Source organism: Natrix helvetica (genome assembly GCF_964273705.1).
Source record: "Natrix helvetica genome assembly, chromosome: 3".
Taxonomy (NCBI): domain Eukaryota; kingdom Metazoa; phylum Chordata; class Lepidosauria; order Squamata; family Natricidae; genus Natrix; species Natrix helvetica.
The window spans coordinates 140,588,654-140,649,601 of NC_138549.1; the positions used below are offsets into that span (position 1 = coordinate 140,588,654).

Below are 60,948 nucleotides of genomic sequence, written 5' to 3' on the forward strand. Positions count from 1 at the left end.
AATGCAATACCGCGGAGTCGGAGTGACCATACATTCACATTATATACAGCTAGTTTCAACCATTAACAGTTAAACTACTTGATACATTGTCTATCCTTCTGTCCAATCACAATATATACATTTGTTCCAGTCTTGTCATCTTGTCTTATACCAATCATAAAATCTATTCCATACCTCAAAATATTCTGATTCCCCTTTATTTTTAAGTTCAAGAGTGAGCCTATCTGCTTCTGCACAGGCCAACACTTTTCTGATTATATCTAGCTCTGATGGTGTATTTTCTTTTTTCCAATACTGTGCATAGGTTATGCGCGCTGCAGTTAGTATATGTATAATTAGATAAAGTGTATCTTTCTTAAACCCCTCCGGTATTATGCCTAGGGGAAAAGTTTCTGGTTTAAACATAATTTGTTCTCCCACCATTTGTTCTAACCATGATTGAATCATTTTCCAATATTTTTTTGCCTCATTGCACGTCCACCACATATGATAGAAAGTGCCTGGTGTTTTTTTACACTTCCAACAGTTTGGGGCCAGATTTTTGAACATTTTGGAAAGCCGTGCTGGGGGGAGATGCCATCTGTAGAACATCTTATAAAGATTTTCTTTATACGCCGTAGCCAATGTTAGTTTCTGATTAAGTATCCAAAGTTTTTCCCACTTAGCCAATTCCACATTGTAACCGAAATTTTTCGCCCAGGCGACCATGGTTTCTTTGACATGTTCCTCCTCTAGCTTATATTCCAACAAGAATCTATACAGCACTTTGATCAGTCTATTTTCTGACTGTATCAAAAGTTTATCTAATATTGTGTAGTCTTTGGCAATACCTTCGTTCTTCCTATCCTGTGCATACCTTGATTGTATCTGTAAATAAGACCACCATTCTACTTGTACTCCTAGTGATGTCAATTCTGATCTAGTTTTGAGCTCCCCCTGTCTGTTCAATAACTCTTTATATGTGACTATATTTTCCATATTGATTAGATTTGGGTGTATGTATGCTTCCATCGTAGATAGCCAAATAGGTATTTTGGTATAGTGGTCATGTTTAATTTTGTTCCATATTAGTAACAGAGATTGTCTGATGTAATGTCTACTAAAATATTTGTGTGCAGATCCTTTTTCATACCAAAGAAAGGCATGCCAGCCTGCTTGGAGGTCATGGCCTTCCAATTTGAGTAATCTTTTATTTCTCAGCATTATCCATTCCCTTAGCCATGTTAGTATGGCCGCAGTATAATAGAGTTCCCAATCTGGTACGCCAAATCCTCCTTTTTCCTTAGTGTGTTGCATAGCCTTAAGTTTTATTCTTGGTTTTCTTCCCTGCCAAATAAATTTCGAAACCAATTGATTCAAATCCTTGAAGACACCTTTTTCTAATTTAATGGGAATATTCTGAAATAGGAAAAGATTTTTTGGTAATATATTCATTTTTATAACTGCGATCCTACCCATCAGGGACAGTTGTAGGTTTTTCCACCTTTCTAGATCTTTCTTAGTTTTATTAATCAAATTAGTATAATTATCTTCTTTGATGGTCACACACCTCGCAGATAAATGTATACCAAGATATTTAACTTTTTTGACAATTTGGATACCCAATTTCTTCATTAACTCCTCTTTCGCTTTTGATGTCATATTTTTAGTCAGCATTTTGGTCTTTGTCATATTTATCTTTAAACCCACTATTTTCCCATACTCTGTCAATTCCTCAATGAGTTTCGTACCAGACTTTATAGGATCTTCTAACACAAACACTAGATTGTCTGCGTTAATGTTGCTTTGAAGATTAGACTAGATCTAGAATTTCAGACATGCTCAGTGGAAAATGGGGGGGAGGGGAGAGACTTATGACCTCAGTTCCCCAAATGTATTCTTTGTTAGAGCAACTTCTAGGAATTTACACTTAGACTACCTGACCGAGATAGGTAGATAAATAAATAGGCAGATAAAGGTTACACAGCTGGAACAGACATCCCTGCAGAAAACATGGCTTTAATTCAAACGGTATCGAGCATTTTTTTCACCAAAATGACCACATAATAGCAACCCATTTCCTAGGCTATTTCCAATATCTGTACTTTGTTATTTTATTCTGTCTTGCAAACTTCCATGTGTTTAACCTAAAAAAAAGATTGCCACTCTCAGAACAAATGATGACTGTATCACGTTGGATTCTTTTTACAGTGAATTTGTTTCAGATTATGTTTGAGTTTTCCTTATGCATTACATTTTTGTCCTGGAGAAGATAACAAACAAGAACCAACTTAAGGCAATTGTTTTGTGCAGTAACATGAAGAACTGAGGTGCTGGGATGGTAACTTCCACTTATTAAAATTTGGAGGATTTTTCCAAGTAAAAGTAGAACTGTGATTTGGGTCTAATTAAAAATAATACTTTACTGGTACATATGTGAAACATTTAACTAGCAATCTAGAACTCTGACCAAAAGAAGAATCCAGTTTTTAATGATACCGGGCTCAGAGTTTATCATGAAATACTTTCTGGAAGTCTTTAAGAAGATGTTGGATAGCCATTTGTCTGAAATGGTATAGGGTTTCCTGCCTAGACAGGGGGTTGGACTAGAAGACCTCCAAGGTCCCTTCCAACTCTGGTATTGTATTGTATTGTATTGTTTATTTTGTTCAAGGTATTCCATAACTCTGCCATCTAAATAGCTTCGCATAGGATGCCTCAGGCACAAAGAACCAGAAACAACACAAGGAGTTAAATCAGAGTGGTACATTTATTGCTACTCGCCCTCTGACAGGAATCTCGCCAGACAAATGCACTCACTACAGAAACTACTAAACACTGAAAATCCTTAGGGCAGATCACCTTTCAGCCACTTCCTCCCCATCAGTAATTCAAGGTTAGTTAGCCATTCCATTCCTCCCCTCAACTCAGGATTAGTATTAGACTAGGCACACATATCACTCAAAGCTATGATTATTTAACCATAGTTGACTAAATTAAGAGTTAGCTAGTTATTTCCTAGTGCTTTGTTGTGTGCAAAATAAACAAGTTTATCTACATTATTTTCAATGTTGCCTATGAAAATGTGCTTGTGAGCTTTTTTCGTGTTTACAAGAATCTTATACGTATGCTAAATTTTCTTAAATTAGTCAACCAGAAATAGGTATATAAGATAATACTGCACACATCTAGTGAAGTGCACTAGTTTTGATTAGCTGCAGGCAATATACAAGTCCAGAATCAAATCAAAGATACAAATGGGCCAAATATTAGTTATGGACCTGGAGGTTCAAAGTTCAAGTCCACCCTGTCATAAATCCTTCTTGGGACACTTAGAGCTGTCCTCTTCCTCTCAGCCCAGCCTACCACATATAGTGGTATAGAAAACTTGGAGATAATGTTCCCTTGAACTCTTGGAGAATATTGACTAATATCATAAATCTAATTAGTTCTCCTAATTTATCAGAGTCAGTTTGATAAAGTGGCTATGGCATCAGGCTGAAAATAGGGAGAATGGGAATTCTAGTCCTGCCTTAGGGACAAAGGTAAGCTGGCTGGCCTTGGGCCAGTTACTTTCTCTAGGAAAGTGGCAATGGCAAACCACTTCTGAAAAACCTTGCCAAGAAAACTGCAAGGACTCAGAGAATTGGACACGATTGAATCAGGGGTGAGTTGCTTCTGGCATTATTGCTGGTTCGGTGCATGCAAAAAATTTGTGTGTGCGCGCTAAATTCACTCGCGCATACCTATTTTTTGGTTGAACTTCTATCACACCTTTTGTCCAAGAGTTCAAGGCTGCATAGCCTTTTCCAAATTTTCCCCACTTCAATTCTGTGTAATAGACTAAGGTAAGAGAGAGTTCCTGGCCCAAAGTCACCCACCGAGTTTCCATGATGGTGGACTTGAATTTGAATTTTCTATGTCCTAGTGCAACATTTTAAATTAGTACCCTTAACTGTTCCAACAATAAATTATTCCAAGATTAGTGCTTCTCAAGCCACTTCAGTGTTAACCGGCACCAGCTAAAGAAGTCAATTCTAAACACAGAAAGGGAAATATCTTAATTAATATCCATATTAAGAATTAATGTATTCAATTTGTTCATTTTTTCTGTGAATTCACAGAGCAACCAGAGACACAGTAAATTTATCTTGGTTCTTCAGTTATATTAGCCTTGTTTTATAAATATAATACAGCCATAATAAGTTGCAAGGTATTACACTCACATATACTCTGCATATTATTTCATATCTAAGCTGTATAGCACAACTTGCGACAAAGTCATCTTAAATAAACTGAGGAAAAAGTGCTTGATTTGTAATGTTTTTACAAAAGTAGCACATCATTTTATTATAGATTTAGCTGAGTAAGCTTTATTTAGAAAAAAAATAATTTAAATGATTGGGATTGCATTTAGCAGGTTTAGTTTTTGGACAGAAAGGAAATTGACCAATACAATAATAGAGCATCTAGAATCGCATATTTGCCCCATTGAGCATAGACAGTTTTGCAAATGGATTTATCTTCCTTTCCTTTCAAATGGTTAATATAATTGCTCACCTTCATTAACAGATACATCAGTGAAAACTCAACCTTTTCCAAAGACGTTCCAATAATACATGTTGTAGGAGCAAATTATGCATTTGAATTGAGTTAAAGATATTGGCTCTTTGGTAGAATTTCCATTATTTTTCTTCTCTCAAATAAAGCATCTTCTGTATTGACTTTTTACATGATCATCCAGAGCAAAAATTTTGCTGCAAAATATATGCAATAACCCAGTAACAGCATTGCGTGCTGGAAATTATATTTTGAACTCCTTAAACTTCTGAAAAGAATTGGTCATTTTCAAAAGTCTTGCCCCACAGTTCATGTAGAAAAGTATGATAGCAGCTCAAGAGCTTTTGGAGAATAAATAAGAGCAGAAGGGCATTGGCAGAACCTTGATCACATAACACACAATTGTAATGCATATATACATCAAGCTATAAAACTTCTGGAATGAAGCACTGCTTAAAATGTAAAACAGACAACTATATTTTAGTACATTTAGTGGAGTCAGACCCTAAATTTGTCAAGAATATCTCTCTCACAACTTTTCAATTAAAGCAAAACAAAACCCAAAAGGCGAAACAGGAGGATATTTAGGGCTGCCCATGACAATAATAAAAAACACAAAATTCTCTTCTAAAAAGGAATAATGTGTCAACTTGCTTTATGTGAACAATTCAGAATAATTTCTTAGAAAATTAGAAAAAAGCCTTTGAGTTGTCTTAATAATATCAAACAATGGACCTTGATACTAGAATTTCTAGCCATGGTAAAATAGGACCAAAGTAGATGATAAAATCAGAGTTGCATTGAACATACAGGTTTTGTAAAAATGCAAATAACATCCGCTAGAAAATAAATCTGATCATTACTGGGGTTAAATTAATTTGGCCTTTTCTTCTCCTCCTACAAGCCCTAGAACAATCATCCTTTGAAGATATCAGTAGGTGAAATTTCAATAGGGATTACTCTTTCAAATCAAATACTAGCTTCGGCAAATGAGTTTTCTCCAAAATCAGAAGGGGGAGGAAAGATATAGATTCCACTTCCCAGACATCAGATCAAACTAAGCTGATTTTATTTGCATTTCTAAAAAACATGCAAGTCATTTATAAATGCTTTTTTAATAATTACCTCCAGACTGGTTGTGAAAGTTATGATTTCTATAAGATCATTACAATGTTCTATTCTTGAATTGCAAAGTAAGAAAATGTTCCCCATTCTATATATTACGTTGAATATGATCTGAGATGGGAAATTACAACGAAACCTTTAAGAAACTTTATTTCAATACTTGCAATTCCCAACATAACATTTTCCTATTTTTGTATTTATACAAAAATATCGTACAAATTTTGCATCTTTTTCAGGCTTCGAGGATCATAGTATTTGGGCAACTGATCCTTGTCTTCGCCGATGAAAACATTTTGCTCCTCATGTTGATAGGCTATTTTCCCCACAAAGGATAAATTTCTGAGCTGCATTCGGGTCTTTTCCCGTGTAAGATTGAGATTGTCTTGGCAACGTTTCAGCGAGTTCTCACTCACCATCTTCAGGCTGGGTTTTGGGCCCCAAACCCAGCCTGAAGATAGCAAGTGAGACCTCGCTGAAACGTTGCTAAGACAATCTCAATCTTACACGGGAAAAGACTTGAATACAACAAGACCAGCATACTTACACCCGTGAAAATCTACTAAAACAAACAAACAAACATATGTGTGTGTGTGTGTGCGTGTGTGTATGTATATATGTATTTATTTATGTATTTATTTGTGTTACAACCCCTGGTATGCCCAAATATTTATTTATCAGCACAAATACAACATTATATATTATATATATTATACCCTCCCATATTTGGGCATACCAGGGGTTGTAACACACATACATACATACATACATACATACATACATACATACATACATACATAAACTTACTACAAACACCATGGTATTTAGATTTATTAGAATGTATAATTACAAAAGAACAAACTCTTAATCACTTTTTAACATAGCAATACTGCATTTATTATGCTTTTTCCTAACAATTCCCAGTTTCTGCTTCCAGAAATTGTTCCAAGTATAAAGGTAATATACACAAACAGCAAACATTTTCAAGTTGGTTGACCGGATTCAAAGTCCTTCATCGTTATATACTGGAGAAACAGGCTTTACAATGCTTTGTGGATTAGGTTCCACTAGGGGGCGCCAACTCACTTCCCCAGACAGCAGCAGGTCTTCTCCTGACATAGCATCCAGATGCTGCACCTGATAATCACAGCAAAATAGTGCAAGTCACTTTCAGATTTGTTGGAAGGGTGATTTCTTCCTTCAGGATATTGATGGAAGATGGGGCTATTATTTGTTTAATGAGTGTTATTAAGAATATTCAAATGCAATTTACGTCAATGTGGTTTTGGTTGCTCTACTGAAATACTCTAGTTTTGTTATCATAGTACAATTCCAGAAGGGGTCTTGATTATCAGGAGGAACTCTAAGGGGTAGAACTCTGAAAACCTCCCTGTAAGTGTTTTTCTTTATATTTTTTGAACCATTCCCCAACATACAGGGATTCCAGTCTCCAATTATTTATTTATTTACTAGTTTAATGTACATCCAGCCTTTTTATCAACAAATAGCATACAAATGGCTTGCTGAATGCTAAATAAATACAAAGTGGCTAATAATATATTAAAATAACCAACTATGTACATTAATCATAATTAAAATACAATTGGAAATGTACTGTTAAAATAGCACCGGTTCAGCTTCCGAGGTACTTTGCAACATATGGGAATATGAACACCTAAGTTTCATTAAAACAGCTGCATCTCTTTCATTGCAGTAGAAGAAAGCTCCTCAAAGCAGCTGTGCAATACTGGAAACAGAAGTAAATGTCTTGATAAGCTGCAGACGGGGATTGCTGGGAAACACCAAGCTCCTAAATAGCTCTTCCCAGTAACAATTCCCAATTAATAGAATGCCATTAATTTACACATTAAATGTGTGCTTGAATAAAAAAAATGCCTGCCTGCCAGAATACAGCAGAAAGGCAGCTAACATGATTTACCTTAGGTGTGAGAAGTCAAGGATTGTATGCTGCTTACCTGCTTGCGCACATATTCTACCATCATTGCCAGCTGCCTAGGATCCTTGCAATGTGTTTCAAACAGATTTCTCCAGATAGCTGCTGCAAGTACATGATCATCTGAGAGTATTCCCTAAAATACATTTTTAAAGAAGATGCTCAGATTTTCTTTTAAACGCTGTTATTGATATAGGACAATCCTTTACAGCAAAGGGGCAACTTGTGATTTACCAGAGGATTGTTGTAAAGAGGAAATGACAGACAGAAAGAACAAACAAGCAAACCAATAACATAGCTTCAGTCAGGACATGCCAATCTCTTTTTGTAGTTAACTCATGAAATAGATGGTTGGTATGCTAGCGACAGTGGGAAACATGCTGTCTCAAACCGATTGGCTAGGGGGAAATTGGACAAGGTTTTCGTAAAAGCCCCCAACAATTCTATTAAAAATGGTGGGCCTCTTACAGCAGAAAGAAAACATCTTGCAAACTGAGTCACTGAGATTACTTTCCCCTTGCTTTTTTGTTTTAGATTTTTTAAAATCCTATTTTTATTACTTTTTAAACAAATAACTCAAGGCAGTGAACAGACCTAACATTCCTTCCTCCTATTTTTGCCTCAGTAATCCTGTAAAATGGGTTGGGCTGACAAAGAGAGACTGGCCCCCAAGTCTGGTGCCTTAACCAGCAGTCCATCTCAATGTTATAGAGCAGCGATGGCAAACCTTTTTTGGCTCGCGTGCCATAAGTGGGGAGAGCGCAGGGGGGTTGTGTGCGGGCGTGCTGCACCCATAATGCAATGTGTGACACCTCCCCCCCCAGGGTGCATGCATGCACTACAGGGGCTCCCCCCCCCATTTTTTGCATGCTTTTTTCGCCCTCCCCAGGCTCCAGAGGCTTTATAGGAGCCAGGGGAGGGCGAAAATAGCCTCCCCCGCCCCCTCCAGAGGCCCTCCAGAGGCTTCAGGGACCTTCAGGAGGCTTCCCTGAAACCTTCGGAGTGCTCAAAACAACCCTCCGAACAAACTGGAAGTCTGTTCCCGAACTTCCGATTTGCCCATAGGGCCGTTTTTTTGCGCTCCAGAAAGGCTCATGAAGCCTCCGGAGGGCCTCCGGGGGGACTCTTTTTGGCCTTCCCAGGCCTCTGGAGCCTGGGGCGAGCGAAAACTGGCTTTAAAAAAGGGTGAACTTAGCTGGCCAACACACGAATGCGCGCTGGCCAGCTGACAGGGCAGCATCTCGCGTGCCCTGACAAATGGCTCCGCATGTACACCATCCCGGTTATAGAGAAGGAAGGATTTATAATAAACCCATTGCTGTGGACTTGCCATGCTTAAGGTATCTGATCCTGTTTCACTTCCTACCTTCACCTAGCTATTTTTTTTTATACAAGACTGCTAAATAGAAAAGTTATTACTATCCTGTTCATTTTCACCTCTGTAGGGAAGACCAGCAATGGGTCTTCTTCTGTCATGGTGTGCACTACTTCCCAGAAGAAGTTGCCAGATCAGCTCATTTGAATAGGATTCTAGTCAAAAATATTGTTCTTTACATTTTTATTTATTAGATTTACTAAGACACATGTAACATGACTCAAAGCAGTATCCTAGAATTGCATAACCAGAGAACACACCAGGGACTCACAAAATTGCAGGTCTTCAATGAGGGGACCTGGAGCAGGTTGACCGTGTCCAAGAGGGGCCTTATGAATGACTATCAACATCTTAAAATTCACTGGGAAGCCAAATAAGCAGCTGCTGCAGCTTGCCCAATAGAAATATGACAATAATGTACCCCAATCAATTATTTGCAGATTCAGGACTACTTGTAGCTTTTTCACAGTAGTAAAAGGTAGCCCCATATAAAATTCATTGCAGTAGTCCAAAGAAGAGGAGACTAAAATATGGATAACCATAAGAATGTTCTTAAAACCTATTTGATAAAGTTAGACAATCCCCAAGAGTGAGCCCATAGCTAATTTGTTTTAGTCTGGTCAAATCTATCCCTCTAACTTCAACTTCAGCAGAAGCCCTTATTTGCTTTACTAAACAAAATAAAGATTATTTTAAAAAATATTTAAAAGGAAAACAAAATAAAAAGGACAATAGGAGACTACAGTACCTGTAGACAACAGTATAGTTTTTAAATACAACATTAGATCTTGACTACTTTATATAAAATAATATTGTGTGGTAATAGCTATAGACAGGACTGCAGAATGTGCAATCAGTCTGTGGTTAGAAACAAGTAAGACACAAGGAGATCCAGGTAGCAGATTCAACATTGTGATGGGTTATTCAAGAGCATTAAAGCAAAGACAATTCAACAGAGAACAAAAAAGTTAAATCTCAAGCAAAATACAGACTCCTATGAACAATTTGGTATCCGGTTCCCAAAGAGATGCTATAGATATCAGACAGAGTGGGCTCCTCTTCACTGGATGTTCAAGTAGAGACTAGACAGGCATCCATGACGGCTATTTTATTTTGGATTTCTCTAATACAAGGGGTTGAGTTTTATGACCTAAATGGCTTTTTCAATGTTGTAATCTATGATGCTTTTCCAATGGCCACATTCTCTTAGCTTCATTCACCTCTCACCAATAGCAGAAACTGATTAGGAAACATTTAACAAATATTCAGGGCATATGACCACACAACAAGGCTAACTCATGTTAATACAAATAGATACTTTGTTTCTGTTCTATGCATATTCAACTTTAATTTAACTGTTACCATTACCTCATCATATCCAAAAATAGATGCATAGAAAACTTCCGTCAAGGTTCTCAGACTTCTTCTTAGGATAAGAGAATTAACCTGAAAAATAAAAGCAATGTGTTCTCTGACTTAGAAGAAGGATTGGTATTAGAGGCAAAAACAGCACAAGAAAACTACAGTCTCTTACCTACTTGCTTGCTTTAGATAGCACAGAATGAAAAATTATACAAAATGAAAGACTTGTGATGTGTAGAAGAGAAGGATGCTTGTACAGAGCTTACTATATTTGCAATGTTTGGAAAGTGTGCCATATTATTAAACAAAAAGCAATGTCGCAGCCAAACACAATTGTTCTTTGAAGGCATGTTCAAGGCAATATTTTTTCTCAACAGAATATGCTTCTGAATAAACAGTATTTCTATCAAGGGGAACAGCTCTCATTAACACACCCATGATAAATTATCCTTTCATTTTTAAAACAAATCCTATGTACTATAATATAGTTATGATGCATTTTTATTATACAATAAAAATGTTACCATAAAGATTATTTAACACATAATACAAATACTACAAGAGGCAAAGAAAATAATCACACTTTACACCATATCCCTTGCATAGCAGTTTTAAAGCAAAAAGAGGAGGGGGCACCTTTATAAATAATAAATAAATAAATATTTATTTCTTAGCCGCACCCTCTCCTGAAGGACTCGGGGCGGCGTACAATGAAACATATGAAATAAATATGTGGACAAAACAAACATATAACAGAGACATATACCGAGACATACACAAGGAGGAGGTCGGCTGATGAATAAAAAACAATTAGAATACAGTGATTAAAAAACCCCTAAATAATTAAATATAATTAAAATACCCAATTAAAAACCCGTCAGGAGCGATATGGTTAGATCAAAGTTGAGCCAGGCCAGCTACTTGGAATAGGTGGGTCTTAAGCTTAATACGAAAGGAGCGGAGGTCAGAGGTATTCCTAATATCCTAATATCCTAATATCCTAATATCCTAATATCAATAAAAAGAATTATTGAGAGAACAATAAGCTAAGCAAGCATGCCAGTAAATGAAAGGATGAGTCTTTTACTGAGAAGGGGGAGTGTACCCTGGATAACAGCACAATTTTAAAGCCTAATGCTGGGAAAGATTGAGGGCAAAAGAAGAAAGGGATGACAGAGAATGAGGTGGCTGGACGGAGTCACTGAAGCAGTAGGAGTGAGCTTAAATGGACTCCAGAGGATGGTGGAGGGCAGGAAGGCCTGGAGGAACATTGTCCATGGGGTCACGATGGGTTGGACACCACTTCGCAACTAACAACAACATCCTCATATGGAGACACTCTTATGGCTAAATCTAGAGATACAGTACTTCATTAAAGAAAATAAACTTAGAGAGGACTCTTTGAACAGTCTGTCTCAATCCTATTTCCCTGAACTGTACAAATCTCAACATCTAGCTTTCATCAATAATTACATCTTAAATTACAATCCTGTCGCAAATGTTATGAATAGCGGGAGACTTAAAATTGCTGATAGCTACATCTTATTCTCCTGCAAAATAAGCCCTGCACAGATCTGTGAAGACCACAACTTGCACTGGATTTACTTTCATATTGGCTTTTGATCAGAGTAAGTGAGGAATCTTAGGAGAAAATAGGCAATATTCTAGAAGCCTAGAAGTTTTCTGAAGGCTTCAGATTAAGGGCTGTGCCCCAAATCCCACAAAAATATAAATTAAGCACAGATGCATTAAACGCCACTGAAATCTATGGCTCAAAATTACTTTCAGAAAGTATACAGTGAAATTTTAGATATAACTAAGCCCAAGTGAGTCCAACAGTGTTTAATTTGCAGATAAATATGCATAGTTTAGAGCTTAGAAATTGTTCCCAGATTGTCAGAACTAAGGAGTTAAAAGATACTCATTCAAAATGTGCTAAGATTCTTAGTTTTATATATAACATAGGAATATCTTTGAAAAGATTCCTCCATTGTACTGAGAGATAACATTTAAACTATGATTAATACATACAGGAACAAACGCAGGGTGTACATGCTTTCTGCTTTTTCATACAGCACAGCCCCAAGAAGGCTTTATTTCAGAGTAACATTCTGATGCAAATCATGATTAGCTCAATTATGATTAAAACAAGTAACGTTCAAATCCATATATGAAAATGGTCTATTTCAAAGTAATCATAATTGTAACTAATCACAGTGCACTGCCATTTGGATGTTATGCTAAACTATAGTTAATAAAAAAACAAAAGCAAAATATCTTCTTGTAGCCAAAGGGAAGAAAGGAAGAGAAAGCACTTATACCAAAGCCCCCTTTCATTTCTCTTCTTACAATCAGCAATTGGTAATACAGTAATGACTAATTTGAACATTTCAGCATTTTCATCCAACATATTATAAAGAGATAAATACACTAGATTGTTAATTATCCTTCTTCCCCCCCCCCCAATCCATCTATTAGTAATTTCTGCTACATTTCTTGTTATTTTTATGCTTGTGGATTTCTCGACTGTGCTTTTTTTAAAGGGACATTTTAATTATCCATAAAAGACGGTATATATGTTACAGGATTTTTAACTTTTCCCACATCTTTCAAAAGTAGAGGAAGAGAATTCTGCTTCTTCAAGGGTTTCTTTTACACAAGACATGCTTGCCACAAAACAGTGAACAGTTAAATATTTTCTTGCCAATATTTTAAGAGTGCAGAAGGTTCCAAATTGCTGGTAAAACAAACAATGCCAGACTGTGAAAACTCCTGGCTGCCATGCTCCTTGATATTAACAAGAGTTTCTTTATTGCTGTAACCTTTCTGAAGTGAATAAAAATTATTTCTTTGCCCTAGTTCTGCCCTCAAGTAAAAGGAAAAAAAATGAACCACAAAATGTTACAGAGTAAGTTGACCAGAATCCTGGAGAATTCCAGTCTTCAACATTTATTTATATATTATTATATAAATAGATTGCTCCTCAGTTGTAACAGCCAAATGGTTCATCAATACCAGCAGTACTGTCTTTGCGAATTCTAAGAAGTTGGCGCATTTCTAATGACAGATACGTACAAGGGATACTTTATGGCAAAGTTTTCATCCAATGTCTTCTGGAATCAGGCAAATATTTTTCTTTCTAATATTAGGGAGAGGGGGCCACTTATTAATTGACACAACTTGAAACATTATTGGGAGTTAGCCAGTCTTAAAGGTTTTTTATGGATTTTCTAACCGTGCACATTTGGAACACAATTCAGTACTTTTGGTTTCAATGAAGGAGATTGAAAAGAAAGAGCCTGTTTCTATAAATCAATCGATTAGCAAGATTCTCAACGAGGTAAAGTGAAAGCTATCATTTTTTTTCCTGAGGAAAACCTTTGATAAGATGTGAGATCTTGCATAAAGCTGAATGAATTGTTAGCGTTATAATGTATGCTCAAAATAGGCACCGCCACCCTGCATTTCATAAACAAGAATGGTATCAGAGCAATGCTGAAGAGAAGGACATAAAACTGGTAAGGATCACTTTGACCTCAATGGGTATTGACATCACCCTAACAAAATGCGGAAGTACACATCAGTTAAAGAAAGGAATATAAGGCAATATTCTTTTAACAACAGAGATGGGAAGACCATTTAGAATTTAGAAACAAAGAAGCATCAGTTTTACTAAATTTCAAAATCAAATGGTGACTATTACTCTTTTTGGGTATAGCATATATTTGGAATAAAACTTAGTCAGAGATGGGTACCAGGGTGGTCTTTCAACAGACTTTAGTCCTCTTTATATCTTGGTGAAGAGAACAGATGAGAATATCATTATTTGAAACTGGACTGTAGGAAAAAGTTAGGGTCTGTACTGTTCTACTGTACTGTTTACCTTTCTGCTTATTAGCATGTCTACTGAAACCTCTACCTGAACACCTCTCTTATCAATGGGCTACTTTTAGATTTTTCGGCTGTTAATGCTAGGAGTTTTCAGTTCCCATGTCTTCAGAGTGGAGTCTGGAATGGTTTAGGAATTCACAACGTCCATGGGCTTGTCTTAAATGTCTAGTCTTTACTTTGAAATAGATGGTTTGTAATTTGAAAGTGGACATCATGATTACTCCTTGGTCATAGCCAGACCACACTCTGGTGAGTTTATAATTCATTGGCACCGTACCACTGCAATTGATCCATACCAAATCTGTTGCTCTAAGGGATTTTCTCAGCAATTTTATAGTCTCAGCAACTGGCCACTCTTTGGAATTCAAAGAAAAAAGATATTCAATGTGATTGTCCTGAAACAGCCTTTTTCCACATCTTGAGCCTGGGACACTCTTGAACACCCTGGGACACTGAGAAATTCCAGAAGGTAAACCAGCAGAAACAAGACCTATAGTGCCAATGCTAAGATGAGGAGTGAATATTTTATTTATGGGGCTTTTAGACCTCAATTGTACCCTATTCCAAATGGTTCACTATTCAAACAACTACTCAAACAACATACAAAATAAAATTTTAAAATAAAATAATAACAATATATCTTGATACAACATTCAGAGTGTCACATCCCTTTCAGAATGACAATCTGTCCCCCCAAATCCTTTAAACAAATATTCAAAAGACTACGAGCAATGAGGTCACTTTTGCCTCTGAGGTGGAGAATTCTTACAGAAAACGTCAGAGTATTCATGACTGGCAGAGCCAATGAATAGGCATAGCAACTAAGTCAGCCAATGAGGGCTGAAACTGAAACTAGTCTCCTGAACTGAAACTGAAATCAGTTCTCTGCTGAGCCTGCCTTGGTTTGTATCTACTTACAATCTCTCCTCTCTACCACATTGGAAGAACTACTCTTGGTATTGTATATATTGCTTCATGTGTTATTATGTATATAAAGAGAAGTTAATGAATCCTGCTGAATCAGTTACCTGTGTGTGCTTTCTGGATGTGATTGCTGCTGCAAACACAGAAAATGCTTGCCTCCATGTTCCCTCTCATCAAATACAGACCATCAGAAACTACTCTGTGTTAGAATACACTGAGTGGGCAAATTCTAACTGGAATAGGCAGTCCTGAAGATAACTTTCAATGTTTCACAGGGAGAAAGACATTGGGATAGCTTATCCTAAAAACATCTCATTAGAGAGTACTACTCTACAACCTTCATTTTTAGGAAAGTTCTTCTGGAAGTTAGCTCACAGACAATCTTGGATGAAATGGATTATCTTCCTATTCTTGGATTTAAATTCGGTTAACAATTCTAATTAAATTTACAGATTCTTTTTCATTATATAATTTGTTACTTTGGGCATCTATGAAATTCAGAATATATTCATTGTAACTACGACAACTGGACAGGACACCTTCTGGCAAATCAGGAAAAGAAAAGAAAGGAGTGGAAGCTTTATTTTAGTTACAGCCAGATTCCTTCAGCTTTACTAGTGCAGTAGGAAGTAACCTTAGTAAACTTCAGTCAAATCAAGTCATAACGAGGGAAGGTAAGAGGGGCTACCGAGTATAAATAGCTCTTCCTAACATAAAACAAAGACTTCATTGTACTCCATGTGCAGAATCAATACATGAATTCAAGAAACACTTCAATGTGTTTCTGGAAAAGGAGGGGCTTGAGTGGTCTGGAGGAAAAGCAGGAAAGTAGGATTAAGATAAATTAAAATGTGGTTGGCATATTGGGCTGGATGGCCCCTTCCTGCTCCTATCATCTTGTACAATTTTTAAGGCAGGCTCAGCTACAAATCAGGATTTTATACTGAACAAACAAGTCTTAAATGTACTGGGATTACAGTGTCCCTTCAACATGAGAGCAATGTTTTGTTTAAAATAAACGTTTATTTGCCACAAGGAATACTAATTTCAAAATCTGATCTTTGCACACATTTTCTACAAGATTTAAACTCTCCTTGAATTTTTTAAAGAAACGAAGGTCGGGATAAGTAAACATTAAAAATGGTTTAAATATCTCAGCAACTTGTAGGTATGCTTATTTCTATTTCATATTGCACAAATTAATTTATATATAGATGATATTCAAAATTTGTTTTCATTGTACAATTTTAGATGGCTCTTCGTGTGACTTTTGAAGCATTCAGCAGACTAATACTATTGAAAGTTAGTGAATTATATATATTATCTCCTGGAAAAACAAGAAAAAGGGAGAAGAGAAAAAAGATCCATCCCTTAAATCTAAGGTTTCATTTGCTGCGGAGACAGTAAGAAAATGAATTAACACGTGAGAATGCTAAGGATAAAGGCTTTCCTATTTTTTATTGTGTGCAGAAGGTATCAAGTCAAGGTTCCCCCAGGAATGACAGTAGACCACAAGATAATTGTATAATGTTAGTACTTACTGTGAGAAAAGAGAATATGTTATGTAACTAATTATCAACTCTAAAAAACATACTCAGGTGCTTTTCAGAAAAGACAGTCATCTATACACAAAGTAAAAGTAAGCATCATGGAAAGAATGTATTCCAAGATCAGGAGAAAGAGCAATGATATCAAATGTAGTTTCTCCTACTGGTTTCTTAGTTTCCAATTACAGCATTGACTACATAGGCTTCCAAACAACAAAATCAGGGGAGAAAATAATTTCTCGAATTGTAAAAATAACTTATATGATCATAAAAGTGGGCAAGGGTATGGACTCAAAAGAAGAGACCACAATAGTACAGAATCTATTGCTGAAAGAAAGAAATACATTAAAAATGACCATGCCATGCCCGTTTTGTATAAATCTGAGAACACAAGCATGTAACTACAGTACCGCTTACTTTCTAAAGTACCACTGGTGTCTAAACCAGTGGTGCTATTCAGCCGGTTCTATCCAGTTCGGGTAAACTGGTAGCGGTAGCAGCGGAAGATTCCGCCCACACACCTGGACATCATTACGTCCCGTTTTTGATGCTCTGCGCATGTGCGGAAGGTCCTGCGCATACACAGAGGTGGCATGTGTGCTCACATGTGCGAACTGGTAGCAAAGGTAAGTTGATTTCACCCCTGGTCTAAACAGCTTTCAGAGCCATAAACCATTAAAATGCTGAGAGTCTGTGCCACAAGTTATAGCATAAAGGCAATAATTGGAATATAATGAAAAGAAATAGCCTGGAAAATGCTCTCATCTGGTACCCGAGAAAGAGGTTTGCATCATCTTTTCATTGAGACAACTGAAAAATAACTGAGAAAAATCAGCAGGGTCTACTTAACAGAATTCATTGCTAGGTTTTTACCAAAATGCTTAGTTCTAGAACAGAGAATGAATAACTTTGTAGAACTGGCACTTCACATTAGCAGAGGGGAGATTTGCTATGGATTCACAATGATTCAAAGTAGGCAGAAATGCATCACTTACTTGAATAAAGCCATTTAAAGGTATGCTGGTTTTTGCCATTTTTTAAAAATTATGTGAAGTACATGTCCAATGGCATTTCTGATGCCATTGTTTGACTACTTTGCTTTATAACAAAAATGTAGACTTTGTGATTTCAGGATCAATGGCTCCTGAAACCTTAGAGGTGGCCTTCACAAGAGTTTTAACTTTTGTAACAAATTATAATTTGTACTGACAGAAGAATTGACATAATTGGAAAGTAACTAAATTTGTGTTCACTAAAGTTAACAGTAAATTAAATCAAATGTAAAGATAAATTAAATGAAACTAACTTAATTTTTTGTTCAGGCTGATTCCCTAGCTTTTTGAGTGTAGCTTTTCATCCATTATTTAAGGCCAAATGTGGCCCTTGTTTCAGAAAAAAAAAGCACTCCACTCTTGTACACCACTACTCTAAAAGGATTCTAACATTTATATTTCTCAGAATATGAGCCAATTTACAGATTACTATGAAGTCCTGTTTCACATTTATATGGGAAGAGATCCTGTAGTAATATATAGACAATTATACCTTGCTTAATGGAAGTTAGGCATAACCTGTTTGTAGCATTCCACCTGCAGCAAACTGATTAAGCCACAAAACCTTTAATTAAATGCAAACGTTTGTTTAAATCAAAATGGAACATTTATGTTTGGAACAAGATAGGATGATGAGAAGCTAACCTCGAAATATGATTTAATATTCTGATTCTCAAGCTGACATCCACTATATATCCCTATTTGGATGGAATATCAACATCATTTAAAACTGTAATGCAACTCAAAAGAAGAGATAGAAACTCAATGCATAAGCAAAATATTCATGTATATTCAGATAATAAAATAGGATGTGATTACCCATACACTTACCTTATTGAGTCATATTTATCAAGATGATGGTGGTGGTGATTGAGGTGATTATTGTTTTTCATGCAACAGTTTACATATTTACATTTTACAAAAATAAAGCCTATGTATTAGCTCAAGCTCACAAAACTGAATAGCTGGCAGTTTTAACAACTGTGTTTGTAAATTGCACAGCCAGAGTGAAATTAATTTTTTTTAATGATGCCTAATTTTACAATTAACACTTTAAATCATAATATCAAGCTATTTTTAATGCTTTTTAAAAAGTTTGGTAGAAAAATCAGAAGTGGAAAAATTAGATAAACACTGGTTAGCCACAAAACTGGACACACCTGGTACGTAACCAACAAAATTAACTGCAAGTTTTAGGGGCAGTAGAATAAAATTTATATATGAAACCAGCCAACACCAGTAGAATTGCTGAGGCCAAAGGCTTTCTTTTTGTTTTTACAGCTGTGTCAAGTTTTGGTTCCCTCTTGCCAACAATCAAAAGTGCTGAAAGAACCCAGGTTAAAGGGTCCCAACATTTTGCAGCTAAGATTCAAATTGCAACAATTTTAACAGCCAGTCTATGAATTAATATACTGTTTAAAACTAGGAAAAGCATAAGTTGAAAGTGAAAATGCCTTGATTCAAATCATGATGTTCTCACATTGGTAACACCAAATAGCCAATTGTAAAACTAAAGAAAGTGGTCATTTCTCAATCTATAATCATATATCATTTCTACATTCCTTACTGTAATTTCTTTATCATATTTAGAGACTGTCCATTTCCCCATAAAGTGGCTCTATGCATACACTTGCTATGTGTTACCACAACATGCAATTGTTGTAGCATTTTACTTTCTTTTCCAAATTGCTTTCCTGATTTTATGTTCTTCGGCAATGTTATTTTTTAAATTGTTCCAAAGTTTGCATTTTAAGAAAAGCTTCATTGAACAACTTTATATAGCTGGACCTTATATTTCTTTATGGCATTTATACTGTTAGAACTACTAACTATGGCTTTATAGTAATCAATTTATACTACAGGATACAGACATGAAATAAATTTAGTATCTGGAAATCAAATATTTCTATACTTTGGCTTAGAAAGTTTATGGACTGTAATTTCTCTTTTAGCCTGGAATGCATCTTTAATTTTTACTGTTTAAAAGAGGGGTTTACTCTCCCTGCTAGAAATTCTTCAATCTTGACAAAAAAGCGAATTGTTCTGAATTAAACAGCAAGTCTTTTTAAAACTAATACATAAGTTGAGTTATTGAGAATTGTTTTTAAATTCAGAAAATACTAATATAATTTGTATTATGAGGTAACTTGAACCGAGAAAGAATCATTGGCCCAAGGTCAATCAGCTATACATTATTATTGTTGTTGTTATTACTGTTCATAGTACTATTAAGTAGTATTTATTAAATTATTTTCATACAATATTGGGGATTTCAAGTTTAAAACAATCTGGGATTTTCTACTAGCAATATCTTTCCATTTCTGGAATAATAATGAATATAGCATTGTATCACAACCACTGCCGGTGTTTTTTTGGGGGTGGGTGGGGAAACACTTGTAGAAAAGGCCCAGGCATGAGTTAAGATGAAGTAATTTGCCAGTCCGAGCAATACTGCTATTAGTCATACTACACATTTGCTTCCAATTTTTCCTCACATACTTCCTTAATATAATTATATTGTGCATTCTTGAACAAAGTAGAATGAAGAAGATACTTAAGTGACCAATGAATCCATATCAAAAAATACTCACTCCCATAACCTTCCCACGTTGTTCAGCATCTTCCCACATAGCATATACTATGTAGTAACACATGTATTTTCCTGCTCGGCCCTCTTGTTTCATTCGTACTAAGCACATCCTAGAGGAAAGCAAATCATTTTTAAAAAATACAGACACATACAAAAATAAAGATGGAAAATATATTGAAAAGAAATTAACCAAGAATGAAACAAATGTTTAAGAGAATAGGTAAAAATTCTGATTTTAAGAGTATATTACATAGTAAAATCACTTTGGGATATAAAATAAAACAACTTCCAGTGAGAATGCCACAGAACACAGCCACAACATTGTACAGATCACAGGAAAGTGGCTGATTAATTTATGTTACCTCTTTTAGTTGTCTTCCAGCTATAGGGCTGCAATATTAATAAATTATCAAAAAGACAGCAGAGAAAATCTATTCATAATCTCACTTTTAGACACATGTACTTAAAACTCCAATTGTTTTCAACTAATGTTTAATCCCAGGCAAACATGTGTTAAGACTGGAGCCACAGATTCAATTCATTAGAATCAATATTCAACTAAACATGAAAATCAGGCTGTCTCCTAAAATGAGAATATGTACGGTTACTGTATATCTTTTGGCACAAAACTGGAAGAGTATCAATTCTTCCAAATAAATAATCAATTCCTTTGAAAAAGAGAACAAATCGAATGTAGCAAGGACTTTCAATTTCTGTACTAAAACAGTGTCACTGTCAGCTCTGGAGATCATCTTTTTCTTTGGATCTTCAGGACTATACTTAGTGCTGTGGGAAACTGGGAGGGTGGATTGCATTGAGTTGAGGAGATATCTAACCATAATAACATTCCTTTCTCTGAGAGCCAAGGACATTCAGCCTGCACCTGGAGTAGCATGACTGAGAGGCAGTTGGGACGGTGCATTGCTTGGACCATGTGATGGACATGTGGGTGCAGGGGAAGGGGCATGGACTTTCTTTTGGGTGGGGAAAACCTGGACGCTTTCAGATTCGGGTTTTCCCGAATATGACATATCTAATAAAATGGAGCTTTGAGGAACTTCTCGCCTTGGAGTCTTCTTGCGTTGGGGATGTTACTTGGTACCCTGACATTCACTCTCGAAGCTAACAATTCAGTGTATTAAAAGAGGTGTATTCTTCATGGGTTATTCTGAATTTGGGCTTTTGACAATATTTTGAAAGTACTATGTGTAATGTACTGGTAATATATACAACACAGACACAATTAAACTAGCATGAACCACAGGTAGGAAATACAATCTAAGTGTATAAGAAATAGTTGTTTTGCTTCTTTTGGTCCATTTTTATAAATTTTCAGAGATTGGCTAAATAAAAGTGCCCCTCCTAGAGAGAAGAGTTAATGCTAGAGGTTGTGTTAAAACAATATCAAATGGCACCATTTTAAAGTTGAGACATGGAACATTCTTAGTGTATCAGATCTTGCTGATGGAAAAACCTTGAATTGCACAAGGAAGCTTACTGGCAACCAGAAAAGGAGTTATATGAGCAATTACCAACTGAAGTGCCATAGGATTATAAATCAGATGCAGTTTCCAAGTATTCTTCAATGGCAGCCCTACGTAGAGCACACCGTGCGTATTTTGTGTGTGGCAAAATATATGAATTTCTAGGATTATCAGGTCATGTGAAGGAGAAATCAGAGTAAGATGTTTCAATTAACTGAATGATTATGTGAGGATGGGAGGAACAGAATTCTGGGGATTCACTAGCCTTGGATGGATCTACCATTTGTACCTCCAACTAACAACACAAAGCTGTCAGAGAATAAGTGAATTCTTGCTGGCTTGCTACAGTCTTCAAAATGGCAGACTTCCACTAAGCCCTTTTTGTTGTTGAGCCAGGATGGACGTATTTAGAATAGAATTGAATAACAGAGTTGGAAGGGACCTTGGAGGTCTTCTAGTCCAACCCCCTGCTTAGGCAAGAAACCCTATACCGTTTCAGACAGATGGCTATCCAACATCTTCTTAAAGACTTCCAGTGTTGGGGCATTCACAACTTCTGGAGGCAAGTTGCTCCACTGATTAATTGTTCTAACTGTCAGGAAGTTTCTCCTTAGTTCTAAGTTGCTTCTCTCCTTGATTAGTTTCCATCCATTGCTTCTTGTTCTACCCTCAGGTGCCTTGGAAAATAGTTTGACTCCCTCTTCTTTGTGGCAACTCCTGAGATATTGGAACACTGCTATCATGTCTCCCCTAGTCCTTCTTTCTATTAAACTAGACATACCCAGTTCCTGCAACCGTTCTTCATATGTTTTAGTCTCCGGTCCCCTAATCATTTTTGTTGCTCTTCTCTGCACTCTTTCTAGAGTCTCCACATCTTTTCTACATCGTCGTGACCAAAACTGGATGCAGTATTCCAAGTATGGCCTTACCAAGGCATTATAAAGTGGTATTAACACTTCATTATTTGTTGCAGAATGTTCTCTCACACCATGATCCATCTCATGATAACAAGCAAGCATATTTCTTTTCCTGGCATTTCCCTCCAGCACACTGTGTTGTTGTAGCCCTTTATTGGACAGCAACTTTCAATTGGAGTACAGTTCTGCCACAAGATGTGGCAGTAAACTAATACCAACTAGTTGGAGGGACTGAGACATACAACTATAGCTACTGTCCCACCACTCCTCCAATTACCATGTTTAAAAAATGGGATTTGACAAGGAGTTTGAACACAGAATCTATCAGTAACTTTTTAAAATAGCTCCGTGCTGCACAGTCCTGAGAAAATAAAGATCTGCTTTTAAAGAGCTGTAAATTGGTGACTCTACGCAATCCTGACACACACCTTTCTGGAAGCAAAGACAAAGCCTTCCATAGTTCTAATTTAAAAAATCACAGAAACTAATGCAATTAGCACTGTCTGAAATAAAAATCTACTCTACGCAAGGCTTAGAGTAGTCCCAACGTGCCTTTAACCCAATGCTTGAAAAGTTGCAGTGAATTTAGATGCATTGTGCTGTCACACAGCAATTTAGCAACACTCTGAATGAGGTCATGGAAAATGGAATGAGTCTCCCATTTACATTAACTGCCACTTGAGATTAAAATGACAGACTTTCTAGCCAGATCAACACAGCTGCAAAACTTATTTTTTTACCATAAGGCTACATTTAAACATTCAGTTAGTAATTTTATAAGTTTTTGAAATTTTCTTTACCCACTTATTAATTTCTTAAGCGAAGGTTCCCCTGTATTATAATAGTTTAGAAATCAGATATACTTGCTTTGATATCCATTTTTCCAAATTCATATTTCATAATTTACACAGCTTCTCAATTCATAAACAAAGATTTTACCATGCTCTAGTGCTTGACTTCTCTCCTCAGACCTGACAAATCAATCATTGTTACATATATCAATGTATTTTCTTTCCATACATTAGCCAAATTCTTTCTTCAATGAATTCCACGCAATCTTGGAACTGAAGCCCTGGGCAGATCTAGTAGCAAAGCTAGGAAAGTTAGAACTAGGTAACATGTTATAAACTTCCTTCCTTCCATCCATCACTCCTCACTATCAGCCATGCTTCCTGGGAATCTTGGGAGTTAACTGGTGAAGGACTTTTCTTGAAGCTAAAGTTGTATACATCACCAAAACTATTTTGATTCTGATAAATAGAACACTGTATTGCATAATAAGAAATGCTGACATTTTCCCCTACAAGAAGTACAGATTTTTAATTCACATATTCATTCTTATACTTCCTTCATTATAATAAGGATATCACTGTTTCTTATTTTAACCTAATCTTTTCAAACTCATTTTTGAAAAAAATTTTTTGACAAAATAAATTGCAGCGACTATTTGTTTGATGTTGTCCACCTTCAAAAATAAGGAAATAGTCAAGCCATTATTTTTAGAATAAGGTTCATACTAATGTTCACTAACTTTAGAACTGGTATTACTAACCTACGTGAGAGGCAGTTCTAAGTAAACTTCACAATTGCATTTATACTTTATGAAAACAGAAAAAAAATGGGAACATTCTTTTTAAAAGTCATAAGTTTATTTATGGTAGCATGTTCCAATTAGGTTTTCATTAAATATGTTTAAAAATAAACATAAGATTTTTTTTCAGTACTTACCACAAAAGACATTTATTGTAAAACAATGAAATGTATTGTTAAAATTAATTTGACACTATTTTTACAAAACAATCTGCATCTAATGTAATTAATTTCTAAAAAGGCAGACAAATGGAAAATAATGATTTCTTCCTTTATATTTATTATTCTATCATTCTGACCTTCCCAAGCACCTAACGTTAGATAAAAATTGAGTTTTGCTAGTTATTTTTCTTGGATGATTATTTAACTAATGAAGGAAAAAGTCACTTTGAAGTGTTAAATATTCACAAGTAACCAGATTGGCACTCACATAACGTGTAGTTAGGTTTTAGAGGTGAAAATGTAAATGTTAATGCTATAATTTATTAAAGGCTTCTGACAACTAGTAAGTCAAGTCACCACAAGTTCTCACAATTCAAAGAACTCCTACATAAATGTGAGCTTTTCCTAAAAACAGATAAATAAAAGACCTTTCCATTCAGGCTGAATGAAGCTTTTAGAGTAGAGTGAAGAAACTATTAGAAATAGCATGTTGAATTTTTTTTAACAAAAAAAAATCTGGCACACATTTAACATGGTTTAGTCAAGTGACAATTTTCTCCTTTTCTTGATACAAAAATTGTAGTAGATGTAATTTTAAGGAGCTTTACTTACCAGACATGAAGCTGTGCTATTAAAAACCAAGAGTTGAAAGTGTCAGGGATCTGTAATTCTTAAAAATGAATGTGGTGAGTGAAAATGTATTTTATACTTAAACATTTAAAAACATACATGAATTGGCTTGCACACCTATCTACTCTGCGCATACAAGGAGGAAAAAGTCTGCACATATGCATGTGCACATTTAAGGTAATTCTTTTTTTCCAGTGCTAGATTGACACGTAAGCCTATAAAACTTGTGAGGAGCTGGAGGAGATCAGGGCTTTGGTGCTGGTATATAAAACTATCCATGTATATTAACATGGTGAGTCAGTATTTTAATGCTTGAGTTAGTAGGAATATGTTGGACTCTGCAATTTGCTTTTTGATAAACTAGTACTTTGTGACAAACCACATGATAGATTTTAAGCAATGTGGTATAAAAAAAATTGTGCATATCATATAATTACCATAAATTATCACTGGGCATTACTTAACATAGGAATTCAAAGTCAGCAATCTTTCTAGGCAACACATTATGAGCTTTCACAATGGTGTTAAATGCTCTGTCCAAAGCCTTTATGAAATCTGACTCAGTGGTTAAATCCCAGGGGATTTTAGTGATTTTATATGCAGATTTTTAGTCAAATATATGGAAGTTGAAGACAACCAATTCAATGTTGACCTGGCAAGCCTTTTAAGCAGCTGTACCAAATATTTCAGGGGATGCATAATTCCTTTTACGGAATGATATTTCATTTTTATTGGGGCATGTTGTGAAGCACCACTTTGAATGTTACAATTCTATTAATCATAGACCTCTTGTGGGTCTCCTGGAGGGATAAGAGAATATGGTCTGGGATGGTGCCCCCCTTCCCAGACCAGACAGCACTTCCCTTAAATGTCTAGCAATGGCTTTTACAGAAACAGGAAGCTAACAGTCTGATACCTCCCTGTAGCCCATGTCTGTCTGTCATGGTCCCACATCCTTCTTGCTTTTCCTGCTGGAGCCCAAGTAAACTAACTGAGTAGAATTGAGGGATAGTTCTGAATTGACTCTGACAACTGCCTTTACTTCAGTGTTAACAGAGATAACAGAAATCCTATTTCTTTCCCATTTCAAGATTGGAGATGAGTGAAAATAGTAAGGGTGTAAATAATCATAATAGATTTTAACACATTGCAATTCAGAAATGTACAACCTATACATATATAAGTTATATAACCTACAACCAGTCTTCCATGAAATCTTCATCTGCGAAACCAACCTATCTTTCCCTCCCTTTCCGTTTCCCTTTCACATCCCAATATATTTAAGTCTTACATCAGTTAAGCTACTCCCTATATCTGATGAAGTGAACAGCATCTCACAAAAACCTATGCCCTAGAATAAAATTTCTTAGCCTCAGTGAGCAAAGAAATCAGTGCTCAGTTGTAATGGCAGGTATTTTTTTTCCTATATATTTTGTTTAAAGAAATTGTCAATTGGATATAAATACTTTCCTTCATCTTCTTCATGCATTATGTGGCTGTGCGATAGTCCTTACAAAGCAACTCAGAGGAGGCAAATGGCAAGGTCTGAGTTTTGTAAGCTGTCCTATTTCTATCACAATAACAGGACAGAGAGGAGAGAGGAGAGGAGAATGGAGAACTTACTGTTAAAGAATTCTTCATAGTCTATTTTGTCCACGCAGCATGTATACATGCGTAGTGCTGCTATTCTAATTTTCTGAACAGAAAAGACAATTAGGCTTAATACAATGTTATGTCATTTCTATTTTTCACTAAAGAAACTTCTGCAAAAATACACAAATGTTCCTCTATATTTTGGATTTTCACATTTACATACCATTTATTATTAGCTAAATATGCATTATTTATTTATTAAACCAATGTATATAGCTGTCCATCTCACAAATAGCAAAAGGGCAGCATATAAAATAAAAACCCAGCTAAAAGGATCACTGTACCACAATATATTAAGCTAGTTATATAATTTCATTGAACAATATTCAGTTTAGAATAACTTAATTAGCAATACTTCATTTCCACTAACATATGCCTTCAAATTCATTTAATTTCTGAGATGTTTAGCTTCACAGTCTCAACTGAATTTAGGAGAATTTTGAATAATTACACTGGGTTTTAAAGCATTATTCAATCCCATGCCATTATATCAACAGATCAAGCAAGCAAATTCATAATGCATTTGCATAATTGTATTTAGAACTCATTCATCCAATCTTATATTTTTCCCTATTCCAAACATGCCAATTCTTCATTGATACCATTATCATAAAAGTAGAAGGGTCATTTAGTTATAACTAACCCTAACAGCAGTACAAGAATCCAAATTGAAATATTCTTTTCATATTTTGTTTTATCCTATTTAAATGGAATCTGCTTTCCTGTAACTTCATAGCATTATTTTCTATCCTGTACCCTGAGGCTAGATCAATCAGGGATTGTGAGGTGAATCTTGTAGTGTGCACTTTCTGGACTCGCTAATCTCTTAGGTCCCTTCTAGCTCTATGATTCAATGGTAGTAAACGTTCTTGACTTTATCTGAAACATCCTGTCAGGTATTTTAAAAATTATGTAATCTTCTCAAGAAACAATAGGGTATGGTTAGTCTTTCCTAAAACAACATCTTACAATACAATACAATACAATAGTAGAGTTTGAAGGGACCTTGGAGGTCTTCTAGTCCAACCCCCTGCCTAGGCAGGAAACCCTATACCGTTTCAGACAGATGGCTATCCAACATCTTCTTAAAGACTTCCAGTGTTGGGTCACTCACAACTTCTGGAGGCAAGCTGTTCCACTGATTAATTGTTCTAACTGTCAGGAAGTTTCTCCTCAGTTCTAAGTTGCTTCTCTCCTTGATTAGTTTCCATCCATTGCTTCTTGTTCTACCCTCAGGTGCCTTGGAGAATAGTTTGACTCCCTCTTCTTTGTGGCAACCCCTGAGATATTGGAACACTGCTATCATGTCTCCCCTAGTCCTTCTTTTCATTAAACTAGACATACCCAGTTCCTGCAACCGTTCTTCATATGTTTTAGTCTCCGGTCCCCTAATCATCTTTGTTGCTCTTCTCTGCACTCTTTCTAGAGTCTCCACATCTTTTCTACATTGTGGCGACCAAAACTAAATGCAGTATTCCAAGTGTGGTCTTACGATCTTAAAGTAAGCCTTGATGAGATGATCACATAAAGTACCCTATGGCTCATGTTGCTAGATAAATTGGAGATTTTATTATGCAACATCAACACATCAGCACATAGAAATTTTAAAAACAACTTTTAGAGGAAAAAAATGTGGATGTTGCTACCTAAAAATGCATTCCAAATATCTCTGGAGAAATCTGTAGTAATACATTATGTCAATAAAAGTTATCTTATTACCATTGTTTTTGACTTTAACTCTACTCATTAATTAGTCAAGTTCTCTTTTTAACAACTTCTTTAATAAATAAACAATTGAGTAGATCTTAGTCACAAAAATATCACTTCTTTTCCATGCTTTTTGGAGAGTCAGATGAGCAATTGATTTTTAAAAAAAAATATTTTGGAATGTTCTTTATTTTAATTGGAGTCTTTTTTTTAAAAAAAAAAGATTTCCCTATACAGTAAGTTGCTGGGTTGCCACAAAATAGAGATGCAGAGTCCCAACAACATGACATGTATTCTAACAACAGAATTGTTCTGAGCATTGTTTCAGATTCAGAATTTAAAGTTGAAACAGCCTATTTCTAATTCCAAACAATTATTTCACATTTATAATGTATTTTGCACTGCTATCATGACCATGATTAAAAGCTACTGAAAGACCTGAGGAGGAGCTGACATCGCAACGAGACGACGTGCTATCTTGGAGCTCCAAGATCACAGTCGATACTTTTGCCGCTGGACTGTCCTTTTGGACCTACCGTGTTTCCCCGAAAATACGACAGAGTCTTATTTTCTTTTTACCTACAAAATATGGCTTGGGCTTTATTATGGGGGGAGGGTTTATTGTTTTGGGGTTGCCGGGTGGCTGCTCTCTTGCGAGCGGGCTCCAAAAGAGCCGGGCACAGCCTCATGGGCGAATGGCTGTGTTGCGCTGTCGCAGCAGCGCAGCACAACAGCCATGAAGCGATCACGCTCACAAGCAGCCACCCGGCAAACCCCCTTTGCAGCCAGGCAGAGCGCCATTCACTGACCTAGGTCAGTGAGCGCAAGTCACGTGAGCGCCTGTTCGCCACCGCCCAGCTCACGCGGCTTGGCGCCTTCCAAATGCCAGTTAATGGCGCTCTGGACGGCTGGAGAGAAGGGTTGATCGAGCGGCTGTTCCGCTCTCGCTCACCCGCCTCCCAGCCTCACGATGCATGGCCCAGCTCTCATTACGGAGCCAGGGCACCTCTGCCGCCGCCATCCCAGCCTGGCTTTTTCTGTGGCTTCCAACCTGAGTCTTTCGGCAGTGGCTGCTCTGGGAACACGCTCTATGGTTGTGGGCCAGCTGCCTGCAGAGCGTATAACCATAGAGCGTGCAACCAGAGCGGCCACTGCCAAAAGATTCGGGTTGGAAGCCACGGAAAAAGCCAGGCTGGGATGGCGGCGGAGGTGCTCTGGCTCCATAATGAGAGCTGGGCCATGCATTGGGAGGTGGGTGAGTGAGAGCGGAACAGCCGCCCGTGCAACCCCCCTCTCCAGCCATGCAGAGCGCCCTTCACTGCCATTTCTAAGGTGCCAAGCCGCGGGAGCCACGTGGCGGTGAACAGGCGCTCACACAGCTTGGCGATACCCCTAGGTCAGTGAATGGCGCTGTGCCCGGCTGCAAAGGAGGTTTGCCGTGTGGCTGCTCGTGAGCGTGGTCGCTTCATGACTGTTGTGTTGCGCTGCTGTGACAGCGCAACACAGCCATTTGCCCATGAGGCTGTGCCCGGCACTTTGGGAGCCCGCTCACAAGAGAGCTGCCGCCTGGCAACACGCCTCTTCAGCTGGGCACAGCACTGCTTACCAACCTAGCGGTATCCCGAAGGCACCAAGCAACGCGATCACCTTTGCCTCCCCCCAGGTTCCCACAGCTTGGCACCTTCAGGATATTGCTAGGTTGGTGACCAGCGCTCTGCCTGGCCGGAGGTGGGGGGTTGTCGAGGGGGCTTATATGCAGGGGGGCTTATATTTTTGCCCACCAGAAAAATGTGGCATGGCTGTATTATGAGGACATGTCGTATTTTGGGGGAAACACTGTAAACCGTCCTGAAGAGACAGTGATAGGGAAGAGTACGTCCTGCTGATCTCAGGGACACCGCAAAGTCCCTGATTGATCCAGGAGAATCTCTTTTTGCCGGCGACAGAAGCGCAGCCATTGAAGCTGCTAACGTTGGGACAGCTCCGGAACGGGAGGAAAACGGAAAGAGAAAGTGTGTCCATCTGGTGAGCAAATCTTATTATTATAAAAGAGATTACCCCCCAAAAAAGTAAAGCTAAATTAAATTTGAAAACAGAAGAGAACAAGCGGCGAAATTAAGCTACATTAGACAGTGTGTTATCCTTTTTTTTTTTTATGTTCTTTTACGGATGGAACTTTTGCAAATGTTTCCTATTCTTTAAATTGAACGGATTAGTTTTTCTTCTACTACATTTTATATTCTTTTTTTTATACATATGGATTAAAATCTTTTTCCTTATTTTTATAATGCTGGACTGGATGGGTTTTTTTCTTTTTGCTCCATTTAAGACTTTTGTTTTCTTTAAGCCTGACATATAAAGAAGATATAAAAGGAATACAAAGAGGGCTGTAATAATAGAGGGAAAGGAAGTAACACTGCCACTTGGAGGCTGGAAGCTTGGAAATATTGTTTATACTCTTTTCTCTTTGATCATTTGATTTTGCACTTTCAAGGTTCCTCAGCTTGTTTATAGAGAGTGATAGTGAGAAGAGCATGGGTTGTTTATACAGGTACTTTTTGGGAGCTTCATTGGCAGCTGGCGTGGAGTGAAAACTTTGAAAGATTATAAATGAACTTGCTTTAAATTTAATAAAAAGTTTTGAATGCCAGAGTGGCAGTGTTTACAAGTTGGAAGAATGGCGCCACATGAAAAGAAACCTTAACATTGCAAAAGTTTATGTTTGAAATTCAAAAATTATTAGAAGTAACAGAGAGAATTGAGAAGAGATTGGAGAACATGGATCCTAGAACAGCAAAATTTCATGGAAAAATTGAGGATATTCATCAAATGAAGAAAGTGGAGGTCAGAGTTCTAAAAACTGAAGGAAAAAATAAACAAAGAGACAAGGAAATTGTTGATACTGACAGTGAACTGAGTGTGGTTGGAAATGGAGAGTGGAATATGGGAAGGGGAGATAGATGGACTGGAGCTCTACCCTAGATCTCAAAGTATAGAAGAAGAAAAGAGAGAAGAATTGATGGAACTAAGGAGAGAAATTTTGTCAGAAGCACTAGTGATAACCAAAGATAAGCTGACCGAAGAAGCAGATTGAGGGTTTCGAGCTTATATAAGATATGCAATAGCAATAAGTTGCGAAGAGAAGTCCATACAAAACTTACTAAGGAAATAACCATAATACTAATGCCACAAATGGCAAGAGGCATAAGACTGCACTATTACTGGAAAGACACAGGTTGATGTAATGAAAGCTTATAATAAAAAAATTAAGTCAAACTTAGTTAAATTTAGAGCATTATGTATAAAATGAAGTGATAATGGATACAGTTAAAGATTTGATGGATAATGATAATAATGCGCATATATATATATATATATATATATATATATATATATATATATATATATATATATATATACATACACACATATACATATATATATATATATACATATACATATACATATACATATACATATATATATATATATATGTTTGATAAGAGGAAATTTGATATAAATTGCAAATGGTGACTATGAAAAGAGGTTTAGAAACTCTGTTATTAAATATAACCAATTTTTATATAGAACATGTAATAAAGATGTAATGTTATTGGATGATATTGGGAAGACCTAATTGAATGCCATTATGTGGTTTTGGTTTAAATTTGGAATATTTTATATAAAAGGATGTAAAAACAATTATAGTCAAATGAAGGTTGACGTATGATGATAGTAATATGTATAAATATACTTGATTTAAAATATATGATTTGATATGAATTCTAGGTGATGACTGGAGAAGGGATGCACGGAAGTTTTTGTAACCAATCAACACACTTTCTATAATTTGTAATGGAAGATGGTTTTGTGGGGTTTGTGTGTGTGTGTGTCTTGTCTGTTTGTGTTTATTCAAAAATTAAAAAAATCTTTATAAAAAAAGTTACTGAAAGACCACTCAAAAGATCAGAAAATAAGAAAAACATTAAGTCAATCCATAGCACGTTTTGTCACAATTAAACATGCAAAAAATATTCAGTCAAAATTAGTTTTTTGATCTTCAAGTATTAACAGCTGCAGTCCTATAAATATCCTTATCTCAAAGTATGCCAACGATAATTCAATGCTTCTGAATAAGCATGAATAGGATTATTCTATAAAATACAGTCATTACTTCTCTGGACTAGGAATTTGGTGTTCCATCAAAATGTAGACCAAATACAAATAACAAGTTTATGAAGAAGAGGATCAAACTTAAGAAGAAAATATTTACCCATTTTTTATATTTTAGTGGCCCTGTAAACCCCATTGCTTCTATTATCTTTGTGAAAGTTCCTACTTTCTCTTCAGATGGCTGAGCGGAACTTCTAAAAACCTATAGTAAAAGCAAAAAGTTATAAAACTCACATTTTGATTCATAAATTTCAAAAAGTTAAAACTATATTCAGCTCTAAATGCCAGATCTGAGTTGACACAAATTTTCCCATTTTTTTCCAATGACTATATTTGCAAAGATGAAGCAAAAAGATACTTTCCACGTATATGTTGAATCCAATTAATATAGATCCTGGAGAGATCCCATCTATGTTAGATTTCGCTTGTATCCCTTTACTGCACAATCTGAATCCCAATTAGCTATGAAATAAGTTGAAACCAACACAAATAAATGGTACCCACCATTCTTTATTCCACACTCCGTAGAGCAGACATTCTGCTTTTGATGTATGACTTAACATACTCTTGTAATTGAGATTCTTTGAGAAAAAGGAGAGTGGTACCATTACTTTTGGCAATGTCTATACCTAGATATACCGTAGAAGCAATGTATCAAGTTGGGTGAGAAAATATTTGCCGTATTTCTCTTCTCCATCAAAAGCTACGCAGATAGTCCTCGACTTACGACCAGAATTGAGCCCAAAATTAATGTTGCTAAGCGAAACATTTGTTAAGTGAGTTTTGTCCCATTTTATGATGTTTCTTGCCACAGTTGTTAAGTGAATTACTGCAGCTGTTAAGGTAACACAGTTGTTAAGTGAATCTGGCTTCCTCAATGACTCGGCTTGTCAGAAGTTTGCAAAAGGAGAGCACAAGACCCCAGGACACTGCAACCATCATAAATATGAACCAGTTGCCAAGCATCTAAATTTTAATCACATGACCATGGGGATGCTGCAAGTATGAAAAATGGTCGTAAGTCACTTTTTTCAGTGTCACTGTAATATCGAATGGTCACTAAACAAATGGCTACCAGTTAAAGGCTACCAGTTAAAGGCTACCAGTATCATTTAAAATTTCACATGGAATAAAGGAGACAGTGTTCATCTTTAACTTCACAAGATTCATTTCTAATATTTCTAAGTACTTCTAAATTATTAAAGCTATCTAGATCCTATTTTGTCACTATGTAAGAATGTATTGGAAAAGTATGTGGCTTATAAACACAATTCCAATAGTAGTTCTGCTGCTACTGATGGGAAAGTAGAGAATTAACATTGACTCCCTAGGTTTTGTAGATTACTCCAATATGGAGACTTGGAATGGTATTAGACAGATTTTTAAAAAATCAAGCACCACTGAGAAGAAAGAAACCTCCCCAAGTGGATGTCACAAAACCTTAAGGTTAATAGAAAAATAAAGCTGATTTGAGTGCCTTAAGAAAGGCTGGCTGGAAGGCTACTGTACAACCCTCCAAAGTTAGAGACTTTCAAAGCATGGACAGTAGGTGCTTTGGCCACAACCAAAAACATCTACTGTCCAATCCACTGTAGCTTTGCATGGGGAGAACTCTCAGAGGGCCCTGTTGAAATGTTACTAGATACCCACCTCTGATTACAACGCCTAAGAAAGTCATTGTTTTAATTAGTCATAATAAATAACATATGAAGACCTGCAGTTCTGCCTTTAGGCTTTTGCTGCTTTCATCAAAATGATCAAGAGGCTCTTTTTTGAATAATGAAACTCTACCCTTTTGTGAATTTGCGTGACATCATAACACACAAAACAAGTAGCAATTGCATCACTCACTACCCCTCTCTGCAGGTGCCCCACAAAATCCCTAACTCTGCCTATACTGCTGTTTTTCATTGTTACAGTAGTCCATTGATGCCTCTGCCTCTAGAATGACCAAGCACTGTTCAACAAGAATCAGAAATACTGCACGAAAAGCCCTTACATTACAGTTTTCTTATGAAGATCCAACAAATCGGGAAACCCCTTTGAAAAACATAATGCTATAAAGGTAGCCTCTAAAATTAGGCACTGAAATTTGTGTTTTCCTACATAAATCCAGAAATCTCCACATCCAATAAGACCACAACCGTAGCCCAGTATATTTGAACAGCATAATTGTAACAGAAAATGTTGCTTTCTCCTGACCTTTGTGTGATGAAATGTTCTGTTTGGTTGTTTTGTGGTCCTGATACTTTGTATTAAATTACAGCAAACTTTGGTTAATGGAAACTGGCCATTGTTGTGTCTCTGATAAAACAACAAAAAGAAAGGACATGAGTATGCAAAAAATAATGCAGAAGAGAAACATTGTTAGCTTAAGAAATAACATAAGCCTGAAAGTTACATACTGGAGTCAACCAATAAAAGTTTAGATCACAAAGGTCTATGAAGCCTTCAAATCTATGCAAGTGAGCCATTACTGATTTTTTTCCAAACGAAAACTACATACATACATACATACATACATACATACTGAAAAAGAAAGAAAGCCCTCAGTCTTGAAACTTTACCTTTTATCTTGTTACCCAAGATTTTGTATTCTCCACCTCCATTGGTCTATAATTCTCTCTTTTTTTAAATTCAAGACTCTCTAACTCCTATATTTCATCTTCTTAATTCCTATTAATACCCTAATCTATCCTTCCCTAACCCCTGTAACACATACTTTTTTTTTGTTTGATGCAATACTGTCACAAGGTGCAGTTCACCTTGTAACAAAGAACAATGTTCTGCATAGCACAGCAGATAGAACTAGTCTTCAGGAATGATAAAGGGGAATACAGTAAATCACATCAGGTTCAAATTATTTAGCAGATTAAAGCTACAGAAAGCAATTCTTTCAACATTCCCACAAAATTCCCACACAATACAGTACATTGATAAAGTTCTCCTACTTTCAGCTACACATGTAAAAATATATTATCCAGTAAATTTCCATGGAGAATTCTGCCCCATTATGGTTGAATTCCTACCTGGAGAGAAGCATGTAGCAACCTGCCCCATTGCTGTTGAGCTAATGTTGTTTGTATCAATCCGTTGCATAATGCAATCCAACGAGGTTCTCTAGTACAATGTATCTAGAAAAAAAAAGTAAAAGAGAATGTACCGGTATATCAATGGTCACTCATTTAGAACAAAATTTGAATTCAATATAGTGTATGGCTTAATATAAAATATAAATGTACTGGTCTTCTGAAGATTCTGAATTTCCTGACTACACTTCCAACCATATGAAGTTTCAACATACTCAATTACACTTTAAAGTAGCAAATTATTATGCAGATTTGTATTCGAGTAACTTTTCAGTGTATGGTTAATATTTTTAGTTTTGTGGGGGTTGGATATACATTCACCTCATGAATCTCAGAAAAAAAATCATCTTTTCAATGGAATACTTTAGGATGCATTGATGCGTGATAGTAATGATATATATTCTGTACTAATATCCAGTTTATTAAGTAGAGATATACATGTATCTTACTGTAGTACTGATAAGTGCCTAAATCATCCTGAAATATCCTGTCAACAAATTATCCTCTAAAACAGTGTTTCTCAATCTTGGCAACTTGAAGATGTCTGGACTTCAACTCCCAGAATTCTGGGAGTTGAAGTCCAGACATCTTCAAGTTGCCAAGATTGAGAAACACTGCTCTAAAAGGAACACTCATTATAAGACCATAATAATTTTATAAAATTATAAATTATTCAATAGGTTTTCAATAGATGTATAACACTTGTAGATGAAGAACATTTCTAATTTCTATTGTAGAAATGCCACTGAACTTGGCTATTATCTGTATAGTATAATGTATTATATTTTATAGTGCAATAAAACAATTAACTTGGGGAAACTATTGCATTATGAGAAAATTGAACTATGATACCAGTATAATTAAAATGCTATATCGCATTAATAGTGATAATCAAAACAAACACCGCACAACATACAGCTTCCATATAAAAGCATCTTTAAGGATTCAGCATCAATTGCAACCAGCTACAGCTTGAGCCAGAATAAATCACAGTATAAAGCTAAACATGGTTATAATTGCAGAAATAAGATAAACAATCATAGTACTGAATATAAAAAGACTCACTTCCATTAACTGCAGTATTAGGAAAAGTATAAAGAAGTATTTGGATACAAGAGATATTAACTGAGACAATTATAACTGGATCTAAATGATTTAGTTTAGTAAAATTGTTATTTGACTCTAGATTGTATAAGACATATTTCACTCACTAATAGATATGTAAACTACATATACTGTGATATACCTGCCTTGCAAAATGTTCATATTTCTTCTAACCTTTTAATGTTTATAGTTGCTCTACGAAAGTCCAAGGAAGAAGCAACCTAGAACTAAGGATAAATTTCCTAATAATTAGAACCATTAATCTGGGGAACAACTTGCCTCCAGAAGTTGTGAGTGCTCCAACACTGAAAGTTTTTAAGAAGAGATTGGACAACCACTTGTCTGAAATGGTATAGGGCTGTGATGGCAAACCTATGGCATGCGTGCCACAGGTGGCACACGGAGCCATCTCTGCCAGCATGCGAGCAGTCGCCCCAGCTTACCTCCACCATACTTGTGCATGTGCCTCCCACCAACCACTTGATTTTCAGGTCTCTGCTGCGCATGCACGGAGGGCAGGGTCGTACCTGCATGCATGGGGGATGAGGGGAGCATCAGGGGGTCATGCATGCATGCACAGGGGGCATTATGGGTGTGGGCACGCACATGTGTGCATGCGTGCATGCGCACACTTTGGATACGTGAGGACAAAAAGATTAGCCATCACTGGTATAGGGTTTCCTGCCTTAGTAGGGAGTTTGACCAGAAGACCTCCAAGCTGCCTTCCAATTCTGTTATTCTATTATATATGCTGGCACTATTGCGCAACTAACAGGCAAACCAACAGAAAAGTGTTGTGTAGGAAAACCAACACAAAGGTGGTTACAGGAATGCACAGACATGAAAAGAATAATGGGAGTGCCAAACGAATGCAGAATTAACCATCTCCATTGACATTTCCTAGCAATGCTCATCAGTACGCTAGATGTATAGAATTAAGTGTGTTAATTTTTATGACAATGTTAGGCTCAAAATTCTGCCTCTAGAAGGTGTGTGGGGATGGATTTCTTTAGCCTACCAAATGTATATGGAGATTCTCAGTCATCCAAGTCTTAGTTATCCCAAAGATGCTTTTTCAAGAGGCTTTTTTTTCTTTGAAGACATTTTGCTTCTCATCCAAGAAGCTTCTTCATGGATGGTAAAACTTCTTCAGTGGATGGTGGGGAATGGAAGGATTTATACTCCTCTTTGCAGGCAGCTGGTCCTTTGCATCCTTTTAGCGAGTCCAGGTGGTCTTAACTTCCAGGTGGCCTTAACAACTCTCTAAAAAGAATCCAAATGACCAGCTGTCTGCAAGGTGTATAAATCCTTCCATTCCCCACCATCCACTCAGAAGTGAAGCAGCTTCTTGGATGAGAAGCAAAATGGGTTTAGCTTACCAACTGGACCTCATGCAGGTTAGGAGCTCCTCCTCCAGAAAGGTTATTTTATTTATTTAGTTAGTTAGTTTGTCAATCATGTACAAGATAACAGGAGTAAGAATAAGAACACAGGGAATGGGTACAAATAAATGGGGCAGGACAGGGACGTTAGGCACGCTGGTGCACTTATGCACACCCCTACTGATCTCTTAGAAATGAGGTGAGGTCAACAGTAGACAGTTTATTTCATAGCCACAGGACTCCCACGGACACCCCACAGTTCTGGGGAAGTCTAGTTGCCTCTTGAAAAAGCACCTTTGGGACAACCATGTCCTGGATGATTAAGAATCTCCATAGACATTTAGGGCAACTACTTGGGCAGGCAACCCCCTTCTTTGCTCCGACTTGCAGCTGAACACCACCCTGCAATAGGCTGACTCTGTCAACTGCTTGAAGTCTTAAGGTCAAGGGTCCCCAAACTTGGCAACTTTCAGACTTGTGGACTCTAACTCCCAGAATTCTCCAGCCAGCACAGCATAGCATAGCTGGCCCGAGAATTCTGGGAGTTGAAGTCCATAAGTCTTGAAGTTGCCAAGTTTGAAGACTTCTTGGTCCAAGTGCTATTGCTACGGCGTGGGCTTGCCATTCATACATCGAGGCTCGCTCTTGACCGAGCAACGAAGGCAAAACAGAGCACCCCAGGCAATCCCCCCCAACCCCACTCCCTCGCGGGAAGCCTCCAAACACCGCGCCATCCGTTCCTCAGGAGCAGCGCCCCAGCTAGAATGAGGAAAGAAGCTCGCGCAACAAGCAGGTCACGCACCCGACTCACCACGACTTTCACCAGCGCCGCCATCTCCCCGGCGGGACGCGCTTCCGTTTCCGCGGAACGTCCAAGCTCTTCCGTTCCTCCGCCGCTGCCGGGCGAAAGGGAAGAGAAGGAGAAGAAGGCGCGTTCTGGTTGGGCTCGTGGACAATGGCGCGACCGGAGCGCGTTTCCATGGAGATGCCTGTAGAACAGGGGTCCCCAAACTTGGCCACTTTAAGACTTGTGGACTTCAACTCCCAGAATTCTCCATCCAGCATAAATGGAGCATAGCCGGCATAGCCGGCTGGAGAATTCTGGGAGTTGAAGTCCACAAGTCTTAAAGTGGCCAAGTTTGGGGACCTCTGCAGTCTAAAACGGATGCCTTCGCCCGAGCCCTAAGGGGAGCAGACCTAACAATCGCCGCCTTCTCCTCAGCCCCTTGGAGGCCCTCGGGGCGAGAAAAATAGTTCCAAGCCCTTCTTTATGTTCCTCCTTCGTCTCCTATCCGTTGCGCCCTCGATAAGCTTGCCGATGCTTGCGGATGTAAATAGTGCCGCCGCCACTCGCAATCGTGGGGAAACTTGGGGAGAGAACCGTGGGAGGAAAAAAGAATGGGGAAAGGGGAAGGGAGTATTCAGAAGTGCCTTATGCCATGTGCTGCTCTGCCTTGAAGCCTCCAGGAGCCGAAGAGGCAAAACAAAGATTCCTGAAGAAATCTCCATAGATATTCCTGAAGGGATGTGCAGAATACAAGTAGTCCTCGACTTACATTTGCAGTTCATTTAAGTTACCGTTCAAAGTTTCAAGGGCACTGAGAACAGTGGCTTGTCACCATTTTTCATAGTTCATGACCTTTGCAGCATCCCCACGACCTTGTGATCAACATACAGATGTTGGGCAACTGGTTGAGATTTATAACCGTCGCTGTATCCAAAGGTCATGTGATCCCCTTTTGCGACCGTCTTGACAAGCAAAGTCCATGGGGAAGTCAGATTCACTTAACAACTAGGTTACTAACTTATCGACTGCAGTGATTCACTTAGCAAATGAGGCAAGGATGGTTGTGAAATGGGGCAAAACTCACTTAACCAATGTCTCACTTAACAACAGAAATTTGGAGCACCATTGTGGTTGTAAGTTGAGGACTATACTTATTTTTGTTATGCGCCTAATAATAAATCAAATAAGTCTCTCCTGGATGCAATAAAGGCCTGGCTCCCCGTCATTGTTTAACTTAGTCTTACTTTGGTGACCTTGAAAGCATTGTGATAAAGGGTGGATTCTTGATGAGATGTTGCTCTTTCATCTTCACTTCAGTCTTCGAGGCTGCTACCAAAGGTCAAGGAATAAATGCAGTGAAGAAAAGTGGGAAAACTCTAAATGGAATCAAAATCTTATTTTGAAGATTGCTGAAACAGGCACATCTGTTGATATAGATAAATGACAACAGTTTGTTTAGTGACTGTTTGAAGTTACAGTGGCACTGAAAATAGTGACTTATGAACATTTTTCACACTTACAACTGTTGGAACATTTCCAGCAGGTGTGAAGACGGCAATTGCAATACATGCACAGAAAGACAGGACTTTAATTACATACAGTAGTTGTAATTGCCATCTTATGAGGGATGCGGTGGCTCAGTGGCTATCATGCTGAGCTTGTCGATCAGAAAGGTCAGCAGTTCAGCGGTTTGAATCCCTAGTTCCTTGTAATGGAGTGAGCTCCAGTTACTTGTCCCAGCTTCTGCCAACCTAGCAGCTCGAAAGCATGTAAAAATGCAAGTAGAAAAATAGGGACCACTTTGGTGGGAAGTAACAGCGTTTGGTGTTTAGTCATGACAGCCACATGACCACAGAGACGTCTTTGGACAACACTGGCTCTTCAGCTTTGAAACAGAGAGAGCACCGCCCCCTAGAGTCAGGAACAACTAGCACATATGTGCGAAGGGAACCTTTACCTTTACCTTAATTGCCATCTTGACTTTTTTGGTCTCTATGGAGATCATTGGTTCATAGAATTGTATGGTTGGAATGTACCACTAAGATCATCTAGACCAGTAATGGCGAACCTATGGCACGCGTGCCACAGGTGGCACGCGGAGCCATTTGTCAGGGCACGCGAGGCACTGCCCTGTCAGCTGGCCAGGGGCATGGGCACGCTGGCCAGCTGAGTTCACCTTTTTAAAAGCCATTTTTCGCCCTCCCCAGGCTCCAGAGGATTTATAGGAGCCTGGGGAGGGCGAAAAGAGCCTCTCCCGCCCTCCCACAGGGCCTCCGGAGGCTTCAGGGACCGTCCGGAGGATTCCCTGAAGCCTTCGGAGAGCTCAAAAGGATCCTCCGAGAAAATCGGAAGTGACTTCCGGTTTGCTCGGAGTGTGGTTTTAAGTGTTCCGAAGGCTTCAGGGACCATACGGAGGCTTCGCTGACGCCTTCAGAGCGCTTAAAATGACCCTCCGAGCAACCCGGAAGTCACTTCCGGTTTGCTCGGAGGATCCTTTTGAGCGCTCCGAAGGCTTCAGGGAAGCCTCTGGACGGTCCCTGAAGCCTCCGGAGGGCCTCCGGGGGGGCGGGGGATGCTCTTTTCGCCCTCCCCAGGCTCCTATAAAGCCTCTGGAGCCTGGGAAAGGTGAAAAAAGCATGCAAAAATGGGGGTGGTGTCGCGCGTTGTGCGCGCATGTGCACTGGGGGGTTGCACATTGCATTATGGGTGTGGCATGCCCGCACACGGCCCCCCTGCGCTCCCCCCACTTGTGGCACGCGAGCCAAAAAAGGTTCGCCATCGCTGATCTAGACCAACGTTCTTCAATTAAACTTATTCCCAGGAAATGGTATAGCTGTAGTACAATTACAACCAGAACCAGATGGTTTTGACCATATTTGAAACTTTGTCCCTTCACTTTTACCTTTCCATTTTGGCTTATAATGTTCCCAAAATGAGGAGTTTTGCAAATTTCTTCTAAACAAGTTATCCCTGGGAAAAGGTTACAATTTGTCCTTATGCTGTTTTAGCAAAGATAGCTAGTTACACTCACAGATTGCTGTGTTCTTGTTCAAGCAAGGTGTAAAAATAGTATTCAGTCCTACATTATAGATTTTGCCATTAATTTTCTGCAAAAACATCATACTTGTTTCCAGGATCAGGAGGACCGATAAAATGGGTATTAATCATATCTTGAAAAAGGGAGAAATAAAAAGGAATGTAACAATTGGTGCTTTTCAAAATAAGTGTACTGATTTCAGTTCCTTAGGCTGGGATTGTCCTCCAGCATCATTTTGGGGTTATGCTTTGAAAAAAATAGTAATTACCAGAAAAAAAGTGACATCCAATCGGCTCTCATGCTTATGCAACACTCCTACGGGTCACATGATTGTGATTCGTTGTCACATGATTGTGATTCGTGTACTTGATAACTCTTGCATATTTATGATAATCACAGAGTTTTGTGATCATGATCAATTATGACTTTCCCAGCTGGCTTCAAATAAAGTCAATGGGGAAGCCAGTAGGAGGCAGCAAGTCATAATCACATGATGCTTTTCTTAACAACTGTAAATGATTTGCTTGATGAATGCAATTGAGACTACTGGAACTGCTGTCACTAAATGGGGTGGTCACATAATGTTTCACTTGGAGTTGCCAGTTCCAGTTATGATATTTAAGGAACGACTCTCTGTAGTTGGAAAATTAAACCAATAGAAAAAAGTGGCAGCTAGACTGCATTCTGCATCCCTTTAAAAAAACAACAACAACTCGTCATTAAAATTAATTCTCGTATTACTTTGGAAACAAACTGGTTTTTTTTTTTTTTTGATTTGGCAGTATACAGAAGGTACCTTTGCAGTCAAAGCTTGTGAAACAGCAAAGCTTGTGAAACAGCAATGCCTAAGGTGACTGAGTTTAATGACAGACCAGAAGGTTCCCATATGGCAAATAATGTCCCCGATCAAATGATGGTAGAGATCCGTCTCGGAGAGATACTGCTGGATCAAATCAACGATATCAGATCAACAATATTGGGGAAATAAATCGTATTTCTTATAAAACATCCTTCAATGCCTATTTACAATGGTCAGAGATTTGTGATTTAGTCCAGGTCTGGGCACACATAACACTTTCTAGATGCTTGAGCTACAACTCCCAGAATCATCAATACTGAAGAAAACACAACTGATTTTTGCAACTGAATAGAAAAGTATGCCAGCTTGTTCATTATCTCATCCAAATCCTTAAGGAGGAGCCTATTCTATTACACATTTTGTTCTGGGGAATTCTAATATTTATGCATGCTTAAAAGCCTGAACACAGACCCGTCCACTTTAATGGGTTATCTGACTGCAACACGACAACTATTTAAAACAGACTGGAGAGAAGTGATTATAGAAGTCTATTCAATGGCAGACAAACTTCTGCATTCCATCTAAAATAACTTGTTTTGATCATATGATGTACAATACAAAGTTAAGGCTAAAGTACCATCTGGGAGGAAACGTTCCAAATTTTGGTGTTCTCCTGCTAATATGCAAGTGCAATTAAAACAGGTCCTGGAAATACAGAATACAGTACCTTATTCAAAGCTTGTTGTATGAGCTGAACTCCCTTCATTGATAGGTTTCCAAAACACACAGCTGCAATAATCTTTATCCAGGGCAAGGAATAAATTAAGTCTGAACACCTCCTTTACATATAGTGTGTACAGTGTGCAGAGATGTACGCTGTATAACCTCTTATTGGTAATGGAAAGCTAAAGCTGGCAGGAATGGAAAACCAGCCCAACCAGCAAAAGTTTTCTCCTTTCAACAGCACTCAGATGAGAAGCAGTGTGTGATTAAGTAGCTGAATTACTCTGATGCTGTTGCTGTAACAATGTCTGCTGAAGTCGTCAAACTTTCCAGTTAGGCATCATGCCAAAACATATTCAGAAATTGACAGGGAGGGATGAAATGGCCAGAATATCATGCTGGGCAGGTAGCAGCAAACAGAGCCTCCACAGATGATCAGCTAAAATAAATAAATGTGCTATTCAACAGGAGCAGTAGGAACTATTCGACTGAAAGTCAAGGAAAATTTTCCAGTTCTTCCTGTGATATTTTCTTTATCCTTCTATGTCGACTCCCGAGATGAAAATTTGAGGACAGATGCTTTCCAAATAATTTAATAAAATATGTAGTAGTGACCTCTACCCAGATACATTTTTGTTTTATCATTATCAGCTGCATTGACCAGAGAAACAAGGCAAAAGAATCTTGAAAAACAAAGATACCAACATTCTTAAAATATATAGCATGATTTAATCAAATTTAATCACACATATCCACATTTATAGAGAAAGTAGTTCAAAATCTCAGTGAAGAAAGTTCAAGCGCAGCATACTTAGAATTAAAAATGCATAGCAATATGATGAATTGCTCATCATTTATTAATAGGAAATATCTGTAATTCAGGATAAATCTGAATTACATTAATCCCAACATTCAGATTTAGTTAATGCTACTCAAATCATTTAGTTATCTAACCAAATTTCAATTATTTTAATTTTTGGATTTCCATCAATGGAATAGTTTAGGTGGGGGAGCAAAGTATGAGATCTAAGTTGCATGTGACCTATTCAAATCTTGGGTGTGACTCTCAAGAGCGCCTCTAAAATTTGTGCCAACTGCAACTTTCAGTTTGACAGAATACATGGGAAATAATTATTACTTATCCTCACTTTGCCTACAGTGTCCCAGTGATGCTCACACTCTGGAGTGCAGTCTCCAGACATTGGTTTTAAAAAGTTTAAGTATCTTAGTTTAGAAACTATAGATTACCCAGAATCATTTAGAAGTTGATCTGCCTATAAAGAAATAAATATAGCTACATCTATCTAGAGAAGAAGAAAAACCTGATACATGGAAAAATACTGAACTGATCCTTATACACAAGAAAGGGGCCCATGACAATTTAAAGAGCTGTCAACCAATAAGCTTTCTTTCAGTCATCTATGTTTTTACCAAGATAATGGCAAAAAGAATATTAAGAACATTAAATGATGCACAGCCAAAGGAGCAAGCAAAATTCAGAAGTGGCTACAGCCACATACAGGTTGGATGGACCACCTACAGCAGCGATGGCGAACCTTTTTTGGCTCGCGTGCCATAAGTGGGGGAGCGCAGGGGGGTCCTGTGTGGGTGTGCCGCACCCATAATGCAATGCGTGACCCCCCAGTGCACATGCACACACTACAGGTGCTCCCCCCATTTTTACATGCTTTTTTCGCCCTCCCCAGGCTCCGATAAAGCCTCTGGAGCCTGGAGAGGGCAAAAAATGGCTTTTAAAAAGGGTGAACTCAGCTGGCCAGCGCATGCATGCGCGCTGGCCAGCTGACAGGGCAGCGCCTCGCGTGCCCTGACAAATGGCTCCCCGTGCCACCTGTGGCACGCGTGCCATAGGTTCGCCATCACTGACCTACAGGTTGTTCAGCGAATCACTGAAAGGCATAACGAGTACACCATACTTCTGGCATGGCATTTCATTGACTATGAAAAGGCATTTGATTCAGTATTCTGATAAGCAATAATTAATGCATTGCTCAAAGAAGGCATAGACACTGCTTACATAAACTTAGTACAATTAATGTATGAAAAAAAATGGCAACAATTTGCCTTAATGATCTTAGTGGAAATCAACATAAAACGAGGTGTATGACAAGGTGCTACAACCTCACCTCTCCTTTTTTCTCAGACTGCTTTGAAGAATAAAAGATGGAATAAAAATAAATGGCGCCTATTTAAATCACTTAAGATTTACAGATGATGTTGTTCTCTTCTCGCAAGACCCAGAAGAGCTACAAAGACACATACAAGAGCTGCACAAAGCATGAGAACCATTTAGCTTAAAAATAAACCTGAAAAAGAACCAGGTTATGTTTAACAAATTCACTAAAGAAAGAAAAAAATTATATCTGGAGAAGAATTAGACGTAGTAGACCACTACATATTCCTTGCAATGAATCTCAAAGGAAGGCGATACAATAAAGGAAATTGCATGGCGTGTTAAATGTGGTTGGCAGGCATTCAGCAAGCTAAGCATAATTTTCAAGAACATCCCCCTACGCCTAAAGAGAAAAGTTTTCGATCAGTGTCTACTAAGCTCTTAACATATGCCGTTGAAACAGGAACACTAATCTCACAATCAATACAAAAGCTACAAGTGGTACAAAGAGCCATGGAAAGATACATACTCACATTACAAGACAACAGAGAAATACCTGCACATGAATTAGAGAACAAACGAATGTATGCAATATCATCAAAAAAGTAAAAGAATTGAAATGAAAATGGCCTGGTCATACATCAAGACGAACTAATGGCAGGTGGACCAAAGCAGTAATGGAATGGATCCCACTTGATAAAAAGCATCCATGAAAGAGACCTAAACAAGACTGATCGATGACATCAGCAAGTATTGCGTGTCCAATTGGCAAATGAAATCTCAGGATACAGAGGTGGGTTGCTCCCGGTTCAGCCCAGATCCACCCATGCGACTGGATGCTTCTGCACATGCGCAGAAGTGTCTTGCGCCCGTGGGAGTGTGCCCGAACCAGTAGTAAAAAATTGGCAACTCACCACTGTCACGACCATTCACGTTGGAGACATGTGGAAGAGGCCTTCATCCTTCATGGATAGACAATGGCTAAAATGATGATGATGATGATGATGATGATGATGATGATGATGATGATGATAGCTATGGCTACCAATTAACCCAAATGCTTCTTAAATAAAAGCTATATTAATCTAAACTGTAATAAAATATAGCAGTCAACATGCCTTAATGTCAATAGGATAATTAATGTTTGGAAATACAAGATCCCTTCTTCTCAGCAACAAAGAAAATCCTGCCAATAAGTTTTCTGAATACATCTGGAATGTTGAACTTAGGTCTTTGACCTGAGTCAGCAGGGATCTTCTTATATAAGTAAATGTCCTTTGTTGTTACTCTACCAGCAGTTCATGAAGTCATATTGTGAAAGTGCCACAGGTAGCAGGAGCCTCATGCTAAATTCACTATTGTAACAGGGGAGCTAATTTTAAATGAGAAAATTTTATTTTAACCAGGATTTTCCTTCTGTTAATTGGGACAATAAAAATTAAAATCATTGTGCTCTTTTTGACAATAATAAAGTTCAAAATATTTGTGTTAATGAAGAAAGGTGCACATATACAGTATAAGTCTCTAGAAATATTACTAGTATTTAATAGAACTATATGGAAAAGTAGTGAAGCAACTGTGAAATTCAAAGTGCAGAGAAAATGATAACTAATTTTGATGCTGTAAGCAAGTTATCTTATAAACAATTCGAATAAGAATAGGATTTCTCATAACCCAATAAAGTGACTTTTCTTTCCCAATATTCACGTCACATAATTTAAGAAGCCCCTAAATTAAGGTGACCAACCGTCCTCCTTTAGGGAGGACAGTCCTTCTTTTGTAAGTTCTGTCCTCCCTTGAAAAGCGTCCTCCTACATGTCCTCCTTTTCGATATTTGAAGACTAATCTGTTGCGCGTTATGTGACCTATTTGTCTTTGACATGACAATTCGTCAAGACTTGGTATAGTGCGGTATAAGACGCGATTATGAGATGCATGCGCTCCACACGGGAGACCTTGAGAGAGAGCGCCGCGTGCAAGTGGCTTTGTTTACTTCTTACCGAAACACAACACGGCACATACACACGCAGTAGACTCACAGCACGTTGGCAATTGAATGACTCACGGTAATTATTTCTTTCTCAGTGAATATTCAATTATACAGAGGTAAGTACAATTCACGTTTTATTAAACAGTTTTTAATGGTATTTTTTTTACTTCGTCGCAAGTATATTGAACAGATATTGAATCTTGTGTTGAATTTTTATCTAAAGAAATGCTAGACATTAAAATAGACGACAATTGTCTCTTTGAAGAAATTAGAAGACTGAATGTATATTTAAATTCTGAAAAATTAATACAATGGGAAAATCAACATGTTGAAATTGATAAAAGATGGGTGGATATTTTCAGCCATTTCAAAAATGAACAAATTCCATGTGAACATTTATTTATAATTGTTCAATTTACGTTGTGCTGCCCTGGAACTAATGCAGCAGTTGAAAGAGTTTTTTTCAATTGCCAATGATTTTTCGACAAGTGAGAAATCGAGATTGAATGTTGATACTCTAGCTGCAGCACTTGCCATAAAATTCAATATGAAGGATATTTCTTGTTCAGATATTTCCAATATATTGTTAGAAGATGATACATTGACAAAAAATATTAATTCAATGGAAAAGTACTCATTTAAATAATAATTAACAGGCATGTAAGCATAATTGCAATATAAAATGTTGCAAATGTTTTTATTATGCATATTTCATATTTTAGTGTATTATTGTTGCAATGAATAAAATATTTCTTTTATTTACGATATATTTTTTCCAATTTATTTGTCCTCCTTTTCATTGTAAAAAAGTTGGTCACCTTAGCATTTTGGACAATAGAACGTGTTTTGTCCTCCTTTTCATTGTAAAAAAGTTGGTCACATTACCTAAATTATCTTCAAACTCTGTAGTGAGTTAGAAGCTAATAGAACAGGAAAAGTCTAGGAAAGATCCCTCCTAGGTATTGCCCAAAGGTAACAATATATGTACCGGTGTACAGTACTTACCTGGAAATAAAGTACTATTGCTTAAAATTGTACTTAAAATAGGATAGTTGACATAAATGAAAAGGGCTAGCTTTACTGAGCCTGGGGTTCAGTAAAGAGTCGTGCTGCCTAGGTGGAAAAAAAAGTTACAGTATTGATGTTGAAGATTAGATACAAGAAATGTGATTCTTAGTGATTTTTGAAATGTTCTTTTATTGAAAAAAATCAGAAAATGGAACAACAGATATGATCTAGATATAACTGGATATTAAAGTGTTGGTTTAATTTTATATTAAGAGTACATGGACTTTTCTTATTTCAGTTTTAATACATTTTAATCACCACGATTTATTTCTTTTTTGAAACAACTGTTTTGAAAATATTAATTATTTAAATATGTAAATTCAATTTAATGTAACATCTATTTTAATTATTTTTATTTTTATTATTATTTATTACAATTTATTAGTAATAAAGACACAAGTATTTAATTAAGTTTTTAATTATTATAATTTCATAATTTTGATACTTATATTTGGTTATTAGAAGTATTGGGAAAATCAATGTCTATACATAGTCATAACTGCAGTTGCCCAAATCTTTTAAAATTCTGCTCCATTTCTGTGGCCTTGTCAAAATATCCATCAACTAAATAAAATATTAATGTATGAAAAATCAACTATGGTTGAAGATCAGTGATAATTTAATTTAATCCACTCACTGTGCAACTGTTAAAACTCTTAAAGTAAGTTATGCCAAAACCATAAACTATTTTTTTCTAACAAAAATCTTATCATGCCTGGTTAGGATGTCATAAAACAGTATCACTAAATACTTTTTATTATGTGAGGGTCAAGGCTTTTTATGTTTCTTTAAAGCAACTTCAAATAGCCCACATACTGGGTTATTGCATCTTTCATATGACTGTTATATAAACAATCACCTTTTCTATAGGAAATGACATAACCATACAAATTACACATGGAGTTTAGGCACATATTCAAACACTAATGGCAATGCATTGTTTTAAATGGCATACTTACATATTTACCCGTTCAACTCAGTTCTCATATTTTATCCAAATATAACAAAAATTACTAGCACATACCTGTCTCATAGTATACTATTTATTTGAAATTTGAATCTTTACAAAGACTCACTTGGGACAGAGAATGACTTCAGAAAGTAGGTACAAATGAGGCATTTTCTGTGAAAGAGAGGAGAAACCTGCCATATGAAAGCTGAACTTTTAACCAATATCATTTTACAAGTCTTCCCCACCTCCCAATGTTTACCATTCATTGATAATGTCAGTTCCCTAGGGGAAACAGTATAGTTGGCCATAATAATAATTTGAGATGCCAATCTTCCCAATTTCTGTTAAAATCTAAGTAGCTGAGAAGGTTAGGGAGACCTATGCCTTCTAATGTTCAACATATCTTGATGTGTTTTGTGATACTGTATTCATGGGCAAATACAGCCATGATACATTTAAATATTCATGAAAATTTAATTCAAGAGTACTTCTTAATCTTCATTGTAGAGTTTTCAAAAAACATTATAATCTCTGCGGAATCCAACTAATGGTTCACCTAGATCAGTCTTTTCCATCCATTTTTGTATATATGTTTACAAACAATGTCACTTCATTCCATATCACATCCCTTCTCTACAAGCAAATCCATTAAGACATTAACTTTTCAATTAAAAGGTGTCAGTAAAAAGTCTGTAAAGGATTGCAAAAACCTTGAAAAAAAGTCTTACTTTAATATTGATTAAATATACCAACTTTTGATTTCTTAATCTAAAATCTTAATCTTTAGATCGTTCAAATATTATCATAGGATTTGATTCTCTTTAATTCTTTACTTCATCACAAAGTATTCTTCAAGGTTTTAGCAAGCCTCTTTTGCTGGTCCAATAATTTTTTTCTCAGGTCATTCTCTTACTTTATCATGCGTATGTCTCGTTTAATATTTAAAGCTTCAAACAGTTTGTTTTGTATATCTTTCTTCCAAATCCTTTTCTTGGATTGTCATTTGTAGTTTCTCTTTTGGTGCTTTCTTTATCCTATCACACAAAATTTGCTCCACATCTGTCATTCCCTCATTAACATTTTTGAAGATAATCTATTCATAGAATCTGACATCATTATTGATACTTCTGATATTGTAAATACTAATTGCTGGCTCCATTCTTCAGAGTTCTCCCTTAATATTTCTGAATGTAACTTAATGTCCTTTGAAGGGCTCCAATAAGATTGCAAGCAAGATGGTTAATTCTTTTGTCTTCTGGAGCTCAAACCCATGGAAAACTGCTATCCTACAGTCTCCTTAGGAGGAACAGTTATCTGAAGAATGTAGCAGATCTCCTGTCCTCACATTATCCAGAGAGGTTGTTAGTTCCATTATAATTTGCACTGCTCTGTGCAAACTATGGTGTCTAATAAAAACTATCTTGCAGAACAATATACTATTACCTGCATACCAAAAACTAATAGATAAATAAACAAGCAAAAAAGAGGATTGGTACCATCAGATTTCATTACATTAGTACATGAAAAGTGGATGTTGCTAAAAAATAGAAGTCTTTTGAAATTGGAAAGACATGTGGATGGTATGGACATCTATGGTATGTTAAAGCAGGGGTCCCCAATCCCGGGGCTACTGGAAGAGAGTGGCAGGTGAGCAAGTGAAACTGAAACCACCCCCACCCCAATTGAAGTGGACAAGCAAGTGAAACCAAAACCATCCCTCCCCCCAGCCCATGGAAAAAAATCTTCCATGAAATTGGTCTCTGGCCCCCAAAAAATTGGGGACCACTGTATTAAAGCAAGGTTAATGTTGATTTTATGTCTGGTGGGCTGTTCTTAGAGTATGAAATAAATAAAAGGCTAGGTTGTGCCTGAAAATACCTTTGTGGATCTTAACATATTAAATGTTTTATAAATGAGAAATAGTAAGCTTTGACTACAATATACGAATGGACAGTGGGGAAATATGTGGTTGAAAAGATTGAAATTTACATTATATAGTAGCCTTAAAGATAATTTTTATAAATTGATGTATTGTTGGTATTTGTCATCAGAGAAATTGTCTATAATGTATGAAGGCACTTCAAATCTTTGCTGGAAAGGTAAACAACATGAAGAGACAATTAATCATGTATAATGAACATGTAAAAAAAAGTTTGGATACAAACAAATACATTAATTCAAGTGCTTTTAAAAACTAATGAGCAATTGAAGTCAAAGACTTTTCTTTTGAGATTAATTGAGAAACAGCTACAAAAAAGCCCTGAAATATGAACCATAAATGCATAAGGCTACAGAAATTAATAGAAACATGGATATAACATATTTAGACTATGATCACAGTGTATATAGTCAAAGGCAGTGATATTTAGGTTGAAAGAATACATGTATAAGATTTCCTTAACTACTAATTTATATTTCCCAATAAAAATACGGATCATGGTATATATGTATGTATTTGATAGTTTGCAGTTTTCCAGAGAAGATTCAGACAGATCACAAAATCATGCATTGTTAACTTCCATTAGTTTTAAACAGGACACTCAAAACACAGATTTAATAAAATTATAGTAACTATGTCATCTAGATATCTAACACCCAATAATTTATTGCAGTTTAACATTATAAGCATTAGAGTGCAGCATGATTTATAAGCAAAACAACAAAAACACTAGTGTTCAAACACTAAACAGATTAACATTATAAAAAGATAAAATGGAAATAATATACACTGAAATAAACATATTTGCTTGCAGTTCTCTAATTCCACATATAATGTGTACAGTTTAAAACCAAGTCAGCATTCTATTAAATAATTGTTACAAATATACAGTTCTAAATATATGAAATTTGAAATTTTTCTTAAACTATTAGATAGTTTGGTTACAATAGAATTAACGAAATAAGTTTTTTTCCAAGCAAACACAAGATAAATACATTGGACAATAAAGGCCATGGAAGATTAATGGTTTAATATTATTGAGTCTTTAAAAATGTGCAAGAGAATAAACAGGTCCATTGTAACCCTATTTGCTAACGTTTTTACTGGGTCAAAATGTTTATCAGATAAAAATGTGTGTGTCACTGAAGTGTGCTTGAGTGATTAAAGAAGATCTGACTGTTACCTTACAGCAGGGGTGTCCAAACTTGGGAACTTTAAGACTGGTGGACTTCAACTCCCAGAATTCCCTGGCTGGCTGGGGAATTCTGGGAGTTGAAGTCCACAAGTCTTAAAGTTCCCAAGTTTGGATACCCCTGCCTTACAGCAAAGTGAAGAAACTTGCTTCAGGGAGATAAATCAAAGCAAAAACGGAAGTCTTAATGATGCACGGCATACATTTATAGTGTTGAGGCATTATTTCATACTGTACATCAGGTAGCAAAATGTATTGGGGCAGCACTGATTTAAAGAGTAGCAAATATTTAAACCTGACAAATTACAGGATGTAAAAGCAATGGAGCTACAGTCCATTTTTCATGTTGTTTTATCAATCTAGTCTATTTAGAAACAGACTTGAGCCATACTTGACCTCAAGATACAGTGTGACAACTACCCCTGGTAGTAACAATCTGACTTATGATTTAATGTAATGGTTTGAGGACATACAGTACATCCCACAAATATCTGTGTTGCTATATTGACAGTAGTAAGAATCTCTAGATGTGGCCTTGGGAATATTGTAGATATTACTAGCACAATTAGGAATAATTTAAACATGTGACGCCAGGCTACTACATTTGCTGTTTTTAAAAAAAATCTAATTCTTTATTACAACTTCCTCATAATAAAGGAAGTCAGAAGAATCCTTGTAATAAAAAAACTTGCCAACATTAAAATGCCGCTATTGTCAGGATAGAAGGCTTTGGATAATTTTATTATGCTGTTCTATGGGCTCGGTGTACTCTAGTTGTCTTTTATTTAAAAGAAAAGAATTGTATTTGTGCTGTTATCTACAGCCACATGACTCTACCACCATGTCTTCATATTGTTTATAAACGACATTATTTGCAGAATCAATAAACAAAATGCTAATAGGGCTCAGCCTTGTCGGAACACAACAAGTGGGAGGTGTTGATTCTGGATCCATCGAGTTCATTAATGTTTGGATAACAGCATGATTGGTGGGTTCTAGATGAGACCTAAGAGGAAATTCACAAAGTCCTTCACAATGATATGCTTCATATTCAAGAGGAGCAATTATCCAGTCATCCCAACCCATATCCTTAAAATTCACATGGAGTAGTTTTCTGCTACATTTTGCCTTCAAATTTTTGTTTGACCGCTTTCCTTGTCGAGTTGTTAGAGGAGCCCTTCTCTTCCTTCTTTGACTAAATAGGTATTCATAAACAGTTTTGTCATCTTGACCAGATCTGGCTTTTATTTCATTGAAAAACAAGTCTCTTTTCTTTGTTCTACCAAATACTAAAAAAAGGGCCTTTTCATTGACTTGCCTTCCCGCTCTGTTAAATCCCACAATCCTTAAATCAACAGGCCTCCCCTTTTCAAAAGTCTCCAGTTCAAAACACAAGTTATTAAAGTTTTTAAAGTTCCTAAACACTTTCCAAATGTCAAACACTTCCCATTTTGCTGTATCTATGATGTTGACTGTTCGAGACTCCAAGGTAATGGGTGCTTGCCTGCTTGTAGAGCAACTGGATAGCTTCACTTGATAGGTTTTCTCAGGAGGATGAGGCTTCCAAATATCAGCTCTTTTTCTTAAAATCCGCAATTCTGCCCCCAGTAAACCATCTTTCTCTAGAGCACTGATGTCAAAAATGTATTTTTGCTTTTTAACTGGAGCTTGGTCATCTAAAGAGAAAAACAGAGAGAGGTTCAAGTATTTCTGAATAGAAATGTGTACTATTTTTCAATTTTTCCTAGCACATGTGCATAAAGAGTTTGGGATTATAAAATGGCTTTATGGCACTGTTAGCAGTTCATATCGCATGGAGATATATTAGACCAACTCTTCAACATTTCAGAGAAAAAAATAGCTTTATACACTACATGTAATCTAATTAGAACTTAAATTCCAATAAAATACATTTGAACTTGAACTTCAGATTAAAACTTTGTGCCTATGATGTTCTTTTTGTTGTAGTAATATATCATGGAAAGCATATAAACATAATATGGTTATGTGCTGGACATATTTTAAGCTAGAAAAATACAGGTCATATGCTTGTGGATGATATATTTTAGTAATTGTTTTCCTTCAAAGATACTTTCCAGGAAGAGAAGGTTAATTTTAAGCATAAATAATAATGATATATATTGGATTTAAACATTCAACCTGGAATTTCATTCAGACAAACTCTTTCTCCTTTGAGTATATGTACAGATATATAGATATCATGAGTTAAAGTCCTGAGTTCTACACACTACTCATTTCAAGGGTATTTGTGGAAGAAAAATCAGCCACCAACATGAGATTTAAGAAAAATTCACAGATTGCTGTGTTGTCTATGAGGCTTTGAATAAGAAAGTAGACAACCTCCTTTGATCTTATAGTCTTTTTATTGCAGAAATATTAACTCTCCTGCTTATTTTGTAATATTGAATCTGAATTAAAACTATATCTGAATTACTTTCATTCTAACAAATAAGAAATACTCCAGACAGTTCCTCTTTGCTAATCTGTGTTTTTCTGAAATAGAAAGAGACAACAGGAACACATTATTCAGCTCTTATTCTATCAGATATATAGGACTATCTTATAAAGTGAAGGCAATGTTTCATGCAGAAAAGAAAAACACACCACATTCTGAAAATTAGCATTTACATTAATACAAATCTCAAAATCTGTCAGTACAAATGTTCTTAAAGTATCCATTTAGGATGTAAACATCTGTGAATAGCCAAGTTTTGTGTCTTTCTGCAAATGCACAGATTTCCTTACCTTGTCCCTTGTCTATGAAGCTTGTAATTGTATTGGCAAGTCCCATCTCCAGTTTCATACTTCCATTTATATCTTTCTGTTCTGCATCAGAAAGAGCTTGGTATAAGGCAAGCATATATTCATGTGGTATGACAGCAGGATGCCTGAATGCCTCTTTAGATTCTCTTTGGGTAATAGGTTCTTTGATTGTTTTGGTTTTGAAGGAACTATCTGGATTCCCTGTGCCAGATTTTTTCAGTGGGGCCTTAGGGCCAAAATTCTGAACCTTTGGAGTCACCGTCCTTATTCCTGGTTGTCTATTTGAAGTAAGTCCTGCATGCTTTTCTGTATTCCTTGCTTTAGGCAGAGTCGTCTTTAAATTGTCACTCTTTGCCAAGAGAGCTCCAGCTTGAGCAATATTACTTCTTGTTCTAGGTTTGGAATTGCCAGCCTTATATTCATGGCTCCCTGTTCTAAAAGAACCTGTCCTTGGCAATGGGTGCCTCTCTTTTCCATCTACTTTAGACAATCCTAATTTCAAGCCTAGGTTACCTTGGCTTGTTTCAGCACAATTCAATATTAAGGAAATGAAAACCAGATAAAACCAACTGAAGTGCCAAAGCAGTATAGAAAGAAAGTACTGGATTTTCATCCTTTGGTCTTCCTTTGGATGCCACCAAATAAAAAAATTAAAAAGGTTCCTCTGGTTTGGTATAAAAAATGAAATAGATTAAAAGGCAAAATAAGCAAAAAGAGCTTTATTTTCAATATGCAGAACTTCAAATCAATTTTTGTAATATTTGTATCCAGTCCCATAGTGGAAATGCTAATATGTTCAATTCGTTGTCTCCTGATTGCTGCCAGCAGTTTATTCCTAAAAAGAGAAACTTAACCAACTCCCTTTCTTCCTTAAAAATGACTAAAAACTTGAAGGACTCTTGTTTAAATCTGAGAGGATTTTTTTCCCCCAAGAAGGAAGAATGGCGTAATGCTGCCTCTGTGTTAAAAGGTTTTTTAAAAAAGTTTTGAATCCCTTCCAGTGAAAATATTTCACACACAGAAACCTGCAGGTGCTTAGAAATCTTTTACAAACTTGAACTCAGGAATTGGAAGTGGAATTCCAACAAAAACCTATTTAATTACTCTCTGATGTCATGCTGTCTAAACTAATTTAAGTGTGATATATTTCTTTTAAAAAGTCTTCTTTGCTTTATGAGTCATACTCTTCTTTATGTGAAACAACTCAGTAGGACTAAAAGTATATAGAATATGCAACTAACATGTTCTGTATTATTAGCCTTAAATGAACTCTTCATTTAGAACCAAACAACATCACCTAAGATAATCATGAGAACCTTTTACAAAAACAAGTCAAAATAAATTTGTAGTATGTTTTAATTACATATGCATTGTATACAGTTCTAAACATAGAATCTCTGGTTTATTAGCAGGTGAGTGAAAGAATGAAAAACAAACAGGATAGCAAAGCTACTGCTTAAAAAGGATTTTTAAAATATTATGAACTACTGACAAAAGAAAATAAGAAATTATGAACAATCTTACTTTATGCCCGAGAAGAAAATATTTTCTTATATTGCATTTTAGGTTTCATTATTTAACTACTTCTCTTTGCAAAGCCCCTGAATATCCAATGTTAAAGCAGCAGTGTCCCCTGCAGGAATTTGGAGCATATGAAGTGAAAGCACCAAATAACCTCAGTTATCACATTCAACAACTAAATTCTGATCACTTTTTTAAAAATAAAATTCTTTATCTATCCATATCTTTATAATTCTTATAATGAGTCACCTTAGATCATGGTTGTCAAATTCCCAGCCCGCAGGCTGGATGCATTATGTGCTGACCACACCCATGCCTGGTTTAGCAAAGGGGAAAAAGTCCCGATATGTCATGTGATGACACCATGACGATGCGAGTTTGACACCCCTGTCTTAGATAATATGTCATCTTGGACTTTTTTTAGAGTGTAGAAATATGCAAGTTTTATATGCCATTAACTATATTTTGCATGAAAAAGAGTATCATGAATGTTTAATCAAACATTCAATAAAAATTGGACTTCTTGAGGATTCTGTTATGTAACTTGCATGTGTGAGGATGACATATAGAACTTCTTGTACCTTTGCAAACTATTCTAACTGCTGAATCATACCCAAAAATTAGGTAATAGCAATACATTTTAATCCTATGTCCAGCAGGTTCTAATTGAGTAAAAAATACACACTCTCTCAAAACTACAATAAACACATCAACCTATAAATAAGACGTGAAACCCATGTGGAACAAATATGTGTTTGTTAGCATATCAATCCCCTCCTCCTTAAGTTAATACATGGATGTGGAATGTAGTATGGTATAGATGTCACAAATCATGGTGAGGAAACTTTTTCTTATGGAATGCCATCAGGGCCGGATTTAGATGAAAAGAGGCCCTAGGCTATTCCACTTATGGGGCCCTTTCACCTCCCATTTTTAAGTTTGTAAATTACATGAGAGATAATAAAATACATCATTACTGTGATATATATCAATATATTAAATGAAACATGTTGTAATTGGTACTAACCTTTATAAAAAATGTGGCACGGATAATAAATAAAAATAAAAGGCCCCTCTTGATCTTGAGGCCCTAGGCTGAAGCCTAGCTAGCCTATAGGAAAATCCGGCCCTGAATGCCATTGAAAAACAGGAAAGACAATAACAAAAGATATGAGATATAATAGATATGAGGCGATCCATGTAAGTGGATGAGTTTGCAATATTTGTATCTTTCTATAATTAATTACCAGTAAATACATTTTTTAATTTAACACTGATTTAATTTCACTGACTCTGGATTGATATAATTCCAAGCAACATGCTTGTTGGTTTAAACCAAATGATAACTGCAATTGTGTTTAACAAAGCTTGGAGAACAGCTGATATAATTTTCTTTTCAAGAAGCAAGTATGATGATACAAACAATACATGACCAGGTTTGTTACTGTCCTTTCCCTTTTTTTTTGTAATAATTTTTTCTTGTTTTTGTCTTTTTATCACATATTACAATCTTTATATCAACAGTTTGTACAATGTTACATCGTCGTATCTATGTGTTTTCCTCTCTTTACCATATATTACAATCCTTATGTCATCTTATCTATACATTTTTATGATATTAACATATTTACCTACTTTTATATACAGTTCTATGTTTATTTATGTATATTGTTTTCGGCTTAATTGTTTTTCTTATTATCCAACCATTCATACCACTTATTCCAAATTTCGTAGTATTCTGATTCTTCTTTGTCCTTTAATTTTTGAGTCAGTTTGTCCATCTCTGCGCACTCCAAGATTTTTTTTATCACTAATTCGTCTGGCGGTGTATTGTTTTGCTTCCAGCATTGGGCAAAGGCAATTCTAGCTATAGTTAATATATGTGTTAGTAGATATGTCCTTTCCCTTATTATGTAAAGATATGAGGGGGTTTGATTGGAATATTAGACTATGTAGGTGGTCTTTTTGGTACTATATTTCATCTTTTTGTACTATATTCTCCTTGTCCATGGCTATTATGATTAATACCATCACTACCATTTATGCTGAGTATCTGTGCCCCTGGATATTTATTATAATATTGGCACACTTACCAATTATTAATCCAAATCAATTAGAATATTTCTCTGGTTTCAGAAAATTATCTTCTTTCTAGAAAAACATTATCACTGGTTCTTCAAGTATTTTATGAAAAATAAATGCAGATGGGGAGGTTATTCCTGCAACTAATAATTCATGACTCTGATCAGAAATGTTTAAACATTTTATGTCAAGTATTAATTTTCATCATAGCAATACACTACTCTAATGGCATAAGAAAGCATAAGCGTAATCACCATTGTACAAACAGAAATCTTAGCCTTCAAACCACTAATGGGCTACAGTATATAGTTTTTGTGCTGATTCAGCGGTTTGAAAATTGAACAATATTTTCAAAATTAAATCACTCTGTGTTTCAGCAGTTTAGAAAAGGAGAAAGAAAAATTTGAAGCAGGGCCCAAAGTACTACCTCAATTTTAGGGAATACATTTTCCAGGAAAGGAGTCCATGTGCCAAATATTGCAAATTTAAAAAAAGGTTATGTGACCATCTTCAAAGAAGTACTGAGTATGTATACTTAATTTTCATAAGAAATTAATTTACTTCTTTTTCAATCGTAGGAGTGAGGGCTATGATAATCTCCCATTCCCAAAACAAGGTTTACAATAGCAAAGAAAAGAGCAAATGCCTCTTTTATATAATACTGTTTCCAGGAGAAATCAATCAAACAACTAAATGACAAATTTTAACAAGTAAAAGGTTACTTGCCAAATAAGATATGTTCCAAGTGGATTGCCAATATCAACTGTTTCCAGCAGCAAGCTTTTTTTTCTCCAATGCAGGATGGCCAGTTCTGTCCCTTCCATTGTTTGGGAAGATTGCTTACTACCTACATTCAAATGTATACTAAATTTATACCACAGCAAGCTAAAATGCCGTAAAATGACTGCAAGCTTTAAAGAATGTCTTGCTATGTAGAATATCCTGGCATAATCTTAGCTATGGCAATATTTAAATTACATTAGATTTACACAGATTCCAGGTAGTCCTTAACTTACAATAGTTCATTTAGTGACTGTTCAAAGTTACAATGGCACTGAAAATAACTTATGATCATTTTTCACACTTATGACCTTTGTAGCATTCCCATGATTATGTGATCAAAATTCAGATGCATGGCAACTGGTTCATACTTCCGACTGTTAGAAGTTGTTGTGGCTTGTATGCCTAATAAATGGCATTTACAATAACTGTAAAGTAGAATATCCAGTTTACTGATCTTATAAATCAACAACATTAATGTTTTAATGCAAGCAAAAGCCTAGGAATCTGAATCAGAAAGTGATTAAATGCAAAAATCCAAGGCTTTGAAACTTGGAAAGCACCAGGCACAGAATGGTAGAGAAACAAGCTGCAACTAGTTCACAGAATCACAACTGTGAGTGCATCTTTTAGTTAGAACAGAAGCACATAAAACCACCTTGTATATTTTCAGACCAAAAAATGAAGATTGATCAGATTTTTTTTCATCCTCAGTTCCATGTAATTTTCCTTCAGAAATCAGTACTGTTTTCTACCCTATTGTTATAGGCACATCCCCATTTAAATGAAACTGAAGAAGTTCCAGGACAGCAGAAACAAGAAAATTGATTTTATTTATTAAAGGAAACCAGTTTACAATGTGAGTCTCAAGTGAGAGTCATTTAAAAAAGAGAGTACAGCTGATACCTACAGAAAT

General features: G+C 36.6%; 2 protein-coding genes across 3 annotated transcripts; both read right to left on the minus strand.

Annotated features, from left to right (window-relative positions):
- Positions 1 to 6,529: 6,529 nt before the first annotated feature.
- UQCC1 (ubiquinol-cytochrome c reductase complex assembly factor 1) lies at positions 6,530 to 39,257 on the minus strand. Of its 2 annotated transcripts, none has more exons than XM_081946522.1 (10): positions 39,059 to 39,257; positions 35,702 to 35,806; positions 34,875 to 34,976; positions 32,773 to 32,874; positions 26,763 to 26,835; positions 25,122 to 25,179; positions 20,358 to 20,466; positions 10,359 to 10,436; positions 7,638 to 7,751; positions 6,530 to 6,798 (listed from the first exon to the last, which is right to left on the minus strand). In XM_081946522.1, exons 1-10 carry the CDS (start codon positions 39,080 to 39,082, stop codon positions 6,664 to 6,666), a joined length of 900 nt encoding a protein of 299 aa, XP_081802648.1. In that variant the 5' UTR covers positions 39,083 to 39,257; the 3' UTR covers positions 6,530 to 6,663. The 2 variants fall into 2 exon arrangements, with proteins under 2 accessions (XP_081802648.1, XP_081802649.1); XM_081946523.1 differs by having other exon boundaries at positions 39,050 to 39,242.
- A 14,225-nt stretch (positions 39,258 to 53,482) lies between these two features.
- Positions 53,483 to 56,262, minus strand: GDF5 (growth differentiation factor 5; the record flags this gene model as incomplete). The annotated part of the gene is made up of 2 exons (XM_081949401.1): positions 53,483 to 54,541; positions 55,632 to 56,262. 2 exons carry the CDS (start codon positions 56,260 to 56,262, stop codon positions 53,679 to 53,681), a joined length of 1,494 nt encoding a protein of 497 aa, XP_081805527.1. The 3' UTR covers positions 53,483 to 53,678.
- Between the last annotated feature and the right edge of the window lie 4,686 nt (positions 56,263 to 60,948).

Excerpts from the sequence above, each read along its gene's own strand:
- UQCC1 (XM_081946523.1), bottom strand. The coding sequence starts at position 39,082 with ATGGCGGCGCTGGTGAAAGTCGTGGTGAGTCGG. Across the intron at positions 10,437-20,357 it reads AACGTGGGAAGGTTATGGGA|GTTAATTCTCTTATCCTAAG; the intron begins GTGAGTATTTTT and ends TTTATTTTTCAG. Across the intron at positions 6,799-7,637 it reads TAGAATATGTGCGCAAGCAG|GTGCAGCATCTGGATGCTAT; the intron begins GTAAGCAGCATA and ends TGTGATTATCAG.